The 54,222-nt window shown below is 35.1% G+C and overlaps 1 protein-coding gene across 1 annotated transcript; it reads left to right on the top strand.

The window, feature by feature from the left end:
• Positions 1–24,650: 24,650 nt before the first annotated feature.
• LOC149786967 (uncharacterized) lies at positions 24,651–26,405 on the top strand. The gene has a single exon (XM_089976008.1). It carries the CDS (start codon positions 24,651–24,653, stop codon positions 26,403–26,405), a length of 1,755 nt encoding a protein of 584 aa, XP_089832134.1.
• The last annotated feature ends 27,817 nt before the right edge of the window (positions 26,406–54,222 follow it).

Here is a 54,222-nt window from a genome sequence, read left to right as displayed (position 1 = left end):
TGACAATCACTGCAATGGACAATCATTCTGAACACACTACCTTAATCACAATAACTGCAATGGACAATCATTCTGTAGACACTGCCCTAATGACAATCACTGCAATGGACAATCATTCTGAACACACTACCTTAATCACAATCACCACAATGAACAATCATTCTGAACACACTCCCTTAATTACAATCACTGCAATGGACAATCATTCTGAACACACTACCTTAATCACAATCACCACAATGAACAATCATTCTGAACACACTGCCTTAATCACAATCACTGCAATGGACAATCATTCTGAACACACTGCCCTAATGACAATCACTGCAATGGACAATCATTCTAAACACACTCCCTTAATTACAATCACTGCAATGGACAATCATTCTAAGCACACTGCCCTAATGACAATCACTGCAATGGACAATCATTCTGAACACACTACCTTAATCACAATCACCACAATGAACAATCATTCTGAACACACTCCCTTAATTACAATCACTGCAATGGACAATCGTTCTAAGCACATTGCCCTAACCACAGTCACTGCAATGGACAATCATTCTGAACACACTGCCTTAATCACAATCACTGCAATGGACAATCATTCTGAACACACTGCCTTAATTACAATCACTGCAATGGACAATCATTCTGAACACATTGCCCTAACCACAATCACTGCAATGGACAATCATTCTGAACACACTGCCTTAATTACAATCACTGCAATGGACAATCATTCTGAACACACTGCCTTAATCACAATCAACACAATGAACAATCATTCTGAACACACTGCCTTAATTACAATCACTGCAATGGACAATCATTCTGAACACACTGCCTTAATCACAATCACTGCAATGGACAATCATTCTGAACACAATGCCCTAATCACAATCACCACAATGGACAATCATTCTGAACACATTGCCCTAACCACAATCACTGCAATGGACAATCATTCTGAACACACTGCCTTAATCACAATCACTGCAATGGACAATCATTCTGAACACACTGCCTTAATCACAATCACTGCAATGGACAATCATTCTGAACACACTGGCCTAATCACAATCACTCCAATGAACAATCATTCTGAACACACTGCCCTAATCACAATCACTGCAATGGACAATCATTCTGAACACACTGCCCTAATGACAATCACTGCAATAAACAATCATTCTAAACACACTCCCTTAATTACAATCACTGCAATGGACAATCATTCTAAGCACACTGCCCTAATGACAATCACTGCAATGGACAATCATTCTGAACACACTGCCCTAATCACAATCACCACAATGAACAATCATTCTGAACACACTGCCTTAATCACAATCACTGCAATGGACAATCATTCTGAACACACTGCCCTAATGACAATCACTGCAATGGACAATCATTCTGAACATACTCCCTTAATTACAATCACTGCAATGGACAATCATTCTAAGCACACTGCCCTAATGACAATCACTGCAATGGACAATCATTCTGAACACACTACCTTAATCACAATCACCACAATGAACAATCATTCTGAACACACTCCCTTAATTACAATCACTGCAATGGACAATCGTTCTAAGCACATTGCCCTAACCACAATCACTGCAATGGACAATCATTCTGAACACACTGCCTTAATCACAATCACTGCAATGGACAATCATTCTGAACACACTGCCTTAATTACAATCACTGCAATGGACAATCATTCTGAACACATTGCCCTAACCACAATCACTGCAATGGACAATCATTCTGAACACACTGCATTAATTACAATCACTGCAATGGACAATCATTCTGAACACACTGCCTTAATCACAATCAACACAATGAACAATCATTCTGAACACACTGCCATAATTACAATCACTGCAATGGACAATCATTCTGAACACACTGCCCTAACCACAATCACTGCAATGGACAATCATTCTAACCACACTGCCCTAATGACAATCACTGCAATGGAAAATCATTCTAAACACACTGCCTTAATCACAATCAACACAATGAACAATCATTCTGAACACACTGCCTTAATCACAATCATTGCAATGAACAATCATTCTGAACACAATGCCTTAACCACAATCACTGCAATGGACAATCATTCTGAACACACTGCCCTAACCACAATCACTGCAATGGACAATCATTCTGAACACACTGCCTTAATCACAATCACTGCAATGGACAATCATTCTGAACACACTACCTTAATCACAAATACCACAATGGACAATCATTCTGAACACACTCCCTTAATTACAATCACTGCAATGGACAATCATTCTGAACACACTACCTTAATCACAATCACCACAATGGACAATCATTCTGAACACACTACCTTAATCACAATCATTGCAATGAACAATCATTCTGAACACAATGCCTTAATCACAATCACTGAAATGGACAATCATTCTGAACACACTGCCCTAACCACAATCACTGCAATGGACAATCATTCTGAACACACTACCTTAATCACAATCACCACAATGGACAATCATTCTGAACACATTGCCCTAACCACAATCACTGCAATGGACAATCATTCTGAACACACTGCCCTAATGACAATCACTGCAATGGACAATCATTCTGAACACACTACCTTAATCACAATCACCACAATGAACAATCATTCTGAACACACTCCCTTAATTACAATCACTGCAATGGACAATCATTCTGAACACACTGCCTTAATCACAATCACTGCAATGGACAATCATTCTGAACACACTCCCTTAATCACAATCACTGCAATGGACAATCATTCTAAGCACACTGCCCTAATCACAATCAACACAATGAACAATCATTCTGAACACACTGCCTTAATCACAATCACTGCAATGGACAATCATTCTGTGGACACTGCCCTAATGACAATCACTGCAATGGACAATCATTCTGAACACACTACCTTAATCACAATCACCACAATGAACAATCATTCTGAACACACTCCCTTAATTACAATCACTGCAATGGACAATCATTCTGAACACACTACCTTAATCACAATCACCACAATGAACAATCATTCTGAACACACTGCCTTAATCACAATCACTGCAATGGACAATCATTCTGAACACACTGCCCTAATGACAATCACTGCAATGGACAATCATTCTAAACACACTCCCTTAATTACAATCACTGCAATGGACAATCATTCTAAGCACACTGCCCTAATGACAATCACTGCAATGGACAATCATTCTGAACACACTACCTTAATCACAATCACCACAATGAACAATCATTCTGAACACACTCCCTTAATTACAATCACTGCAATGGACAATCGTTCTAAGCACATTGCCCTAACCACAGTCACTGCAATGGACAATCATTCTGAACACACTGCCTTAAACACAATCACTGCAATGGACAATCATTCTGAACACACTGCCTTAATTACAATCACTGCAATGGACAATCATTCTGAACACATTGCCCTAACCACAATCACTGCAATGGACAATCATTCTGAACACACTGCCTTAATTACAATCACTGCAATGGACAATCATTCTGAACACACTGCCTTAATCACAATCAACACAATGAACAATCATTCTGAACACACTGCCTTAATTACAATCACTGCAATGGACAATCATTCTGAACACACTGCCTTAATCACAATCACTGCAATGGACAATCATTCTGAACACAATGCCCTAATCACAATCACCACAATGGACAATCATTCTGAACACATTGCCCTAACCACAATCACTGCAATGGACAATCATTCTGAACACACTGCCTTAATCACAATCACTGCAATGGACAATCATTCTGAACACACTGCCTTAATCACAATCACTGCAATGGACAATCATTCTGAACACACTGGCCTAATCACAATCACTCCAATGAACAATCATTCTGAACACACTGCCCTAATCACAATCACTGCAATGGACAATCATTCTGAACACACTGCCCTAATGACAATCACTGCAATAAACAATCATTCTAAACACACTCCCTTAATTACAATCACTGCAATGGACAATCATTCTAAGCACACTGCCCTAATGACAATCACTGCAATGGACAATCATTCTGAACACACTGCCCTAATCACAATCACCACAATGAACAATCATTCTGAACACACTGCCTTAATCACAATCACTGCAATGGACAATCATTCTGAACACACTGCCCTAATGACAATCACTGCAATGGACAATCATTCTAAACACACTCCCTTAATTACAATCACTGCAATGGACAATCATTCTAAGCACACTGCCCTAATGACAATCACTGCAATGGACAATCATTCTGAACACACTACCTTAATCACAATCACCACAATGAACAATCATTCTGAACACACTCCCTTAATTACAATCACTGCAATGGACAATCGTTCTAAGCACATTGCCCTAACCACAATCACTGCAATGGACAATCATTCTGAACACACTGCCTTAATCACAATCACTGCAATGGACAATCATTCTGAACACACTGCCTTAATTACAATCACTGCAATGGACAATCATTCTGAACACATTGCCCTAACCACAATCACTGCAATGGACAATCATTCTGAACACACTGCATTAATTACAATCACTGCAATGGACAATCATTCTGAACACACTGCCTTAATCACAATCAACACAATGAACAATCATTCTGAACACACTGCCATAATTACAATCACTGCAATGGACAATCATTCTGAACACACTGCCCTAACCACAATCACTGCAATGGACAATCATTCTAACCACACTGCCCTAATGACAATCACTGCAATGGAAAATCATTCTAAACACACTGCCTTAATCACAATCAACACAATGAACAATCATTCTGAACACACTGCCTTAATCACAATCATTGCAATGAACAATCATTCTGAACACAATGCCTTAACCACAATCACTGCAATGGACAATCATTCTGAACACACTGCCCTAACCACAATCACTGCAATGGACAATCATTCTGAACACACTGCCTTAATCACAATCACTGCAATGGACAATCATTCTGAACACACTACCTTAATCACAAATACCACAATGGACAATCATTCTGAACACACTCCCTTAATTACAATCACTGCAATGGACAATCATTCTGAACACACTACCTTAATCACAATCACCACAATGGACAATCATTCTGAACACACTACCTTAATCACAATCATTGCAATGAACAATCATTCTGAACACAATGCCTTAATCACAATCACTGAAATGGACAATCATTCTGAACACACTGCCCTAACCACAATCACTGCAATGGACAATCATTCTGAACACACTACCTTAATCACAATCACCACAATGGACAATCATTCTGAACACATTGCCCTAACCACAATCACTGCAATGGACAATCATTCTGAACACACTGCCCTAATGACAATCACTGCAATGGACAATCATTCTGAACACACTACCTTAATCACAATCACCACAATGAACAATCATTCTGAACACACTCCCTTAATTACAATCACTGCAATGGACAATCATTCTGAACACACTGCCTTAATCACAATCACTGCAATGGACAATCATTCTGAACACACTCCCTTAATCACAATCACTGCAATGGACAATCATTCTAAGCACACTGCCCTAATCACAATCAACACAATGAACAATCATTCTGAACACACTGCCTTAATCACAATCACTGCAATGGAAAATCATTCTGTGGACACTGCCCTAATGACAATCACTGCAATGGACAATCATTCTGAACACACAACCTTAATCACAATCACCACAATGAACAATCATTCTGAACACACTCCCTTAATTACAATCACTGCAATGGACAATCATTCTAAGCACACTGCCCTAATGACAATCACTGCAATGGACAATCATTCTAAACACACTCCCTTAATTACAATCACTGCAATGGACAATCATTCTAAGCACACTGCCCTAATGACAATCACTGCAATGGACAATCATTCTGAACACACTACCTTAATCACAATCACCACAATGAACAATCATTCTGAACACACTCCCTTAATTACAATCACTGCAATGGACAATCGTTCTGTAGACACTGCCCTAATGACAATCACTGCAATGGACAATCATTCTGAACACATTGCCCTAACCACAATCACTGCAATGAACAATCATTCTGAACACACTGCCTTAATTACAATCACTGCAATGGACAATCATTCTGAACACACTGCCTTAATCACAATCACTGCAATGGACAATCATTCTGAACACAATGCCCTAATCACAATCACCACAATGGACAATCATTCTGAACACATTGCCCTAACCACAATCACTGCAATGGACAATCATTCTGAACACACTGCCTTAATTACAATCACTGCAATGGACAATCATTCTAAGCACACTGCCCTAAAGACAATCACTGCAATGGACAATCATTCTAAGCACACTGCCCTAATGACAATCACTGCAATGAACAATCATTCTGAACACACTGTCTTAATTACAATCACCACAATGAACAATCATTCTGAACACACTGCCTTAATCACGATCACCACAATAAACAATCATTCTGAACACACTCTCTTAATTACAATCACCACAATGAACAATCATTCTGAACACACTGTCATAATCACAATCACCACAGTGAACAATCATTCTAAACACACTGCACTAATCACAATCACTGCAATGGACAATCATTCTGTAGACACTGCCCTAATGACAATCACTGCAATGGACAATCATTCTGAACACACTACCTTAATCACAATCACCACAATGAACAATCATTCTGAACACACTCCCTTAATTACAATCACTGCAATGGACAATCATTCTGAACACACTACCTTAATCACAATCACCACAATGAACAATCATTCTGAACACACTGCCTTAATTACAATCACTGCAATGGACAATCATTCTGAACACACTGCCTTAATCACAATCACTGCAATGGACAATCATTCTGAACACACTCCCTTAATCACAATCACCACAATGAACAGTCATTCTAAGCACACTGCCCTAATCACAATCACTGCAATGGACAATCATTCTGAACACACTGCCCTAATGACAATCACTGCAATGGACAATCATTCTAAACACACTCCCTTAATTACAATCACTGCAATGGACAATCATTCTAAGCACACTGCCCTAATGACAATCACTGCAATGGACAATCATTCTGAACACACTGCCCTAATGACAATCACTGCAATGGACAATCATTCTAAACACACTCCCTTAATTACAATCACTGCAATGGACAATCATTCTGAACACACTGCCCTAATGACAATCACTGCAATGGACAATCATTCTAAACACACTCCCTTAATTACAATCACTGCAATGGACAATCATTCTAAGCACACTGCCCTAATGACAATCACTGCAATGGACAATCATTCTGAACACACTACCTTAATCACAATCACCACAATGAACAATCATTCTGAACACACTCCCTTAATTACAATCACTGCAATGGACAATCATTCTGAACACACTGCCTTAATCACAATCACTGCAATGGACAATCATTCTGAACACACTCCCTTAATTACAATCACTTCAATGGACAATCATTCTAAGCACACTGCCCTAATCACAATCAACACAATGAACAATCATTCTGAACACACTGCCTTAATCACAATCACTGCAATGGACAATCATTCTGTAGACACTGCCCTAATGACAATCACTGCAATGGACAATCATTCTGAACACACTACCTTAATCACAATCACCACAATGAACAATCATTCTGAACACACTCCCTTAATTACAATCACTGCAATGGACAATCATTCTAAGCACACTGCCCTAATGACAATCACTGCAATGGACAATCATTCTAAACACACTCCCTTAATTACAATCACTGCAATGGACAATCATTCTAAGCACACTGCCCTAATGACAATCACTGCAATGGACAATCATTCTGAACACACTACCTTAATCACAATCACCACAATGAACAATCATTCTGAACACACTCCCTTAATTACAATCACTGCAATGGACAATCGTTCTGTAGACACTGCCCTAATGACAATCACTGCAATGGACAATCATTCTGAACACACTGCCTTAATTACAATCACTGCAATGGACAATCATTCTGAACACACTGCCTTAATCACAATCACTGCAATGGACAATCATTCTGTAGACACTGCCCTAATGACAATCACTGCAATGGACAATCATTCTGAACACACTACCTTAATCACAATCACTGCAATGGACAATCATTCTGTAGACACTGCCCTAATGACAATCACTGCAATGGACAATCATTCTGAACACACTACCTTAATCACAATCACCACAATGAACAATCATTCTGAACACACTGCCTTAATCACAATCACCACAATGAACAATCATTCTGAACACACTGCCCTAATCACAATCAGTGCAATGGACAATCATTCTGAACACATTGCCCTAACCACAATCACTGCAATGGACAATCATTCTGAACACACTGCCCTAATGACAATCACTGCAATGGACAATCATTCTAAACACACTACCTTAATCACAATCACCACAATGAACAATCATTCTGAACACACTCCCTTAATTACAATCACTGCAATGGACAATCATTCTAAACACACTGCTCTAATCACAATCACTGCAATGAATAATCATTCTGAACACAATGCCCTAATCTCAATCATTGCAATGGACAATCATTCTGAACACACTGCCTTAATCACAATCATTGCAATGAACAATCAGTCTGAACACACTGCCTTAATGATAATCACCACAATGAACAATCATTCTGAACACACTGCCTTAATCACAATCATTGCAATGGACAATCATTCTGAACACACTGCCCTAATCACAATCAGTGCAATGGACAATCATTCTGAACACACTGCCAAGTTTATTCACAACAAAGGCTGTTGCTGCATTTGGGGTTGATACATAGGCTGTTGAGTCCCATAGTCATACTCTAGGCCCCATACTCACTAGGTAAACTTTTAACAGGTATACTGTCCTATTCCCCCATCTTAAATTTAAATGTCACTCTTGTAAGGCAAATACCTTCGATCTTAAAAATAAATTGTATCCATTCAATATTTTCTTTCCCCCTTTCGTACATCTTCACAAAACAGCTAATATTTTAATCTGTGCTTTTAAAATTTCATTACTAAAGAAGTATATAACTAACTACTTACTTAAAGGTTATTGCTTTCATTACACAGTATGCGTTATTTTATAAAATGATAATTTTCATAATACATTAAAACTTTTAAAGAGCAAAATAAACCACACGACATAGAATTACAGTTAGAACAACAAACGCACTCAATCGAAGAACTAAATTCTTCATACCATCCATACATCCATCTATACATCTGCTGAGTACAGGCTTCCACACCTACCTTTCTAATCACAGACAGGTAAATAATGAACTTACTTATTTGTGAAGTTTTGATTTAACCCACTGTACATTTGTTGCACTTGTGACCGCTGAGGTCCTTGCTGGATTGAAGGAGGGGGAATGATTACACATTGACTTTGATTCACTGAAGGCACCTGACCTTGACCTTGGCCTGGCATCGTGTACTGTTCCTGGCCATTGTACACTGGTTGCTACAATATTAATCATCATAATCATAATACTGATAATGATAATAATAATAAACAATATTGATATTAATAAAATGTGTGTGAGAGTGATTTGGATTTTTAACGTAGCTTTAGCAATTTTTCAGTCATATCTCGACAATGTTTGCCGTGTGGCAGTTTATAGTTATGTCTAGCACGGGGGCATCATGCCGCATACATATAGCATGATGTCCCACCCAGTCACATTATCCTGACACCAGGCCGACCAGTCCTAAAACTAGCCTCTTAATGCTGAGCGCCAAGCGAGGCAGCTGTTAGAACCATTTTTGTAAGTCTTTGACATGATTCGACCGGGGATCAAACCCACGACCTCCCGCATACGAGGCGGACGCTCTAACCACTAGGCCACTGGAGCGGTATGATACCTGTTATAACAGTCTGAGTTGGTTTATAAATACTTTTATGCACATATATGAATAAACTCAACAATAATGTTCCTGAGAGATGTTAAGTCAACGGTATAACATACCAGAAAGGGTGCTGTGGAAAACAGTTTAAGATGTTACAAGATGTTACATGTATCTATTTTATATACATTTCACAAAATTTGGACATTTTGATTTCTGACACCAGGCCGAGCAGTCATGACACTAATTAGATAATGCTGACCGCATAGCGAGGCAGCTGTTAGTACCATTTTTGTAAGTCTTTGGTATGACTCAGTGTGGATTGAACCCATGACCTCCTGTATCCGAGGCAGACGCTCTAACCACTAGGCCACGATATTAATAAAATAATAACTGATAATGACAATAATGATAAAGAATGAATATATAAACAAAGAATGCAACATTGGTAGTTATTATGAATTAAATGCAACGACAATATGAAAATGATATTGCATGCACAATTATAATGATGAATATTAAGATAACAGAATGCAAACAACTGTAGAATTAGCAAGAAAACATTTTCCACCAATGTCTCAATACAATCTCGCAGGAAAACAACCATTTGCTTTCAGAAATATTTGGTGGGAAACCCCTATAATGTGTAGAGTATGAAGTTTCATAGCTTTTGTGGTTCCTGCAACAGAAAAAGATAAATATCAAACAATGATCCATCTGTGGAGACACAATTTCCAAATCCATGAAAAATCTCTGGAGATAACAGTACACAATTTGACCTTTTGGGACAACAGTAAACAATTTCCAAATGTATGATCTATCTGTAGAAACAGCATGGGTTTTCCAAATCCGTGAATTTATTATCAGGAACATTAGAAATTAAGCTTTTCCAAAGCCATTGAAAGTTACACCCAAGATAACAAGGGTTTCTTCTCAAATGTCGAGCCTGTTTTGACCTAAACAGGCTGAATTTATGTTGGTTGTCAAGTGTATATATACTTTAGGGTCCAGCTATTAATAGTTTCTAGACTGTAACCATGGGAAAGTCCCAAGAGGGTACTGAGGGTTCAAGGCACCAATAATGGTTAGATCATTGACTTGGGCCTTTTTGTGTCAAGAAGTGCATGCATTGCTATAGTGAGGAAACAACAGTACACCATTTTCAATATACATAATCCATATGCGGAGACAACAGTACACGATGCCTAAATCCATGATCTATCTGTGGACACAACATTACACAATTTCTCAATCCATGATCTGTGAAGAGAACAGTGCACAATTTCCAAATCCATAATCTATCTCTGGAGACAACAGTACACAATTTCCCAATCCATGATCTGCGAAGAGAACAGGGCACAATTTCCACATAAATTATATAACATAGCTTGGTAAGTAATTATTGTGTATACGCTATTTTTAGTAAGTAGTTAGAGTCCTTGGTAAGTAAATTAGTGTATATACACAGTTCATGGTAAGTAATTAGTGTATATACGCATAGCCTGGTAAGTAATTAGTGTATATACACAGTGCTTGTTAAGTAATCAGTGTATATACACAGTTCATGGTAAGTAATTATTGTGTATATACATAGCATGGTAAGTAATTAGTGTATATACACAGTGCTTGGTAATTGATTAGTGTGTATACACATAGCTTGGTATGTAATTAGTGTATATACACTGTACTTGGTAAGTAATTAGTCTATATACACAGTGCATGGTAAGTAAATTGGTGTATATACACAGTGAATGGTAAGTAATGAGTGTATATACAAAGTACTTGGTAAGTAATTAGTGTATATACACAGTGTTTGCTAAGTAATTAGTGTATATACACAGTGCTTATTAAGTAGTTAGTGTATATACACAGTGCTTGGCAAGTAAATTAGTGTATATAGACAGTTCATGGTAAGTAATTTCTGTAAATACACAGTGCTTGGTAAGTAATTAGTGTATATACACAGTGCTTGTTAGGCAATTAGTGTATATACATATAGATTGGTGAGAATGTTGGTGCAGATACACAGTGTTTGGTAAGTAAATTAGTGTATATACACATATCCTGGTAAGTAATTACTGTATATACATAGTGCTTGGTAAGTAATTAGTGCATATACACAGTTCATGGTAATTAATTAGTGTATATACACAGTGCTTGGTAATTAATTAGTTTATAGACATATTGCTTGGTAGGCAATAAGTGCATATACACAGTTAAGTAGTAATGTTTCAAGCTTTAGTCTGAGTATTTTATAGTAATCTTGTTGATTTCAATTAAAAATGTAGGGATAAAATTAGATGCACTTTTAGAAGGATTTAAAGTTTTGGATAAAAGTTTCACTTGAACAAAGGATCAATTTGAACAAGTATTAAGTCTAGATTTCATACAATAAGATCAATTATTATTCTTTCATCTCAAGTCATACTAGAATTTGAATACCTGATTTCTCTCTATCATCTCTGTAATACTTTTTTTGATTACTTTGTTGTTTTCTTTTTCATTGTTTTGCTTTCTAGAGGTAAGCTAGCTACTAAAATGGCTACATGTTATTCGAATAATTTGGTTCAGTTTCACACCTTGCCATCGATTTCTAAAAAGAGGTTACCAGTATTTATAAAGCTAAACATTTATTTTCGTACTGTCATGCCAATGTGAAGCAGACATTTTTCTATAATTATGTATTGACGTTTCACAAGACAAATGTTACCAGCTTACATTTGAAATGAGTATTTTAAGTGTGTTTGCTGATTTCCACAAACATTACACAATACATGTTATATTCTATTTATAAGGCAGATAATGTTGAGGCAAAACCTGACTGGTTAAAATCTAGTTGGGGTAATGATCTAGAAATATTCCAATTGTTTTGTCCAATAAGAATTCTTCCTTTTTATGCCACCCATGTATATTTCTCTAGGCTGGAATTTGACAAAAATGGATTATTTAGAATGAATATGGCAGAAATTGAGATGGCTTACTTGTACCATGGATGAGTGCTTGAGAAATTATTTCTTGAGCCCTGTCATATGTGTCCCACTATTTGGTCATCCTGAATTAACTGCTAAATTTCTAAGGATTTTTTGTTTACTGCCATGGGATTCTTTGCTTTTAGTACATTTAATTAAATCTGTAAATGTTTCAGCAGGAAAGAATTTTGGATTAATAAACAACTTTTATTTAAATGCTAAACAAATTTGAAATGTACTTTTAAAATATGGGAAATGCCTTAATATAATGTACAATGTAAATAATAGCTTATAAACAACACAAAAATCATTTAAGTCATATTAATATGGCAAAACAAACAAAACCGTAACCAACCTATGAAACTTGCTTCAAATTATTCAGGAATTACAAATGTACCCAAGTTTTTGTCAATAACTGCCTTCAAATAAATTTACATATATTGGCATGGGTTTTAAAAGAAATACATTCTTGTCAAACCAAAAGCATTAGCTGATGAGCATAATGTATATGCTTGCAGTTCTTCAGCCTAGAAGCTACACTGTATAATTAATAAATTCCTGGGCAGCTTTTTGGCCTAAGAAACAAAATGACATAACTGGAGATAAATAATAATATTTCTGATTTGGATGGATTAACCTGCTCTGCAAGTAAAGTGCCATTCTTAGACACAACATGGCGGCCAACCTGTCCTGGACAAGGAATCAAACCCAATACTCCTGCATTTTGCGGACAAGTTCAGTATCCAAACCATTAGCATTTCACCAACTACTGTAAGTAATGTAAATATCCAGTTGAACCAATTTTCCAGGCAGGATATGTTAAAAAATGTGTAATAATTTTCAATGCTATCCAAAAATTACAGGACACAAATTAATTTTTGTATGTGATGAAATTAACACATGCAAGCTAGAACTTATTGTTAAGAATGCTTTATCCATACGGTATAGACAACTGCCATTCTGTGAAACCAGTCTGATTATCCATATAGTTGTGTGGATTAAATGAATATATTGACAATAGGCAGTAAATAAAACAATGACGCATTCTACAATTTGTGATTAATCAATGTGATGTACCCAACACGCAATAATGAAAATAGTGACACATTCTACAACTTGTGATTACTGAATGTGTTATACCCAACAGGCAGTAAAGAAAATAGTGACACATCCTACAACTTGTGATTACTCAATGTGTTATACCCAACAGGCAGTAAAGAAAATAGTGACACATTCTACAACTTGTGATTTCTCAATGTGTTATATCTAACAGAAAGTAAAGCAAATAGTGACACATTCTACAACTTGTGATTACTCAATGTGTTATATCTAACAGACAGTAAAGAAAATAGTGACACATTCTACAACTTGTGATTACGCAATGTGTTATACCCAATAGGCAGTAAAAAAAAATAGTGACGCATTCTACAACTTGTGATTACTCAATGTGTTATACTCAACAGGCAGTAAAGAAAATAGTGACACTTTCTACAACATGTGATTACTCAATGTGTTATATCTAACAGACAGTAAAGCAAATAGTGACACATTCTACAACTTGTGATTACTCAATGTGTTATACCCAACAGGCAGTAAAGAAAATAGTGACACATTCTACAACTTGTGATTACTCAATGTGTTATACCCAACAGGCAGTAAAGACAATAGTGACACATTCTACAACTTGTGATTACTCAATGTGTTATGACCAACAGGCAGTAAAGACAATAGTGACACATTCTACAACTTGTGATTACTCAATGTGTTATATCTAACAGACAGTAAAGCAAATAGTGACACATTCTACAACTTGTGATTACTCAATGTTTTATACCCAACAGACAGTAAAGAAAACAGTGACACATTCTACAACTTGTGATTACTCAATGTGTTATACCCAACAGACAGTAAAGAAAATAGTGACACATTCTACAACATGTGATTACTCAATGTGTTATGACCAACAGGCAGTAAAGAAAATAGTGACACATACTACAACTTGTGATTACTCAATGTGTTATACCCAATAGGCAGTAAAGAAAATAGTGACACATTCTACAACTTGTGATTACTCAATGTGTTATAACCAACAGGCAGTAAAGAAAATAGTGACACATACTACAACTTGTGATTACTCAATGTGTTATACCCAATAGGCAGTAAAGAAAATAGTGACACATTCTACAACTTGTGATTACTCAATGTGTTTTCCCTAACAGACAGTAAAGAAAATAGTGACACATTCTACAACTTGTGATTACTCAATGTTTTATACCCAACAGGCAGTAAAGAAAATAGTGACACATTCTACAACTTGTGATTACTCAATGTGTTTTACCTAACAGGCAGTAAAACAAATAGTGACACATTCTACAACTTGTGACTACTCAATGTGTTATACCCAACAGGCAGTAATGAAAATAGTGACACATTTCACCTTGATAAAAATCAATCTGGACATACTCGGTCATAACTACCTAAAGCATCATTGCAAATAAAGGTTTTCAACAAATAAATTCAAGAACCAGTCAAAGTGTTTTACATGTTCAGGACAATCATTGACTGTGACGGAAAAACGTTATCTTTCAGATGTTCATAGGTAACGCCAATTATTCATTATGTTTTAGATGAGGTTGTGCATATGATTTCTAATTTTAATTAATAGCAGCCATTAGATGGCAGAAAATTCTCCTTTGTATAAATGAAAGTCTTGAAAGTTTTGAATCAAACTAAGACACATTCTGTCAAATTTAATCAAAGTCTGTTAAGTGATACATAGAAGCAGTTGTTAGTGTTTTTCCTTGCTTTAGTAACAGTAGCCATATTGGATGGAATATTGGCACCATTTGTATAAACTTACGCTCTTTATGACATACGTGTTATTTTTTGTAATGACGCTCTACTGATTTGCAGATTGGCATAATAATAATAATAATAATAATAATAATAATAATGATGATTTTATTTAAAGAGGATAACACAATTAGCTAAGAAATAATCTACCTTGAGACCCTCATGCAAAGGAATTTATTTATTTTAGCTGCATCTCTAAAGCCACTGGATTTATCGGGTTTGGAAAAAGGAAACAGAGTGGGCATTTCTAATCTCAAATGGAATACTATTCAAGAGCAAAGTTCTAGAGTATTGGAAACTTTTTTTAAATAATTCCTTATTTGGTTTGGAAGTTTTATACTGTTTGGTAGACATGGATCGCATGTGGGGTGTATTGCCAGGTAGCCTATACTGGAACAGTGGTTGTAAATATTCAGGAGCACTAGTATTGTATATCCTGTACATTAATTTGGTTTACTCAAACGGATTTGGTCTTTAATAGGTAATAATTGTAACTTACCAGCTAAATTTGCTTTGCTTTCTTTCTGGATTGGTATTAGCCCAAATGCTCTTTTTTGAAGATGTGCTAGCTTTGCTATATTTTAATCATTTGAACTACCCCATACTGTATTACTGTAGTCTAAATAGGGTTTTATGTAACTGTTATAAAATAGTTTTATCTGCCTTCTAGGGAGAAAATGTCTTATCCTAGTGAGAAGCCATAAACTTGAATTGACTTGTTTGGCTGATATGTTGCATATGTTCAGTCCATGATAGGTTATTATTTACCAAAACACCAAGTAGTCTATCATGACATATCATTTGCTAATTTTTATCCTTCTATGTCAGACACAGTTCATCACTATCAAGATTTGTCCTTTTTTGCCGTGTTGAGATAAGTAATGTTTTAGTTGTACCAGTATTTACCACCATACCATTGCATGTGCACCAGTTGTCCAGTTTGTTTAGGGCATTCTGTAAATAAATTTCTAGTTCATGATTTGTGTTTTGGATGTCTTGCAATGTTGTGTCATCTGCATAGAGATCTGTAGATGATATTGAGTCCCTTAGTAAACGTGGTAGGTCATAAATAAATAAAATAAATAGTAATGGACCTAGAATTAAGCTTTGTGGTACTCCATATCTAATTGTTCCAGGTTCAGACAGAACATTATTTATATAAATATGTTGTGTTCTCTCACTTAAGTATGAAGTAAACCATCTAACTGTGCTTTCATCACATTCATAGATTTTCAGTTTCTTCAAAAGGATTTCATGATCCACCATGTTAAAAGCTTTCCTGAAATCTATAAATACGGATCCTATTATTCTACCTTGGTCAAGTGCTTGAAGCCAATGTTTCTGTCTAAAGCCTGATTGATTGGGTGTACCAGCAAGAGTTTGGTTAAATGTGACATTAATGAGTCGCGGACATGTTTTTCAATAAATTTTGACAAAGTGTGGTAGTATGGAGATTGGTCAGTAGTTACAAGCATCATCCGTAGAGCCAGATTTATGAATATGAGTTACTTTTAAAGTTTTCCATATTTTGGGGATAAATGAAGTTGCAATAGTTAAATTGATTATGAATGTTATGCTATCTAAAATAGCAGAGGCAGAAGATTTAATGAGTCAGTGACCAATCTGATCCAGTCCTGTAGCTTTCTTGGTATCAAGTTCACTGAGGCATTTTTTAGCAATTATTTTTGATACTGGTGGAATAGAGAAACATACCTCCTTAGAGATTTTTTTCCTTTGTATACGCTTAAAAGCTCATTATGCCATACATGTTATTTTTCGCAGTGAAGCTATACTGATTTGCAGATTGGCATCACTTGTATCAACCTAAAAGCTCTTTGTGTCACGATTTATTTTTAGCAATGATGGCAATATTGGGTGGCAGATTGGCATCATTTGTATACACTTAAAAGCTCTTTGTATCACGTGTTTTTTTATAGTAATAACAGCTATATTGGATGACAGATTGGCATCATTTGTATAAATTTAAAAGCTTGTTATAACTTATGCCATACATTTATTTTTAGCAATGACAGCCATATTGGGTGGCCGATTGTCATCATTTGTATAAATTAAAAGCATATTATGTCATACATGTTATTTTTAACACTGAAAGCCATACTGGATGGCAGATTGGCATCATTTGTATAAACTTAAACGTTCTTTATGCCACAAGTTTAATTGTTTAGTAACAACAGTCATGTTTGATTTTAGAATGTTATCCTTTGCAAAATAATTTAAAGGCAAGATAATATGTCAAATTTTTTTTAAGCGGTGTTAAGTCATTTTCAAGTTCCTAATTGTTTTAATAATTGCCATTTCCAATGGTGGATCAGCATTATAAGTAAAATTTGAAAACTATATATGTCAGGATAATTTCCGTCAAATTCCATCAGATTCTATAAAACAGTTTTTGAAAGAGGTTGTGTAAATTTTTTGTATTGCTAGCAATGCAGTCACATCTGACAGCAGATTGGCATCATCTGAACAAGTTTAATAGTCTTATATGCCAGGATGCCCTCTGTCAAATTTAACCATAATATGTTAAGTACATTTTGAGAGTAAGTCCTTTAAATCTTTTTTGCTATTTTTAGTAATAGTGGCTGAATTAAATTATGGACCCATAATTTGAAGAATCTGAAATGCCATCATGAAAAGATTCTTATCCTCAAATTTCAAGAAATTATACTGTATTGTGTTTCTGTTGGGAAGAAGTCATTTAAAAGGTTTTGTATTTTTGTAGTAATGGCAGCCATATGGGATGACAAATCATCATAATTTGAACCAATCTGAAAAAGCTTCTTACCAGAAGACTTTCTTTCAGGTTTGGTCAAATTCTGTGAAGCAGATTTTGAGAATATGTAAATAGCAAGTGTGAATGGAGGATGCATACCATACCATACCATACCAGAAGCATGTTGGCCACATAGCCAGGTGTAAACATTCGGGGTGCACATCATGAAGAAAGTAATATTATTGTACTTGAATTTAAAAAGAAAAAAATAAATTGAAAAGAAATCAACAAATAAATAAACGCAATGTATGACTTGTTTATACATTGTACTTGAGAATAATAGTTTTAATACTGGACACAAAGGAATTCTGAAGTACTTTCTTTCACAGCTACAGATGTTCTACAATTTTGCTGATTTCCTTTAATCTTTCCATTTAATAAAGTTAATTGTATTTTGACTCAAGTACGAATATCCCTCGGAATCACTGTGTAATAACCCTAAGGAATCACTGTGTAGTAACCCTAAGGAATCCATGTGTAATAACCCTGAGGAATCACTGTGTAATAACCCTAAGGAATTGCTGTGTAATAACCCTATGTAATCACTGTATAATAACCCTACGGAATAACTATATAACTCTAAACAATCACTGAGTAATAACCCTAAGGAATCACTGTGTAATAACCCTGAGGAATCACCGTGTAAAAACTCTAAGGAATCACTGTGTAATAATCCTATGGAATCACTGTTTAATAACCCTGAGGAATCACTGTGCAATAATTCTATGGAATCACTGTGTAATAACCCTAAGGAATCACTGCGTAATAACCCTGAGGAATCACTGTGTAATAACCCTGAGGAATCACTGTGTAATAATACTAAGGAATCACTGTTTAATAACCCTAAGGAATCACTGTGCCGCCATTAATTTGAAATTATGGAATCCCATATGCTGTTCCATAATATGCTTACTCGTTGGCTTTCCTTTCTTTTCTGGGTCTACAATGTACGCTTTCTGAAGGCAAGTGTCCTTTAAAGTGGGGTGGCCTTTCTAGAAGGGGATCACACCGATGTGATTAAAAACTGCCAATAAAGCAGGAACGTAAAGAATTTTAAATATCTAATATTTCCATTTAAAAACCACAGAGCAGCTATGGAATTAATGTGATAAAATTAGACAAGTATTAATTCGAGTAATTGTTAGTAATTTCCAATCTAGAATTAGCATGCTGAAATTAGACCAGTGCTATTTAGATTAATTGTGGGTACTCTTCAATCATATAATTGGTGTGATAAAAGTAGACCAGTGTTATTTAGAGAAATTCTGAGTACTCTTCAATCATGGAATTGGTGTGATCAAATTAGACTAGTGTTATTTAGAGTAATTGTAAGTACTCTTCAGTCATAGAATTAGTGTGATGAAATCAGACTGTGTTATATAAAATAATTTCAAGTTCTCTTCAGTCAGTATATTAAAATGTCATCATGCTTGTACTTCATGGATGGGGCTTTGACATAATAGCAAAAAGGGTGGATGTTTTGGCAATTATGGTCAAAAGAAAGTGACCATAAATCATCCTTTGAACTCTTTAAATTCATGATGTTATTCCTTTAAATTCATGAAGTTCTGCCTTTAAATTCATGATGCTATGCCTTTAGATTCATGATTATATCCCTTTAAATGTATGACTCTATGCCTTTAAATTCATTGCCTTTAAATTCGAGATGATATACCATAACTTTTTGTATACCTATCCTAGGTATCAGCAACGTGTCCAGGTTTGGCACATTTTGACACTCCTGTAATTTTGTTGCTATTCGTAGAAAAGTGTGGTTGCCCCTACAAGCGTGCACTTACAGAATGGCAGAATTTTCACTGCCAGGTGTAGAATTCTTAATTTAGCAGGAAATATAAAAGCACTTGTCAGCATTTGCGCTAAGACCAGGTCCGGTTTCCGAGGGTTGTGTTAAGAGTTATGTGTAGTAGATATGTTATTATTGTTGTATCCTTGAGTGTCTCTCAGAGCTTTGTACTTAGTTGTTATTATTGTTATACCCATTGAGTGTTTCTCAAGGTTTTGTTTAAAGTTAACCCATATGCATATAATTAAATGTCAGCCAATCTTTCTAAAGTATGTAATTACACAGTTGTTTTAGTACACAATCTGAACATTAAAGCTTTGATATTTCTAAATGTTTATATCAGCTTCTATCATTGTTATTAAAATGAAGTATGTTTGTCCAAATCAACGCTACCAATGTGATATCAGATGAATGAGTTGTTATTTATCCCTGTTGCATCTGATACTTTTATTGTATTGCCATATGACTTTATGACTTAATAAACCAGGCAAAACCTAAACCTGTTTGTTCATTTATAATGCACTGGCATTATTTTTATTTTTATTGTAAGAGTTCCCAACTTCATAAGAGAATAACAGAGAACTTTTGGAATTTAGGTCAAAGTCTTCATACAGTTTATTGGCCAGGAACGATCTAATAAATGGGGGGACCACTGTACTAGAAATAACTAGCTGGAAGGGTATTTCTGTAAGGGAAAGAATCTGCTTTTGTGGAAGAAAAAAATGAGATCACATTTTTAAGTAATTATGACTATGCACGGGGCCCATAATTTTGTTCCAGCCTCTTTGTCAGAGTATAGCCATTGATTTTCCGAAATGGACATTATATAAGACGGGTTGTATGTCACGGAATTGTGTGTACTTAATGCCAGTGCATTATAAATGAACAAACATTTAGACGGGTGTCGTAGCCGCGTACTGTGCTTCTCAAGGGTGGTTTATTTCCAGACTTAGTTATTTCAGATACTAAGTTCGGTTCACCCACTGATGTACGTGCAAAGTACTTGCAAGTAAGAAACTTATTAGCTCGGATTTGATCACAACCAGTGTTACGTAGACAACATTTTCGCTATATTATCACTAAATAGGCTAGTTCTTTAGGTGAGCTACCCGCTCTAGATAAGCAATCATTATCTGTTGAGATTTGCAAAAATATAAACCATCTTCTTCTTTCATGTTATCCGTTTTTTTTTTGTGTATGTGTGATTTAATTGCTTATATATTGCAATGGTTGTGAAATTATTCTAAATTTTCTATAACGTCAGACATGGCAATATAAGTGAAAAATAATTATACATTCATCGATCATACAAAGTGATATATCTTTATAATAATCGTATGTGTTAATAAATGTTATTCATTGATCATTCCTGGTGATAATTGTTTCCTATGTTGATACTTCTTTGATTACTCGTTGAAGTTACATGCTCTGATTATTTCGATTTGGGTACGATACTTTTGTTTTATATCAGGTGTTGAATTTGCTGCGCATCATTCTGATAAATTCATCGTTGGACCTGATTAGCACGTGTACGATGTCAGATTAATTCTTCGTTCAAGTAAACATCTCATTCACGAAAATGTGTTTTGCTAATTGCAATCCCAACCTGGATTCATCCAGGAATATTGGTAGTAGTGTTGTTTCATTGACACTATTGTTAAACAAAGACTTATACAAAACGTTGCAAACATGCTTTCAACGAAAATCATTGGTCAGTTTCTATTTCTATATTTGATGTAGATTTATTCTCATTTTTCTGAAATCTGTCATCGTCCAATAAAACGTGGCACAAAAAATACAAGCATCGTGCAGTGGGACCTAAGAATGAGGAGTCCTAACATTTACGCGAATCATTCAATAACTACACATGTAGAACAATGTAACACCAAACATGCAAGAACAAAATGAATGCACACATTGATCCATGTCAAGGGTCACTATTAATCATCAGCAGCAGAGGAAGATTAATAATATGCAGGTAAGTATGCAGATCTGAATCTCATTTTATTAACTATATGATATTCACAAAATACTTATACATTTTCATGTATTATTTACTGTTCGGATAGCTAGAGACATCATGCAGACAGAAATTAGTTTGTAATGTTGATTAGTGCAGGAGGGTTTGGGGAGGATACACATTAATAAACCGCATAATTTAATTCTCTAATTTTCATTGGAAACAAAGACTACCCTCCTCTTCTCTGAGTACAAACTGTATAGAAATGTACATAAATGCAAGATTCCGCAGTTGCATGATGTAACAGTTTACATAGATTGATCTCCCTTGAACTTTCCCTCTGTCAGCTTCGAAACAAGCATGCAACTTAAATGATAATCAAATTATGCATTACATTTGTAAAATTAATAGTTTTAATGATTCACTGTTGTTAGTCATTTGTATTCATATGAAACTGACATGTTTATAATGCTGACCAAACCCAACTACTGATTAAGGGAGAAGTCAGTATTTCGAGAAAGGAACTGTAGATGCAGCTGCAAATCATACTGCAATGGTGCAAGGGAGAGTTTTTTTCAAAAACTTTAATGCCGCATTCACCTGTACAAAACGATCATAACAATTAAAATACACAAGTGAGGTAGAACAATTTACATATTTTTCAAACAGCTACATTAAAACAAAGAATACGACTATTATTCACTTGACCAGAGAAATCAATGATAGTTCATAGCAAAATAAGTTTGTGCACCCCAATCCCAAATTTAAACCTGCATTTTTCACATGCGCGGGTCATTTGTGACACTATACGATGATCAAAGTGCAAAACCAAACCCTTTTCCAAGGTGATAATTATGTGACTGATTGTGTGCTGAATAGGTTGACCCAATTCAAAATAGTTGACATTATCTACTTGCTCTGAATTTGCATGCTTACTGCTATGGGTGGCTATCTCTTCTTCCTAGCCGGCAATTGGTATTTCACGGTTTACATACTGTAAAGCAACTGGGGGTGGACAATGCCTCATATCAGTTTCAATAACAACACAAGCTCGAAATACCCTGTTCACTAATATAGTCACATCTTCACTTATTAAACAATAACAGTTGAAAAGTCGTACCATAGCCTTAAGTTAAAACTTGGACAGGGACCACTTTGCCAAACTATCCCAATCCACCTAAAAAATCAAACCGCCCTAAAAGTCGCAATTATAACATAATCTGATATGTGACCTATAACTAAAATTTACAAGTGCCGCCCATATTTAATGCACAGTAATCACAAGCCGAAACAAGCATCGAAATTCTATGATATAAATTGATTACTCCCTAAAAACAGCACCATAACGAAGTACATCACAATTTTACGTCTCAATTGAGTGACATAGTGACATAATTTAAACAAACACCATTGGTATCGTTCAAGTAAAGATGCATGAAGCCTGTTGTTGTCTTTAGGTATCTTACATTGTTAAATGCACTTCCCGAGCTAATGCGTACAATGTTAACAAGTTTGTAAACGATTTAGTTCAAAATTGGCACAACAAAAATAGTTTGGGGACGGTTACTAGGGGCGTTTCTCCAATCAAACAACAAAGAAGTTCAGACACACTAAAATATTTATAGCAAATATTTACGTTAGCTTATTTTAGGCTATATAGACCGTCACAACTAAATCACAGATTTTGTATGCACAACTTTAATTTGCTAACTGAATTGGCAATTTGTTCCTAAGCCTACATTATTAGACTTTACGTATGCAATTGAAGTACTGTGCACAATTTTGTTGCAAGAAATCGGTAACCAGTTAATAGTACTACCAGGAAGTTAATCACTCACACACATGACAATGAGTCACAAGGAAAATGCATCTAACACAAACATAGCGAGATGGAATGAAAACTATTTATAATGGCGACATCGAGCGAAGATTTGATTGCGTCCGACGCAATAGAGAACAGTGAACCAAAAGTATCAGACGATTAGAACTGCACATTTTGTCTGAAGACATTTAGGTCTCCGAGAAGGCTACCATGCTCACATTCGTTTTGTCAGGACTGTCTACGTTCTCATATATCCCACAGTGTATCTATACATGGAACGTTAATGGAATTTTATTGCCCAATATGTGGAACTGTAGTTCGCTCGTCAGAGGAAGTTTCTCTCGACACTTGGGTGCATTTATTTCCTCATAATACGCTCCTGCTTTCCGTGTTGATGAACATGGAATTAAAAGTAGACCTCGTTTGTGATGTATGTCAGGTTCAGAATGCACAAGAAATGTGCATTCTATGTGAACAAGTTTTGTTTGGAAACTGCTTGAAAATGCACAAAAGAATGAGAGTGTCAAACACTCATGATATTTTGAAAATTGAAGATTTGCCAGGTAAACAAGATATGATTCTTCAACACAGTTCATTATTTAAGTGCATGGACCATGTAAGCAATCCTGTAGACCATTATTGCAAAGATCATGAAATTCAGCTCTGCTCCAAATGCTTCGTCTCTAATTACAACACTTGTTCCCATGTAGTTGAGCTGATTAATGAAACATCCATTAAATCAGATACTGTTAGTGATATCAAATTGCAGATAAAAGAGCTTGAAGATCAATTCAAAAGGTTTACTGATATCAATGCATCACACCTAAGAAAACTTGAACCACAGATAAATGATCTGACCCAACAAATAGGAACATTGAAAAATTCCATAACTATTGCTCTAGATGATTTGGATACAAGGGTGAAAATCGAATGCGAGAAAATCTATAATGATGAAAGGAAGAAATCAGAGCAATTAAACAACGGATGTCAATCTCAGATAATGACAGTCAGGAATTCAAATTACATCATCGACTCAGTAACCAAATTTGCAGCTGAAAGCCAATTGTTTGTGTTGGTTAAAAGAATGTTGCGCCAGATGTCCCTGTTGAAGACTCAAATTGAAGAAACGTGTACGGAGAATTACATGTTAAAATTGGAATTAGTAATTAATCATCAACTTAAGTCTGTTGTGCATATACCAAGAGGGGAAATTGCAAAGATGAAAATGACAATAAATGATGGAAATCCGATCACACCTGACGGATTCAAATCACTGAAAGGGTGCAAGGCAAAGATTTTAGATATTAAAGAAATCAAAGTTCATGGCGACCAACGTCCTAGCTATGTTGATGTAAAGTATGTATCCCATAACCTTGTCATGATACTGGATTTTGAAAACAAAGTCTTCCACCTTTTAGACTCTTCATTTAACTCTCTCTGTTTTTGGAGATTGGCAGGATATCCATCTAGAGTGTTTGACGCTGGCCATAAAGAAATTGCTCTATCGATGGCGTACGATCAAACCATACAATTCTTATCAATTAAGGACAACACCATTAGCCCCACACGAAAGATAACAACGCGAAATAAATGTTACGGTATCGCTGCTGTCAGTCACGAGGAAATGATAGCGTCCGGACCATGCGGTGATGATAAGACGTACCACTGGAGCATCATCACTGTTGATGGGAAAGAGAAATCCTATCATGAATTTGAAGGCCAAGGTTCAGGTGGGACATATCTTGCTGTGAATGCGTTCAAAACTTCCCTTTACATATATGTGATGGAAGACAACTCGTTGCATTGTTTCGGTTTTGAAGGCAAGAAATATTTTGCTTTCAAACATCAGGATTTAAAGGAACCAAGGGCTGTGGCAATTGACAGAGACGATAATGTATACGTGATAGGACTCAACTCTCGCAATATATTTCAACTATCTGGAGATGATAATTTAATTCAGTTTATCACAGATGTAGTTCCTAATAATCCAATGGCAATGTGTTTCAATGAAAATTCTGAAAGATTTCTTTTGACATGTTATAAAAAAGAAGATCTTCATATATTCAAGATTGTCAAGACGGGGATTAAAAGTTCCACCGATGCTGCTGCTTCCATATCATGCTTCACTAATCTGAACTTATTACGTCATCGTTGACATCAAAGTAATTTTGCGATGAATTAAATTCAAGTTTAAAGATAGGTATTGTTTCTTGCACTTTATAACTCCATATTTACTACTTTTTCCTTGATATAATTATCAAGTTATCGACCTGTGGTTTTGTGATGAACAAAATTCAAATATTTGATTCACTGAATTTTAGTATCACTTTGAGGGCCTTATTGGTCATATTATATTTTTATCACACCATAGTTTCTTTTTAATTGATACAATATACAACACTTTAACATCAAAATGTTATCATATCTGCAATTCAAAACCAATCATCGAAATAAATTATATGGGTAAATTTTTTATTCAACTGAATATGGAACACTGACCGCAATATTCCAAAGTGAATGAAAGGTGACACGTATTAAGTAGGGCCTAACCGGAAATCGCCTCGGAAATTCGCCTCGGCCAAATATCCCGTTTTTCGGTACTATTTGGAAGCATTAGCCTCATAATATGCGCACAAATGGTTACAAGTAAATAATTCAAAAAATATCAAACTTTTAAAAAAAAGTTTTTAATATATAATAATTTAGTTAAAAATAAATTATAATTACACAAACAGTTAACATTTAAAGTTTAAGCTTTGCATACGATAATGAAACAAACGGTACTCTCCGGAGTCGCACCTACTACTCGGTTCGTGCCTGGATCTGGCAAATAGTACATCCAAATACTCGGATTCGGTACTCGGTGAAAATTATCTACTCGGTTAGGCCCTAATATTAAGTAAACTTCAAAGCCAAATTAAGCACTCATATTAATAACGAAATGCAGAGATTTATCAGCATCATGCTATTATTATTTCCTTGACACTGCCGTCGCCACATACTCATAATAACAAGGTACAAGTATAAACGTTGTTGTACACATTTTAAAGTTGTCATACACTGTTGATCGTTTTCCAGCTCAACAGTACTATGATGATATATGGTATCTTCACACTGAAGAAACTAAAACGGTACGTTGAAAACTGGAACGATTCTCTGTTACTGAGATTTTACACAAAAAGTATTCATAAGGATTTTAAAACAGTAAGAGGTTACACTTATTTCCTAGGTTGGTATTGTTCATTTCCTGCACAATATAGCAATGTGTACCATACTCCATTACATAAATTTGGATACAGCAATGTAAATTCTTTTAATTTTAACGCTTGTATATATTTATTGTTTGGCATGCCTTTCACAAGTCTGACTCGTGTAGGCTAGTTAAAAGCGTGCTGTTCACTGTCAGTTTGTCAGTTTATTTCATTGATCCAGCAGCAACAACAATAATTTATTTGAGGAATCTAGCGTATTCTCCTCTATTCGTAAAATACGTCACCTTACATGTAATTTTCGTGCAAGATTGATTTAAAAAAAACAAAATAAACCAACTCATATTGCAGTTCATTCCTCCGACTTTTGTGAATGAGATATATGCCTACATTTAATTGATTCTAATTACAGCATATGCTTATTAATAAATGTTTGCATATATAAAAGCAGCGGAACTCGTCTTTCTAACGGACCGATTCAAAATACCGTATATACCAAACAAGTGTTTCATATCTATCTATCTACCTATCTATCTATCCTAATATAATCCGACAAAAATTGATTCGAATCAGAATGAAGCTAAATTAACCGTCCTATGCCTTGCGATTGCAAATTAGCTATAGTTTTGTGATAATTCAGTCCCCAGTGCAGATCGAATATGCGTTTGCCATGGAAGAAGGAATAAAACCCTAATTTGAATAATTTTGAACAGCCATAACTGGATTTAACTTTTCTTGCCTATGTATACGTACGTGCCAAAGCATTTTGTTTGCGGAATGGTTGCCTACTCATTATGTTACTTGTCATCCAATTTATCAAAATAATATTTTGTAAGAGCACGGTTCCTGATATCGCATCGGAAACGGCACACAAGCAAAACTGTCTAAATCAATAATGCTTTCATTTCAGACTTTGTTAGTTAACGTTTTGATCCTATAGCTGCTGGAAAACCCCTTGTGACAAAACCAGTGAGGTTTGTTAGAAAATAGGACTCCACATTATAAATTCTTTTAAGTTAAATCCCAATTCCTGCATCAGCCAGGCTATGCACAGGTATGTGTCTTTGAATTAAATGAATTGAGGTAAGAATGTTTTTGAACCAATCTAATATTGCTGCCTAAGTGAGTAGTAAAACGCTCTTCCTTACTGAATTAAATGTATTTTAATCTCTCCATTAATCATTATGCTAATCCATTCGTTTCGTATGCACTCACACAATGGAACAAGAATCCAACTTTACATAGATACATAATACACTTTTCACAGCGGACTATGTGATGCCTTAAGTCATACATATTACGGTTTCAATATAAGGATGGAATACCTTCAGCACCATACTAGTAGTATATCTTTAATATTTGACAAGACCAGGAGACTCCATGTTACCCTATTGTAGCTCCGAAAGGAACATATCGAAATATTTGCCACATGGAATGTATCAAAAATGTTTACGATGATAAGGATGTCAGTGATGGTGCCTCGACAATAAGATTTTAAAAGGCTATATGTTTCCTTTTTTCCCAAATATTTTCCCAAACAGTTACTATAGTGCTTCACATTCAGTAAGCAAATGTTCCGTTGCACAGTTTATTTCATTTATATTACATTTTTATTTCTTTGCATTGATGAAAACATGAAATTTTGATTGATGCGTTCTCCACGTTGTTTCTTTAACGATAATGTTTAGGAGGGGAGAAAAAAGAAAATGGTGACAATGATAATATCAACAACGTCAACAACGACGATGATGATGATGTTAATGATACTTAGAAAAATAAGATAACAATATATTAAGATGGTAGTAATTCATGTGTACTCAAAATTAGATCTTATCTCTCTTTATCTCTGTCTAACCGTTCTTAATAGACCATATTCTCTCCTCTGTTATATGAATGTATCAGCTCTCTGAAATAATTATTCTGTTATAGTTGGCGAATGTTTAACGCGCATACGTCTCGCTAGACCATGAAACATCGGCAAATAATCTTGCATCTGCTACCACATGTGTTACAACTTTCAGAATTTGGTTCATATTAAAGACATATAAAATGCTTTAAATCGTACGATTTGTTGGTTGATATAAGTGCACGTCAACATTATACAACGCAAGGATGCATTTTATTCTAGCGAAATAATGCAATGAAGCAAACATAAATATAACATGCATTATTCGATGCTCAGACTCACAAAGAAAGTACGGAAAAAGTGGTATATATATATATATATATATATATATATATATATATATATATATATATATATATATATATATATATATATATGCCTTTTATTAATGTTTAGTTATTCTATTCATTGTGTTTAACTATCTGTAAACTCTTTAAGGATGCATTATATTCTAACGAAATAATGCAATGCAGCAAACATAAACATAACAGTTTTATAATAATGTCTTAATTTACCCATATGGATGGGGGAGGTAATTTAACAAACAATGGTTTCATTGATATGTAAAGCTTAAGTTCTTAGCCGGCAAAGCCATTGGAAAAGCGTTTTTGTCTTCAGCGGTGGAACTATAAATGTTCAGATATTTTTATCAGCTCAAACACTAGATAAGACTGCATGGTCGTTAATATATTGTATTGTACTGACTGGCTTTAAAAAGGATAAAGTAAACATATTTATCGATGAATAGTTAAAGGAATTCGACCGCCGTACCCATCCCAAATCTAACATTCTCGTAATGTATAATCAATATCGTGTGCTATGTATATCTGTAATGGGCATACTATCTTTGTCGGCCGTCCCTGTGGGTACTAGACAGCCTAGACCAGCAATTTAAGCGATATCCTCTTCCTAAGGTTTGATTTATTTGCCTATTGGAAAGCCGTTGAGTTGTTCAGCTATTTTGTGCATGCCGGAATGGTCTTGGCTCAAAAAAGATATGCACACCGTTTTCAAAAATGAGGATAGAAGAATATCACTCAAAACAAACTGTTGGACTATTTGTCTACCCAAATCCCTAATCAGTCATCCCGCGCTTGAATGTATCGAAACTATGTACCATGCAAAGAAGGAAAAAAAATATAAGAAAACGTGAGATAAAGTATAACTCATTTTTGGACACTTTGGACGTAAATTTAAAGATAGCATGAGAATTGTGGTCGAAAATAAGTTTAAAATACTAACAATTGATAATATACACATATATGCACAATGCATAGATCAGATGAGATCAAAGCTGTACCCCAAAAGGATTAGCTGCTATATTCCTCTGTTTGCTAAGCAAACAGGGATACTTTCCTGAGACAGGGAAGGAAAAAGCTCTTGAACATCAAGAGGGCAGGGGTCAGTTTTTATGTACAAATTTAATGTCTCATGCACCTGCCTAATATAAAAATTCATAAAATAAATAATACATGAGTCAGGTGAAAAGGTTCGTATTTTTGGAGTGGTATTATGAAGCACAACATAATCACATCACACATTGTCCTGTGAAGTCTACTGAAGTTCTTAGAATAAAATGCGTATGCACCCCAACCTCTATTGTATACATGCATTTTACACATCCGAAGGCGATTTATGACAGCATATGGTGCTCACAGTGCAAACGCATGCCTTTTCCTGGGTGATACTTATGAAAAACATTGTCAACTAAACAGCTTGATGCAATTCAGAATAGATTTGTCATCCAAGCCGTTTTTGAGATATTATACTTGCCTTGAACCCATGTGTCCACTGCTATGGGTTGCTAGCTCTGCGTCCTAGCCGACAAGTTTTGTAAACTTAGCAAATATCTTATTTCTCTGGAATACAAAGTGAAAATTTAAAATTGACTTACCTTAATGCAAATTAAATCCCAAATAGTCCTAGGAAAACGTATTACAATACATAGTGAATTCCAGTGGTATTCCAAATAAGATCGATTGATGAATGTGTTGATATGCCTGTATTCTCAAACACGGTAATGTGCCAATGGCCTGAAGTGGGATGACGTGCCAAAATTCCTTTGACATATCACAATGACATAATCCCAAAACGTTTTTGTCTGCCTTCACTATAAGTTAATGCCTCTGTCCCGGAATATTATATATGAGCACTTTGTATTTCCAGTGTATAATAATTTGATTAAATAAGTCTTCCTAAGTGAAATACTGAACACAACAATAAGAATGATTCTGCCTCAGATGTTAAATGCATTAAGCGATAGTGATAACATTTTTGGATTTTTCTCATGTAATGCAGGTGTTAGTTCAGCAAAGAAACAAACTAGAATCCGCATGTATTTAAACAGGACCTGTATACATTTTAACTATTGCTGCTTCTGTATGCAAGTGACAGTGCATTAATTGCTGTCAAATAAAAAATACCCGAGAAAACGCCTTTTTACTGATTGTTGTAAAACCAGGAAACTGCTTTGCAGACATAAAATAATTAACATCGCTGGCAGTCTGGAATTTTTATAGTAGCCCTAAAAGGGCTGTTTTTCACACCGGTTTAGTATAGTTTCTGATCCGGGTGTCTTCTTCTAGGCAGTTCTTCTGCATTCCGTGTCTCTTCGAACTTCAGCTGCAAAAATTGTTCAGCTCGTGGCTCTCTGTTAGCTATTCGGCCACACTAACTAGACTTAATATGGATTCAGTTTCGCTATGTTTCCGTATATAACATATTCAAAATATGGATTCAAACTGCAAAAATACGGGTTTTGGGTTTGGTGCTTTCAGCGACCGCCTGGCTAAATACGTAAAGGCATTGACGAATAGGTCTGTTTTTTACCTGTGTACCAATGATTTCTGTAGCCCCATGTCCAGTAGCCGCTGTCTATGTCGTTTTTCTCACCCACCTCCTATATCTCATCCGCTTATACTTGTACGTTGGAAGATTCGCAGACTCAGTTGGGATCGGGTCGATGTCGGGTTGTAGATCGTCTTGAGTTTGTACGTCACGGTCAGTAGTTGTAGTCGTCCGCAGAGTTGTGGTGAGGGGATGTGACTTTTTGCCTTAGGGATGGATCAGGACAAATCGTGAAAAATGGCCCACCGTCGCACCTCTTTCATCCTCTTAGCATTTTGCCACTTTTTCGCCACCATACTCGCCTCCCACGTTTCCGTCAGTCATTTTCCTGCGTCCTTCTTAATGTTTGTGTCCCACACCAAAAATAATGATGTTCGTTTGTCGCCTGTCCTCAGGCTAATATGGTGGTTAAATCCCGGGTACAGGTCAGAATGTACCCAAAACGAAACGTAACCAAAGTCACAACTTACTCAAACCGAAAGGTACCCAAGTCACAAAGTACTCAAGAGTTAACTTACCCAAGTCACAATGTACCAAAATTAACAATCTATCCCAACTAAAGCAAGACCCAACACCTTGAAGGTCTGACTTTTGCTGTTTTAATTTTATATGCTGAAAGTTCTTCTCAATAAGTTGTGAATCGGCATAAATGTTTTATATTGATTTTGTTTGCAAATTATGGTATAGATACTTTGTCTAACATACAAAATCTTAGACTATGAAATTTCCTTTGATACTGATAGTCTTTTGATTCATTTAATTTTGAATAACTCAACACACTATTGGTAAAAATCATATAAGTGAATTACCACCAGTAATAAATATGGCATACATGTATTTGTTCAACAAAGATTATTTCAGTAATTTTTTTTCTTAGAATTTGATTCTACATATCTTTAAATGGCAAGTACCCGGTATTCACTTTATTTGGGATCCCCATACATCCCTTTAGAAGGCGGTCAAAAGAAAAACCGGAAAACACCGAAAAAACGCCGCAATAAATCAAACAGCGACGAAAAATGCCCGAAAATTGGAAATTAAACACTTTAAAATGGAATATTGTCATTTTATATGCATGACCATTAATGTCGTTCTTATTTTATAGTATGGAGTATTCGATGCTATTTGATCTGAACAAACTTCGACTGAAAACCGCTGCACGGTTAATACATGATGCCCGAAAAACGCCTTTAAATCTTAAACAATGTTCGTCATAGAAGAATATTCATTCTATCAAATGCGTTTAACCATTATGCATATGATAATCACATTTCTGATATGTTTTGCAGAGAGTTGTTCAATTAAAGAAAGTAAAAAATTCGCAACTCTCTCCAGCATTTATTAATAATAAGTGAAACTCTTCATTATATTAATAAAATCATAATATTTATTTATATGTAGCATCTTTAAGAAAGACAAAAATATTATAAACATATGTTTATATCAAAGAACTGACTAATATTTTAATATAATATTATATAGCATTATATACAATACCCATTGGTCGGGAAACCTCACCTTTCACATTAACGTACACCAGTTGATCGGGAATGAGGTTTTAATAACACTTATACTGATATGTAATATTTTTGACACTGTTTGGCCTGTTAGTGCATGTTTACATGTTTATTGTATTATTTATTCAGCTTGCGAGAGAGAGAGAGAGAGGCATGTCCCTTTTTGATTGATACAAATTAAATATTTCATAATCATATAAATAATGTGGGTTATTTTACAGAATCAGAGACTTTATGTTACATGAATCAAAGTTTAAACAAATGATAATGATAGACACACTGAATGTTTATAATAATATCCATGTAAAAGGAACCTTTATAAGATTTAAAGACGTTTTCAAACAGCATTTATCGGCCTGGAAGCGTTTCCAAGTCGCGTTTTCCTGTACATTTTTAGAATATGTTCCATATTTTTAAAGCAAGGACTGTAATTAAACAGGTATAGTTTTTGGGGGGAAAAGGCACTCCTTTTCGGCGGTGTTTTTTTTTGCGGCTTAATAACATGTTGCGTAAATCAAACTTTAAAAAATTGAGAATCATAGAAATAGAATACATGTATATGTATTTACAGTAACAGGCATACAATCATGTCGTATAATGACAATGTTTAGTTTCAGAGTGTTTACTTCACGTTTTCCGGCGTTTGTGCACGTTTTCTCGTGGGGGAAGGGGGTATTTACAGGTGATTCTTGGCGTTTTACGGTCTTTCTTAGGACCCTTTGGAAGGTGATTATTTACACGCACCGTGCGCTGTGATGTCACAATGACAGCTACACATGTTGATATATTTTGCCGATAAGACTCGACGTGTTCTTTTCTTGGTATAGTTTGTACCTGGACACACTTGTAAAACTCCATATTGATCATTAATTTTTATCTGGAAGTTTATTGACGACACTCATGGTAAAGATCATATAGTAGTCAGGATTTAACAGACTTCGGTTAAACAAAATTTTTATTAAATTTGAAACACCAATTTTATTTAATTTTTTTTAAAGTAAATGCGCATCAATGACCTGTAAGATTTTTACGATAAGAGATGTAATATGCAAATCAAATCAGTAAGAGCTGAAAATCAGAAAAATCAAAGAATCGAAGATAGATAGATAGATAGGTAGATGGATGGATGGATGGATGGATTAATAAATAAAATGAGATAGAGATAAATTTTCAATATTTTAATTTATATTTCAATAGAAAAGTTCCAATATTACTGTACTTGTAGATTTATCAAATTGGTTGTATTTCTAGCATACACAATTACAAAAAGGATGCACAAGTTGTTCTTTCAAAGAAGGTAAATAATGCCGGTGCCAGCTTGCCGCTCTCTCTGTCTGTCTGTCTGTCTCTCTCTCCAACATAAAATCGGTCATTCACTAGAGCAAGTACGTGTCCACAAGGCCTTAAAGGCTTGCCTGTATTTATGAGTCCTATTTTTACTCTGAAGCCACTATTGAAATATCTTATACTGTTTTGTAACGTATTTTCATCTCTGGTATGTCTGTTCTTTGGGCGTTTTTGGGGGGGAGGGGGGAGGGTTTGGGTTTTTTTTTTGGTTACAAGTCTCATCAGGATAGTCAAGTACGCAAACGGATGCAAGAGCACATACGTGTCGGCCAGTGAGGTTTTTATGATAATCAGCATCTCTGCCGAACGTTATATTCAGTTTGAGTGGATATCAGGATGTATGCATACCGGTTTGTATTGCGAAATAGAAAATAGAATAAAATTTCAAAATTGATGCTAATGATTGTATGAAACAAGTGCGCTTTTGAGCACTGACTAAAACACATAAAGCAGTCATGAAGCATGGTTCAAAACAGTAGGTAGAATTTTCTCCACAGTGAAACGCACCCATGCATATATTCAAACAATACTTCTTAAATTAAATACGTATTTCTTAATGCGCATTGGAGCTAGCTCATAAGATAGTTCCGTTGGGTTTGTCGATTTCCATTGCTCATAAATCCAGACACTTTCGTATGAAACAAAATACACTAAGTTATGTCATTAATTAAAGCTAGTTTGATTTGTGTACATTCTGAGTTGGGTATGTTTCGGTTTTGGTACTTTTTGGGTTGGGACCGTTTCGGTTTGGGTACCTTGTGACATGGGTATATGCCTTCCTACATGGTATAATGTAGTTCTTAAGGTACACAATTGTGTCTATCTCTATGTCAGTCTTTCTCTCTTTCACATAACCCAACATAGAACAGATTATGTTATCTGGCTTATGTAGAAAGTGAAGAAGTGAACATTTCATCGACGACCTGGAAAATAGTCAATGAATACAGAATTAATCTAATAATAATGAGAATACAACTCTGTGCTTTTAAGATATTTGATTTTAATGATGACACTGATGAGAATAATGGTGAAACCTATGGCGAGATCAACAGTTAGAGTAAAATGATGATTGTGACAGCACTGACGATAATAAATATGTTAATCATGATGAAGATGATGTTGATATAAAATTTGCAAGTTAATGAAATGTAATTTAATGCTCTGAGATGAAGGGAAAACATACTGTTTTAAAATTAGTACATAACCAATAATTTTCGAAGACTGAATTAAGACATCAATTTATGAAATATCAATAATTAAATATATAGCCATAACACTAATGCAAACTGATTCTCAAAGCAAAGTTTAAGTATGAAATCACCAATACAAACTGTATACAGCATCACATAGAGATTCAGCTAAAAATATATCTTATCTGCTTGCATCTTTTATGTTTAAAACAACCTATTACATAGCTAATATTTAACATGTTTGATTATATATTAATAAAATTATTACTTCGAATTAAACACGTTTACTGAATCTAAATTTCATATACAGTCCTGAGTATGACCATATAAGTTTCTAAAAATAAATTTTGCCTCTAGTTGGATGGAAATTTCCATTACGTTGGCATTCATCCTGATTCTGAAATTGTTCTTAGTTTTTATTTAAATGCTGTTTGCTTCAAATTAGCCATTCAATATACTAAAATCATACTTAGTTGAATATAGTTATGTGCAGTTGTGAGGATTTAATTTCAGCACTATCTATAACACCATCACATTACTTGTCATGTTAATAGGAATGGACACGAGGCTGTACATGCCCATTGTAGCCTCATTCCAGCAATATATATAACATCACAACATCACTTATCATTATAATATAAAAGAGGAAGAGGCCTGTATAAGGTCTTCATTACTTTACTTTTGCATTCTAATATAAAAGAATAAGATTGTCTGTACTAATCCCTTGGGGCTTTACTTGTCATTCTAATACAAAAGAATATGAGGTCTGTACAAATACCTCAAACCTTTACTTGTCATTCTCATATAAAAGAATAAGAGGCCCGTACAAATCCCTCAGATCTCTTTTTGACATTCTAATATGAAAGAAAAAGAGGCCTGTACAAATCCCTCAGAGCTCTACTTGTTATTCTAATATAAAAGAATAAGAGGCCTGTAAAAATCCCTCAGAGCTCTACTTGTCATTCTAATATGAAAGAATACGAGGCCTGTACAAATCACTCTGACCTCTAATTGTCATTCTAATATAAAATAAAAAGAAGCCTGTACAAATCCCTCAGACCTCTAATTGTCATTCTAATATAAAAGAATAAGAGGCCTGTACAAATCCCTCAGACCTCTAATTGTCATTCTAATATAAAAGAAAAAGAGGCTTGTACAAATACTTCAGACCTCTAATTGTCATTCTAATATAAAATAATAAGAGGCCTGTACAAATCCCTCAGACCTCTTCTTGTCATTATAATATGAAAGAAAAAGAGGCCTGTACAAGTCCCTCAGAGCTCTACTTGTCATTCTAATATAAAAGAATAAGAGTCCTGTACAAATCGCTCAGAGTTCTACTTGTCATTCTAATAGAAAATAATAAGAGATCTGCACAAATCCCTCAGAGCTCTACTTGTCATTCTATTATGAAAGACTATGAGGCCTGTACAAATCTCTCAGACCTCTACTTGTCATTCTAATATAAAAGAATAAGAGGCCTGTACATATCCCTCAGACCTCTTCTTGTCATTCTAATATGAAAGAAACATAGGCCTGTACAAATCCCTCAGAGCTCTACTTGTCATTCTAATATAAAAGAATAAGAGGCCTGTATAAATTGCTCAAGGCTCTACTTGTCATTCTAATATGAAAGAATATGAGGCCTGTACAAATCCTTCAGACCTCTACATGTCATTCTTATATAAAAGAATAAGAGGCCTGTACAAATTCCTCAGAGATTTACTTGTCAATCTAATATAAAGGAATAACATGTCTGTACAAATCCCTCAGAGATTTATTTGTCATTTTAACATTAAAGAATAACGTCTGTACAAATTCCTCAGAGATTTACTTGTCATTCTAACATAAAAGAATAACATGTCTGTACAAATCCCTCAGAGATTTACTTGTCATTCTAACATAAAAGAATAACATGTCTGTACAAATCCCTCAGAGATTTACTTGTCATTCTAATATAAAAGAATAAGAGACCTGCGCAAGTGCATAGTATACCAGTATGCATTTACTTACATTACATACTATGAAATGCTCCTATATACAGCTGTATGAACACAGAAATATAATGATGTGTACTCTTATGCATTACTTGTTACCTATACCAAGTCAAATGAAGATATCGAAAATAATGGTTATCAAATTGCAATTACTTTTATTGGATAATATTGATACACAAATATCACATTACATGAACAGAGACAAAAGTCATGCATACCGCTAGGTATGATCTTATATTAGATACAATGGTCTATACCATTATCTGGTTACAAAGAGAAATACTTCGAAGTGGTATGCATTTCCTTACATTGGATACAGTGAATGTAATATACCTATAGCAAGTTGCATCAGTACACAAGTAAGGATTGAGAACCATGGAAAGTCCATTGCCCTACTATTGATCTTTAAACCAAAGGTAATTAGGTAAGGATGGGACCAGACTAGTCCATCTCCCAACTATTAATATTTAAACCAAAAATAACTAGGTAAGGATTGGGAACTGTCCTAATATGCCAATGTTGAAATACTGTATCTGATATGTTAGTTTCTAATACTGTATCTCATATGGCAATCTTCTAATACTGTATCTAATATGGCAATGTTGCAATACTATATCTAATATGGAAATGTTGTAATACTGTATATAATATGGCAATGTTGTAATACTGTATCTAATATGGCAATTTTGCAATACTATATCTAATATGGAAATGTTGTAATACTGTATATAATATGGCAATGTTTTAATACTGTATCTAATGTGGCAGTGTTGTAATACTGTATCTGATATGGCAAGGTGTTGGACTTTAAATGCCAAATTCCACCTGATGCTTATATTAAACTTTATGTTTTAGAGGAGATGAACTTAAACTGTCCGTTGTTTTTCTGCACGAAATAATTTATAGCAATAGTGAAGTCATAATACAATAAAATACCATATTATCAAAAACAATGAAATATAATGATATGAAACATCATAATCTTTACAAATATGGCATGTTTACATTATCTGCAATGGTATAATGCACCAAAACTGAAGATATTAATAAGATAAATCAATACAGTTCAAAATGCCCTAATGGATATCTTTATATATTGACTACCTGGTCTCAATGATCATTTATATTCACCCCACCCCCAGTATTTCTTCAGTAGAAGTTATCTACTAAGGGGACAGTCTACATATATATGTACTGCTATCAAAGCGCCATGTTTAAGGTGGCATTGTTTGAATTTGCAACATGTACAAAATCTTCGCTAGCCACGATTTCAATATTATAACACTATCTACACCCTGACGTATTGAGCTGATTGATATTCATGTGTTTCGTGTCTGTAAATTTCAAGCCACCACATCCAATCAAAATTAAGTTGTTCAAATTTGAACGCTGTTCCTACGTGATCGAGACAAGGGGAGTACACATCTTAAATAGACTGATAAATATGTATATATCCATATTTGTAAAACACCTTTTACTCAAATACACCTGTAATGGTTTTCTTTTAGTAAATAGTCGTACTTTTGATGTGAAACTTACAAAGTATCCTTTCTAAGTCAAATGCCTCCACTATTTTCAGCTATTGTACAATGCACTGATGGTACACGCTCTTGGTTAGTTGGCATCACATGCTAAGGGAGGCAACTCATAAAATCCAAATGATGGACTAATTACTACAGGTGAGCTACCAGCCTCCTGACTGTACATCAAAGCAGAAATGTCCCATATTATACATTTACTGTACACCGAAGCAAAATGTCCCATAATATATATTTACTGTACATCCAAGTAAAAATGTCCTATAACATACAATTATAGTACAGCCAAGAAAAATGTCCTAAAATAAACATTTACAGTACATCCAAGGAAAAATATCCTATAATATGCAATTACTACATCCAAGTGAAAATATCATATAATATGCATTTGCTGAACATTGAAGCAAAATGCTCTATGACAAATAATTACTGTACATCCAAGTAAAAATATCCCATAATATACAATTACTGTACACCCATGCAAAAATGTCCTATAATATACAATTCCTGTACATTCAAGCAAAACTGTACGATAATATACAGTTACAGAACAGAAAGGACAGATTGAAAAACATAAACACTTTCCCCCCAGCTTGTGAATAATAAATCTAAAGGAAAGTATTTTTAGGAGAAAATAATATTGCCAATTGCCACCAAACAGTATATTAGAAAAAAAGTCCTGTAAATTATAAGACAGTAAATCTTATATATAAACACCACATTTGATTTTCTTTCTTTGTATTATGTTCTAACTGATGAACAGTTCCACACTTTTGGCATCCTATTTTGTCTTAATATTTAAAACAACAAAAATGTTATTCTTATAATTAATTTGCATTGTTTGTTAGATTTTAATTCATTAATTGTTATCGGTTATATAAAATTGTATTTTGTAACTGATCTTATCAAAAATCATTTTCATCACCTACCTGACCAGAATCATTGTTTTTTGTGTGGTTCTTTTAATTCTGTAAACGACTAATATAGATAGTTTACATTTCTCTCTGAGTATATGTTAGATATTAGAATCATTATCCTAGTCTGAGTCATGGACATTATGTTTATCCTGTTATTTAATACACTTTAGTAACTGACCATAGATTTACAACTTAGATTATTCTACAAATGAACATTTGGCAATCATCTGGGTACTTTATGTGCGTTTTATTTTTTAAAATATACTATTTTGGTTTTAATTTGCAATACCGTAAGCTATCTAACTTTTACATTTGTATTTTGTATTCCAGGAAAATAAATTATTACAAAGCTTGTTTTTTCTCTACCTTTTATGTTAATTATTTTAAGACCATATATTTGTAATATTAAATTGATTAAAGATATTGTAACAAGAATGAAGCACCACCACCATTAATACTACTATTAAATAACAGCAAATCTCAGGTAAAATATGTGTTTCAAAAAAAAAATTTGAAATGAAATCTCTGCTCAGAATTACCCTGTGTTAAAGGTTCAATTTGATGCTTGTTCCTGCGCTCAGAAATCACCTGTGTCAAAATGTCAGTTTGTTAGTTGTACCTCAACTGCGAGATTAACTGTGTTAAAAGGCTAGTTTGGTAGAAGTAGCTCCTCTCTGAGATCACATTGTTTTAGGGCCAGTTTGAGTTTTTCCAAATGGTGGCTTTTTAAAACAGACTTAATTTTACCTACCATTCCTTGCACAAACAGTAATACATATTGCATGTCAGTTAAAATGGAGAGATCAGACTGTATTTATTATTTATTTGTACTAACATTTACAAATATTACATGTCAGATAAACTCAAGAGATATGATGGTATATTTAGAAATGGTATGTCAGTTAAACTCAAATTGGTACATTGCATTTTTTGTACTAACTTTTAGAAATAACACATCAGTTAAGCTCAACTGATGCGTTTATGCAGTCCTCAAACAATATTCCTGAAGCATGTGTGACATTATTAGTACTAAATTCTATTACAGAATAACTATGGTTCATACTGTACAAATTCATTGTGAATTAAAGTTAAAACAATTGTTTTCAATGTACTTGTGTCCATCTATATCTGAATTCCAGATAAATGTACATGATATTGCTGAGTGTATAATATTGTTTATCATTTACATTTAACATGTTTGAACCTTTATTCTTGTATAGACATTGTATGTGATGACAGAATTATGCAAATTAATGTGCGTGTTTGCTCTGTGGGAAAAGGTCCATCTGTGACGGATTCACTGGCTCATTGGAAAAACAACATCCTTCCGACTGGTTCACCAACTGAGTAGAACTTAAAGTTCCATCTGTGACTGGTTCACCAACTCAGTAGAACTTAAAGATCCATCTTTGACTGTTTCACTAACTCAGTGGAAACTTAAGGTCCATATGTGACTAGTTCACTGGGTTTGATCTAAACTAGTATCGATGGTCATCACAGTTTTGGCAAATGATGTGGAGTACACTTCAGAATAACAAGATATGAAACAGAATTTATGTAGAAATGTTGAATTCATGATAAATCGGTTTCTAAGTGTGCTGTTTCTGATAAAGACTTGTTTCTTCTACACATTCAAACATCTGGCACTTGGCAAAGTCTGAAAGACAGTTAAGTATTTATATAATTTCTGGTTGCAACGCTGGGAGTGCCAATGTCTCGTGAAATACAATTAAATCAATTATATCATAGTATTTAGAAAGATGATTTATACAGATGTCCAATTTATTGCTTATGTCAATGTCACATGCTTTCACAGCTTAAACAAATATCGTTTCATAGCAGTGATATAACTGCCACAAAGTGATATGAAAACCGTATTTTAGTAATATTATTATTTAAAACATAATTACCCAAAGAACTGTATGTGTGCAAAATCAAAACGTCAAATCATACAGCTGAACTGGACCACTAACATCAAGTAATCTCCAGAGATTATTGAAGCTATATTTCTTATCTATTGCATAATATGGTATCTATAACATGTCATAGTTCCCATCTATCCCATGTCGGATCTTACTTATCCCCTGTCTGACCATATGTAGCCCATGTCTGACGTTATGTATCCCCTGTCTGAAGTTATGTATCCCCTGTTTGACCTTATTATCCCCTGTCTGACTTTATGTATCCCATGTCTGACCATAAAGTTATCAACCTAATATATGATATGGTATCTATAGCATGTCATGGTATATATGTATCTACTGCTCGACTGTATGTATCCCCCATCTGACCTTAAAGCTATCTATATATTATATGATATGGTATATATATAGCATGTCATGGTATATATCTCCTCTCTGAGCTTAAAGCTATATATTATATGATATGGTATCTATAGCATGACATGGTATATATGTATCCCCTGTCTGACCTAAAAGCTATATATATATATATATATATATATATATATATATATATATATATATATATATATATATATTATATTATATTATATGGTGTATATAGCATGTAATGGTATCTATGTATCCCCTGTATGACCTTATGTATCCCATGTCTGACCTTAAAGTTATCTATCTATTATATGATATGGTATCTATAGCAAGTCATGGTGTCTATGTATCGCCTGTCTGACCTTAATGCTATCTATATATTATATGGCATGGTATCTATAGCAAGTCATGGTATTCATGTATCGCCTGCCTGACCTTATGTATCCTCTGTCTGACCTTAAGTATCCCCTGCCTGACCTTAAAGCTATCTATTATATGATATGGTATCTATAACAAGTCATGGTATCTATGTATCGCCTGTCTGACCTTAAAGCTATCAATATATTATATGATATGGTATATATGGCATGTCATGATACCTACATATCTCCTGTCTGAGCTTAAAGCTATCTATTATATGATACGGTATATATAGCATGACATGGTATAATGTATCCCTTGTCTGACCTAAAGGCTATATATATTATATGATATGGTGTATATATAGCATGGCATGGTATATATGTATCCCCAGTATAACCTTATGTATCTTCTGTATGACCTTATGTATCCCCTGTCTGACCTTATGTATCCCATGTCTGACCTTAAAGCTATCTATTATATGTAACACTATATATAGCATGTCATGGCACTTATGTATCTCTTGTCTAACCTAAATGCTATCTATATATTATATGATATGGCATATATATCATGTCATGGTACCTACGTATCCCCTGTCTGACCTTATGTATCCCCTGTCTGACATTATGTATCCCCTGTCTGACCTTATGTATCCCCTGTCTGACCTTATGTATCCCCTGTATGACCTTAAAGTTATCTATATATTATATGATATGGTATATATAGCATGTCATGGTATCTAAGTATCCCCTGTATGACATTATGTATCTTCTGTCTGATCTTATGTATCCCTGTATGACCTTATGTGTCCCACGTCTGACCTTAAAGCTATCTATATAATATATGATATGGTATCTATAGCATGTCATAGCATATATGTATCTCCTGTCTGACCTCATGTATCCCCTTTCCGAATGCATGTATAACCTGTCTGACCTAAAAGCTATCTATATATTACATGATATGGTATTTATAGCATGTCATGTTACCTATATATCCCCTGTCTGACCGTATGTATCCCCTGTCTGAACTTAAAGCTATCTATCTATTATATGATATGGTATATATAGCATGTTTCCTACGTATCCCGTGTCAGACCATATGTATCCCTTGCCTGACCTTATGTATCCCCAGTCTGACCGTATGTATCCCCTACCTGACCTTACAGCTATCTATATATGATATGATATGGCATATATAGCATGTCATGGTACATATGTATGCCCTGTCTGACCTTATGTATGCCCTGTCTGACCATATGTATCCCCTGTCTGACCTTAAAGCTATATATCTATTATATGATATGGTATATATAGCATGTCATGTTACCTACGTATCCCATGTCAGACCATATGTATCCCCTGCTTGACCTTATGTATCCCCAGTCTGACCGTATATATTCCCTATCTGACCATACAGCTATCTATATATTATATGATATGGCATATATAGCATGTCATGGTACCTACGTATGCCCTGTCTGACCTTATGTATCCCTTGTCTGACCGTATATATCCCCCGTCTGACCTTATGTATCCCCTGCCTGACCTTAATGCCATCTATCTTTTATATGATATGGTATCTATATCATGTCATGGTATATATGTATCCCCTGTCTGACCTTAATGCTATGGGGCCCCGAGTTGCCGAGTGGTCTAAAGTGCTCACTGTTCCGAATCACTGCCATCTCACCTCTGTCTGCGTGGGTTCGAGTCCAAAGCTCGGCTAGCATGGGTGTGTGGGAAAGCCTGAGAGTAGCTGCTTCTCGTGGGTCGGTCATTCTTCCCTGGGTATTCCAGGGTTCTTCCTCCACCTGTTATACTGGCCGCCATGTATAGCCTATCTTGTGCTGCAAAATGGCGTTAAACACTAGAAGAACAACAACAACAACCTTAAAGCTATATAGTACATGATATGGTATATATATATATATATATATATATATATATATATATATATATATATATATATATCATATCATGGTATATATGTATCCACTGTCAGACCTTTTGTATCCCCTACCTGACCGTAATGCTATCTGTTTTATGATATGGTATCTATAGCATGTCACGGTACCTATGTATCCCCTGTCTTTTTAGGCAATGCATAATCACATCAAAAACATAGACCAATGAGTCTCCTGCGCTATCAACTTCAGACTTCTAACCAAAAAGTGCTATGGCACTAAATAAATTACTAGTGTTTTGTGCTATAAAGAAAAAAAAAAGAACAAAACAACAAATCTAACAGATGCAGTAAAATTTTTATGTGGAAACACCTGAGAAATGTATGGCCACATTAAACCTTAGTGGATATATTGTAATGAATTGTTAAAGATGTTCTAATATTCTGTCAATCTACCTATCTTGAATGCACACACACCTGCAGTGCGTCACAATGAAAAAAGATGTATTCAGTTCTGGTTCATTGTTACTGTTTACCTTATGCTGAACCAACCAAAAGCCTTCAGCCAGAACAGAATGTAACATATTTCACTGCATGGCATGCTGTAAACCTGGGACCCCGAACTCAATCCAAGTAGAGAAGATAGAAAGCAACATAGAAACATCATGCAAAAGTGGCGATTAAGAGCTCAAATAAGTACTTTAATCGTACATTCGCAAGTTTGGAATTTCTCCCTTATTTTGATATATGTTATCAGTGTCTGAACATGCCATTTAGATAAAATTCAATTAGAATAGAACTGGCGAGGAGATGGTTTCCAATGATACAAGTTAATCAAATTGTGTCAACTTGTCCAAGGGGAGTGGTACTGTCAATAGTGTTTCTTTTCTGCTGACATTAACGAGTGCCTAAGCCCACATCAATTCACTCTGATGAAATCTGAATTTAAGGAACAAACAGGCACAAATCAAAGAGTTATACATGATTGCTGAAGATTTAAATAACTTGCATAAAGTAAACATTATTTTGTATCATTTATTTACCTTTAGTACTGATTATGTATTGATATGACACAATTATCTTCATTTCAATGATATAACAATAAATCATTTCAACCATGGTATTGATTGTAAATGTTTGTTATTATTAAAGTTTGAATTTCGTTTCTCATTAATTGCTAAAGTAGAATAATGTGCTGATACATGTGGCAAATGATAAATGTATACACTAGTATGCAAAACTCATAAATGGTAATGAGTTAAATTCCCTTTTAGCTGTTTATCTTCAATATACATTAATATCTTCTTCCTTTCAGAACCACTCCGGTGGCCTAGTGGTTAGAGCGTCCACCTCAGATGCGGGAGGTTGTGGGTCCGATTCCAGGCCGAGTCATACCAAAGACTTATAAACCTGGTACTTACAGCTGCCTCACTTGGCACTCAGCATTAAGACGCTAGTGTTAGGACTGGTCGGTCTGGTGTCAGGTTAATGTGATTGCTTCTCTGCGGCATGATGCCCCAGTGCTAGACATCACAATAAACTGCCACATTGCAGATATCGTAGCGATATAACTGAACATAGCTAAAGCTACATTAAAAATTCAAATCACACACACACACACACACACACACTTCTTTTCAGGTTGGCTGTTTGTCAAGATACAGCACAATCTTTGTCTTTCAGTTTAACTGTATAGCTGCCAACCTTCCAGGCTCACAATTAGAGAAAATAGGGATAAACAGTCGTGAATTTGGACATGAATTCATGAAAAATACCATGACAATAACTCCATCCACTCTGACTACTCCGACCATCAATACTACACTATATCAAGTTCGCAAAATAAAAATAAAACACTACATATATGCAGAAATATTTATTTATCAAGACATGATACTGTGGCAGACTTGAACTTCCTCAACTGCTTGATCGTAAATTTGTTTTCTAAACAGTTCCGACTTCTTGCCTGCTGGTTGATCTTGGGGACTAAAATTGCTGAGAAATTTTCTGATGCTAAGGAGGCCCTAAAGTCTGTCTTATTTTTCCTCACTAAAGAAAATACTCTTTCGCTGTCACTGTTGCTGTGAGGAATGCACAGGAGCTGCAGCATTTTTGGTTCTTCCACAGGAAATTTGGAAGCGATTTTCGAGTCCAGGAACATTTGATGATTTGTCAGAACAAATGTTTAGCATGGTCTCCAGCTGATAAAGGTTGATTGTGTTCGACACAAGAAAACTCACAAATAATGCTTCAGCATTGGTAGCCTGCAGGTCTTCCGCCAATAGTTTAAAATATTCCAGAGCTGAAACCTGCGAATTCTTAATTTTCCCAACTTCTACGTGTTTTTTTGCAACCGACATTCTTCCTCACATCGTCTCTGTGATGGCACACTGAGTGCAAAACGCATGAATGAATATCAATGTTTAATGGCAGAATGCACGGCCAATTTTTGATATATTCCAAATTAAACTTCACTTTTTGAGTAATACATTTCTTTTTCCTTGGTGGTGAAGACATTTTCAAAATCTTACATGCGATGCTGAACGGTAACCCAAATCAGTGTTTTGACGCATGCGTGGAACAAATTTTCGGTTAGGCCCCAGTTTCTCTCAAAAGCATTTGTAAAACTACTCTTATACATATAGATTAAAATGCTTGCGACCGGGCCAACTGTACTAATCAGCTGTAGATCTACTAATATCGTGACCAGCAGTACTGGACCGTTTCGGCAACTGCGAATATCATGACCAGCGCTTAACGGGAAATCGGTTATTTTATTAAAGATTTAAAATAATTGAGGATTGGAAAATTCTTGAATTTTTTTCTTACGGCGTGAATCCGTGAATTGCTGAAAAAGTCGTGAAATTCACACCAAATTCGTGAGGGTTGTCAGCTACTATAGTCAAGATAATTCAGTATCTGTGCCTCTCTTTTTGAAATATATTGCATTGCTACTAGTGTTATTGATGGAATTGACAGTGTACTAGTATCCATTTCCAAGGTCGTCAATGTAATTGTACTTCTCAGTAAAATCAGTTGATCCATAACTCACTTTGTACATACTACCTGACACACCATCTTATAAGTTAGTTATTAATCTATAGCAAGGCTTAGTGTTAGTGATTTTATGAGACATATGATATAAACCTCAAATGAATTGAAAGACTGGTTTAGGTAACCATATATTATGAAAGACCATATTTGTATGCATGACTCTGATGTGTAATATAATTTGTGACGTCAAATTGGAAACTCCATAAGGTATAATGGGAAGTTCGCAAGTGGAATTCCTATGTTATTATGCTATTCCTTTTTGAAGGAGTAGCAAGTTTGCAACACATCTGCTATGGTGGCCACATTCAAAATCATATTGGCAAGTTTGAGTACATTGCCACTACTGGTGATAGTACCAATATGGATTGTTTTAGTAAACAGGTTTGTTTTTATGTGATGAGTAGCGATACCAAGAATTTCAAGATGGATACCATTTTGGTCATATTGGATGGCAAAGTAGCGCCTTATTAATTTAGGACCAAATAGATCATGAGATGGATGTGTGAGTGGGTGTGAGTGTGTGCACGCATGTGTGTGTTTGTGTGTGTGTTAGTGAGTGTGAGTGTGCATGCATGTGTGTATTTGTGTTAGATATTATGCAAGAGACGTTGAAACCATAATCCTATTAGCAGGTGTTCAATTAGTAGAAAATATCGATACAATCTATTAACATTTGGTTGTGTTGCTGCTTTTGTTGGGGGTTTGGGGTAATACCCGGTACCCAGAGGGCGTCCCTTTTTTGCTGTTTCCTCTTGCCGAAATTCGTCAGGACATTTTTCGTGGTTGGACCTCTATCCTCTGGAGATAAATTGTTAAGGAAGGGTCTATGTTATAATCTTTCTTTCGGCATGTGTCGTACGAGACCTCCGTCATCTAGCTGGTTTCTCGAAATCGGCTCAACGAAATTCCTCAGGACTTCACTATCTTCTAGACATAACATGTCAAGAAGGGTCCTTGTAAAATCTCTTTAAAGGTAATACATAACAACCAAACTGTATAAGTAAGATATTATCTTCTTGCGGCCTGTGCTTGACCCGCCCTCCACTCCCCTTTATCTAACCCCAATTTCTGGAAATCGGTTAAAGGTATGCTAAGTTCTCCAGTTCCAAGGACTTTAAGACAATATTCAAAGTCAACAGAAGGCTTCTTAAACTCGTAAATACGCCACATAATTCTCCTCTAAGGACATGACGCCTACACGAGAAATCACCAATTGCACACTTGTATGTTTTTTTTATGGTTTCCCTTTTACTTGAGTCATTAGTAAGCATTTCGGAATACTAATACTTCACTTTATGCATCACAAGACACGACCCAAACGCCTAACACAAATTATTCATCCTAAATCAAATTACCAAACACGTATTCCTATCAATATTCTAAACCATTCCTACATATAGTACGTGATTTGTCCATATTTAGCTTCATATGGCACTCGTATTTCCTCAGTCAGGTTAGAATACACTAATGCATGCCCTAAAGAGCTTTCTTCGCTTGATCACGTTGTAGTACTCAGCTTTCATACAATTCGATGGGACTTTTTCATTTTGTCTTTCTCCTTCTTATTTTTAAATTGCATTTTTAAGTTTTGTATTGTTAACGTCGCTTTAACAATTTGAGTCATATCGTAGCAATGTCTGCATTGTGGTGGTTTATATTAATTTCTAGCGTTTGGTCATCGTGCCGCAGACATGTAATATTATGTTCCACCAAGCGACATTATCATGGGGCCATGCCGACCAGTTCTAACACTAACCTCATAGCGCTGAGCGCCAAGCGAGGTAGCTGTTAGTACCATTTTTACAAGTCTTCGATATGGCTCGGGAGGGGTTCCATCCCGAGACCTCACTCATCCGAGGCGGATGATCTAGCCACTTAGGCCACTGGAGCAGTCCTTCGCTTATTTTTAAACATGATGATTTAACAAATGAATGGTGCTGTCGCGTTTATTTGTTGAAAAGAATCATATGCTCTTTCGCCTTCTGTCTATCGATCTAGGTTATGTTTTCCTTCACGTCCGCTACGGAATCAGAGCTTAAAATCCCCTACCTCGTCTAACATATGTGTGATAGTAAGACACATGATTTCCTCTTGTCACCAGAACGTCTTACAATATACTAATGTTAATGCACCTCTTCCACCTTGTCTCACAAGTGCCACGTGCAACTCCTCTGAAGTACTTTGTACTTAGGCGCTGAAGAATCATCATCATTATTATGACCTTAATAATTAATGTTAAGACAAATTCAAGCAAGCTTAAGATTTTTAATATGTTGTCATGCCTAGTCAAGCAGGGTATAGTATATGAAAGAGAGAAATTAATTTATTCTTTGGTCAGTTCATGTTAAATTGTTTAAATCTGCCTTTTCCCCCAAAGCAAAATGAGAGTCCATTGAAATGATTAATAATCACTTTGGCCAAAAGGGTATCCAAAAATTTAAGACAAGCCATTCTATTAACTGATGTGTGCTGAAACCATATATGGTATTTTTCAGTGGATAATAAGATTTTAAAATTATGAGCATCCATTTAGAAGGAGTAACGACAGAAAGATTTTCAAGGTAGCCATAATGGCAGCTACATTGGATGCACAGTTGGCACCATCTTTATTTAGAATCAATAAGTATTATAAAAGTATGTTGGTAAAAACCCCATGCAGATATAATTTCCATTTGGGATAGTAGAGACAATGAACTTTTAAAGATATTGAAGGTAAACTTGACTTTTTATCTAGAACCAACTAGACACCGAAGATCTCTTCTTATTAAAACCTCTTGTTTAAATGACTTTCCCTTTAAGATGAGTAGTGACAACAGCTTAGGTTTGTATGCTAGATAAATGCCATTTTGAATTTAGGATCAACAAAACATTACAAAACAAATCTTCCGGTACAACCTCCATGTTTATATAACTTTTCATGTTGACAATGAGTCTCTGAGACATGATGTCACCATACAATTAACGCATCTTCATTTAGCAAAGAAACTCAATGCTTTCACTCTAATGATAGTCACAGATTGCCTGGGACTAGGAAAGATTACTATGGTTTACATTGGTGGTAAAAGTAGCTCCTAAAAGAGTAATGCAATAGTCATGGGTCATGACTGTAGAGGAAAATATAAAACAGTTTGCCAAAACAGCACTGACCACAGTAGAGTTTAAGCTGTTTAGAAAAGACCACCCATTCTATCAGCAAACTATGGTCTCTCAGACCAGGTAATCTAAGTGGAGGCGGTCTTTATCAACGTGACCGAATAATATGTCTATGAAAAATATAGTAATTCATGGTAGTGCTCTCAAGGCAGGTTTTATAGTATTATGAGATCCAGAATGTAAAACCAGTTTAATCTGTTTTATGTGTGAGACAAGAATAATATACTGTATATAAATAACATTATATGACAAGTTTTATTTTTAACCCTTTCTGTATTTTATTTTGAATGATAAATCAAACGAAAAAAAAATATAAAAGTAACCTGAAAATTAAAAAAAGTCTTGCAGAAATGTAAAGCAAGTTATTTTGCACTGCAGTTTGCTTCCGATGATCTGAACGCGCTGATTGAAAATAGTAACCTTTTTACACTCTCTCCATCCTATTATTGAATCATACACACTGCATATAATACCATTTCATAACATTAATATTCAGGTAATAAAACCCAAATATGAATAGTATTTACAAATGACTAACGTGGCAAACAAAAATTAAAATGGCCATACCCTTACTGAACACTGAATCTTGCTGAGATGAGTCACAGTGACATCTTCTCTCCATTTCTCTTTCTATGGCTTGCATACAACAGTTTTCAAAATGCGCTGTCAGATAAAAATGTACTTTGTATTGATCTTTAGAGGTTTTGCAAATAACATAATAGGTAATAAATTTACTCTTTACAAATCTTATTAATATGATCAATAATTATTAAATTACAACAAATAAAAACTTGTCTGTCACTCTGAGCAAAGGCTATAATTGAAAAATGACAACTAATGAAAGGCAAAAATGTTTAACATTTTCAACTGATTTAACTTCTAGCATTTATTCCATAACACAAACTATTAAGAACTAAAGTGGGCTTATGTTCAATACTCAAATGCTGTAATCTGTACTACTTTCCTGTCAAATAGAAATACACTGATATGTGCATGAAAAAGATTTCTTGTAATAATATTTCTCTCTAAGACACCCTCACCGTAATTCACCCGATTATCTACAACAAAACTTAGGCATTGATTACCTGCCAAGTTTTCATCTTCCTTCCGAAAGTCATTCACTTAATCATGAGGCATCAGAAACACATTATGTTACACACAACATATCAGTATTCTAATAATGACAGTCTCTACTAAAATTGCTTCGTGATTTTGGAGTCTTCTAAATTTACCCTTCAGTAGCTTTCATAGCTTCATGGAAACTACTAGAGAAACCTGAAAAATGATGTGTAGAAACCATATTAGCATCGCACACAGCTTGTAACCCTGTGTAATGACATGCCTTCCTGTTCAAATATGTTTGGGTAAAATTATTGAGTACTCTTGCTTTAGTATTGGTGCTAAGCAGGGCACTCACAATTCCCAAGTATGCTAATGTGGGTACCGTCATGTGCACCTTGTATTCACAGGAAGCGTATGCTAATGTGGATACCAAATAGGGAACCAACTGATTCCCAGGAAGCCGTTTCTTTGCATAAACGTGTTGACAATATCTTGCAAGTCCTCATCCTCTGGTCAAGCAAATAATACCTGAGATGATTTGAATCTGCTTTGATTGCTTGAGACCTGCACTATATCGCCAAAAGCTAATGCCCAAACACGTCAACTAGTTGAAGGTATCAAGGCCCTTAAGATAACTTCATGTAATATACAATTAAACTGAGATAGGCTCCTTTCAACCAATTCTAACTTAACGAAATTCAGGACAGTGTTGAAGATAGTTGACACAGGTTTCAAAAGTGGGGCTGGACATGTGAATCAGTCTGTGAAACACATCATCCAGATATGCAGGAATCACATTTGCATTCTACGAAACTCATCATCGCTGTTTGCAGGAATCGCATTTATAGCATATACAAATATTCTCGCTTCATACTGTAATAAAACAATAAGATAAATCAACAAACCTAGGACATCGCTTAAACACTTACATATAAATTTATATGCATAAAAAACTCTTGCAGCAGCAGATATACATTTTTTTCCAGCTGCCTGGATAAGCGATAATTCAATTCAGCTGATATGACAAATGAACAGTAGCTTGATACCACATACCAGCAGATCTCTCCTTATAAATGTATGCCAAGGAAGTTTTCTATAGTGTGTGTGATCATGGTCAGGACCCATTATTCTGACAACATTTGACCGCGTGGATCTACAATTTATAGGAGGAAATCTAGGCCTAGAAATACACAGGGATTGTTATCTAAGCTATTTAAAAACCTATGTCTGATTCCTTATAAACATGCAAACAAGGCCCCCCAGTAAATGTATCAACACCTGAGATTAAAAGATATCAAAGAACCAATGTGTACCTATTTCCTGGAGAAATGTTCTGGTAACGTTGCCTATGAAAGTAGCATTTTGAAGGTGAACGTAGGTGCTGCGATGGTGTCAATATTGTTTTCTATGTTCTTATTTCAAACACAAATTTTAAAGGCACTATAAATCGTATCAATAGAAAGTCAAATATTTTCTGAAAATTTTACATATTTTGAAAAATGTGCTTGAAATAAACCTACGCTGTAAAATCTAATGGTATCAAAAATATTACCAAGTCTAGGTTGACTATTCGTTCTAAAATGGTAAAGATATTTTTAAAGGTAACAAATATACTGTATAGGCATGTGTCAAATGCCTGGAAGAACAGTGACATGACATATCATATGTGCCAGATA

Source organism: Sinohyriopsis cumingii, chromosome 12 (genome assembly GCF_028554795.1).
Source record: "Sinohyriopsis cumingii isolate HCF-2022 chromosome 12, ASM2855479v2, whole genome shotgun sequence".
NCBI lineage: Eukaryota > Metazoa > Mollusca > Bivalvia > Unionida > Unionidae > Sinohyriopsis > Sinohyriopsis cumingii.
Note: the sequence above shows the minus strand (reverse complement) of the source record. Positions and strands in the feature narration are given on the sequence as shown.

Coding starts and splice junctions, on each gene's coding strand:
- LOC149786967 (XM_089976008.1), top strand. CDS start 24,651: ATGGAATTAAAAGTAGACCTCGTTTGTGATGTATGTCAGGTTCAGAAT.